The sequence below is a fragment of the Ptychodera flava genome, chromosome 13, assembly GCF_041260155.1.
Source record: "Ptychodera flava strain L36383 chromosome 13, AS_Pfla_20210202, whole genome shotgun sequence".
Taxonomy (NCBI): domain Eukaryota; kingdom Metazoa; phylum Hemichordata; class Enteropneusta; family Ptychoderidae; genus Ptychodera; species Ptychodera flava.
In genome coordinates, this window is record NC_091940.1 from 11,123,823 (window position 1) to 11,195,911 (window position 72,089).

The window sequence follows — 72,089 nt, forward strand, 5'->3', positions numbered from 1 at the left end:
GAGACGGAAGAATTCCTTTCCAACGTAGGTTGTCACACTCTTACTGTATGTCAATAAGAAATCCAACCATCCTCCATAATTAAACACATTTCCGATACAGTTGGAAAGCGCCTGTTCAACAAGGCATGCAGTGATATTTACAGTGAGGCACATAAGGCAAGTGGGTACGATGACAAGTTAAATTAAGTGTGTATGTGTGCGATGTATGATAGTGAGCATGCGTGCGTGAGTGCTTCACGAACTCTACAACGTGTGGAGCGGTCTCAGTCAGAAAAATGTAACAACTTAGCCGGCTATTGAACCACTCTTTTTGGGAGTGGAGATTTAGCCGAGCGGTTCTCTCTGTGGCCTCTCCGCTAGGCGACTGATGCCGTATGTTGTGGGTTCGAACCTGATTGAAAACTAGCCGTATTTTCTACCCTGGGTTGGTAACTCTGCTTGTGGACAGAATTGTCCCCGAGGTTATCGTTCGCCCACTTAAAGCGATGAAATTTGTTTCTTCGCTTTGATAAAGTGTGTATGTGTGCGATGTATGATAGTGAGCATGCGTGTGTGAGTGCTTCATGAACTCTACAACGTGTGGAGCGGTCTTAGTCAGAAAAATGTAACAACTTAGCTGGCTATTGAACCACTCTTTTTTGGGAGTGGAGATTTAGCCGAGCGGTTCTCTCTGTGGCCTCTCCGCTAGGCGACTGATGCCGTATGTTGTGGGTTCGAACCTGATTGAAAACTACCCGTATTACACACGTGTTGACAAGCCGGCAAAGAAAACAAGAAGCAGAGAGCGTAGGATTACATGGTTCAACCCACCCTACAGTAAGAGTGTGAAGACCAACGTCGGAAAGGGATTCTTCCGTCTTCTTTAGAAATATTTCCCAAAGGATTGTAAATTACATAAAGTTCTCAACAGAAATACAGTCAAATTAAGCTACAGCTGCATGCAGAACATGGACAGTATTATAAAATCAGACAACAAACGGGTCACACAGCGCAATGATAAAAACTCACTGACGTATATAAATGCCCCACCAAGACCAATTGCCCACTCCAGGGAGCTTGCCAGTCTAAATCTGTAATATATAAAGCTACTGTTACAAGCGATGTCAATGAGGTGAAACATTACATCGGTCTAACTGACAACACATTTAAAACACGCTATGTAAATCATGTCCAATCTTTCCGAAGTAAGGCATACGCCAACGGCACAGAATTATCAAAATATGCCTGTTACTTCAAATCCCAGGGCAAACCATTTGATATATCGTGGTCTATCCTTTCGAAAGCAAGTAGTTACTCAAATGTGTCAAAGAAATGCAACCTTTGTCTTACAGAGAAGCTATTCATAATCAATACAGATAAGTCCAGCCTTTTTAACAAGCGTTCCGAGTTGGTCTCCAAGTGCCGACACGAAAACAAATTTTACCTGTCAAATTTCAATCCAACCCACTACACCAAATGGTTTCACCCAACCTGATACTTATATGTAAGCACCTGAAGCAAATTTCATGCAATGAAATCTACCTATATGAATATAAATATAAATTTTACTATAACTCAAGCGGGATTCGAACCCCCACACACTCATGGCAACATCGCCTAGCTGCTAGGCCTCACACAAAACCAGTCGGCCACTGCTTCCAACCCAAAAGAGTTGGTCACAGTTACCAACTTAGATGTTTCAATTCTGTGCGCGACAGAACAACACGGTATGCGTGGAGCAGACGACACACAGACACAGTACACACACAGTACACACATATAAAGTAATCGGAAAAGCACGAAGCTTTTACTGAGCTATCAGACAGACTCGGGGACAAGTAAATATCCACCAGCAGAACTGTCCACTCAGGTTAAAGAAATATAAATTTTACTATAACTCAAGCGGGATTCGAACCCCCACACACTCACGGCAACATCGCCTAGCTGCTAGGCCTCACACAAAACCAGTCGGCCACTGCTTCCAACCCAAAAGAGTTGGTCACAGTTACCGACTTAGATGTTTCAATTGTGTGTGCAACCGAACAACACGGTATGCGTGGAGCAGACGACACACAGACACAGTACACACACACAGTACACACATATATAGTAATCGGAAAAGCACGAAGCTTTTACTGAGCTATCAGACAGACTCGGGGACAAGTAAATATCCACTAGCAGAACTGTCCACTCAGGTTAAAGAAATATAAATTTTACTATAACTCAAGCGGGATTCGAACCCCCACACACTAATGGCAACATCGCCTAGCTGCTAGGCCTCACACAAAACCAGTCGGCCACTGCTTCCAACCCAAAAGAGTTGGTCACAGTTACCGACTTAGATGTTTCAATTCTGTGCGCGACCGAACAACACGGTATTCTCTGCACCCCTTGGCCTTGAACCGAGTACTTTACCCATCTTAGAAGATACAAACGAGCTTTGGTATATATATATATATATATATATATATATATATATATATATATATATATATATATATATATATATATATATTTACATATATAATACAAATTACTTCAAGTACACAGCATTACTATCTGTTAATTAAGTTTTATGCATCCTGCAATCATCAGACAGATGAAATGAAAGGATCCTTAGCCCCACACTCTCTTGTGCATTTTTGGGACGTACATCTTCTTTCACAATCACCGAGAATAAGCAACATTACAGGAGTCCTTTTTTATTGGGCAAGAGTCGTACTTGGGTCACACGAATTACATTTAATGTTTATTCACGGCAACTTTCATGACAATCTTTTCACAGGCAAATCAACATTGTCGATTTCCTTCACGATGGATGCCTCCAGAGTTTCTCCGCGATGGAACTTTTACATTGGAAAGTGACTGGTAAGATTAACGCCTGAAAGATGAAGACATGAAAAGAGTCTTAGTCGATTCAATTTGCACAACCTTGATCAATAGCAATACATATGGTTGCAGTCTCAATGTGCTGTAAACTAATTTTCTAGTTCGAAGTTCTCCGAAAGTACTTCTACAAGTGTGTAATTTATGTCTTGCTATATTGTAATTTTAAATCTGGTTTTTCGTTTCACAGGTGGTCGTACGGAATACTCTTATGGGAAATTTGTTCACTGGGTAAGTGCTGAAAACATCATATTAAAATCAAAGAAAGCTCGCCATTGCAACAGATTTGCAATCATTTAATATATCATGTTGCATTCGTATCTTATAAAAAGGTGGTTCTCCAATGATGGATGTACCAGTAGAAGACTTACTTGAGTATCTACAACGAGGCAGAAGGCCTGTGAAACCAGAAGGATGTACACCAACAGCGTAAGTGATATTGTCTTCATATGCAATATTCCATTGTGTAGCCTAGTACACGCAAGTTACCAGGTTCATTAGAAAGATGGTCAAGTAATAGATTAAGGTTATCTTGTGATTTAACACTTATCACTGTCAAGGTTTATCATTTATATAATACAACTGGGTGTTCTTCTGCATTGTAAAGCAACGCTTCTACCAAGAGAAATACACCATACACAACATAAATGAATAGTAAATACTTACTGTAAATACCAGAGGCCAATCGACTTGTGCAATTACCAGCTCTCAACCTGATTTAAGAGTACTGATAGGGTACCAGATGTGCCGAGATATATCATAAGAATAATAACCATCGTAAATCGTTGTTTCATCCTTTGTAGCTACCGGATTATGCGGCGCTGTTGGCATGAAGACAGGTACGAGCGCCCAAGACCAGACCAACTCAGGGATATCTTCGACTATATGTTGTTAAGAACACCAGCAAACGGTTCTCAGGTACGTCCAATTAATTGCGCTTCTCTTTGTCGTCCACTTGAGTTTTCTTTCATTTTAGAGACTTAGTTCAATCACAAGTTTACATACATACAATGTAGTAGATTTTTTTCATTGCGGGCACAGACTGTTTTCTATGTACCTTTGTTAAGGGACTGTACACCTCGAAAGTGAAAGACTTGAGATCTTGCTCACACTTACCTCATGGAAACTTTTAACCATTCTAATTCAGAATCAAGGTAATTTCAACTTCCGCAAATAAAACTGAAAAATTTATTAATTTTACGAGCTTCAAAATGAACCCAATGCAAGCGATAGATCAGAAAAGTACTGTTAAATTCTGAGAGTCCGAATATTTGTTCCTGAGGCACATTCTACTTTCAATGCAATTTCTCCTTATATGTTTAACATGACAACTTAATGTTAACACTTGCAGAGATTCTTCACTGAAGCCTTTAAAGAGAGACACAATAATCCACCAAATGACCAAGCGTAGGAATACCTGGAATATTTAAGACTGGTTCTCAAGTCTTCTTAAAGTTCTTAAAATTCCAGATACTAATTGTTGCTTGCAACATTACTTTGTTATTTTTCATTGGCTTCTCTTTACCATTAGATTGGTTGAAATTGATACAGTTTTGGTGATAGCAATGTTACTTCTACGCTCTTAAAAAATTCAGTAAGATTGCATGTAGGCAAGTTTACCCAGATCTACTATTTAATACAGCTACAGATTACTAAGGTGTCAATATATAGACGGATTTCTGCATTGCTTTTATCTATGCTTGGTTGGTTGTTCTGCCAACCTTGTATCTTCAGTAGAGAGTGACAGAAGTGTTTGTCATCTTAATTAAGTTAATGAAATTTTGGCGACTAAACAGATAAAACATGGTGTCACCAAAGCGACGCGGTCTGGAAAACTAGACTACGTCTTCTTTGAAAGACATCGGCAATAAACAATCAGTTTAATTTATTTATGATACTTTAAAACAGGCAAGAGAATACTGTGATGTAGTGAAACTTTGAGTCCGAGAAGCAAACGGTAATGGTCGCAGGATGGCGGAAATACAGACACATTCGCCTATTGGGAACAACATTTACTTTTAAGAATTAAGACTTTATCCTATCAGGGTGAATAAAGTAACTTTTGAGTAAAGCATCTGAAATGAATCTCAACCTGCATCATATTACTCATCCGCAATTTAAAAAAAATATTAAATTCACAGATAGTTCATATTGCACTTGTGATATAACATTGTAAGAAACATAGATACATTTGCTAACGAACACAACAGTGTTTGCCCGTGTCAACTACCAATATTGATTTAACTGAAAAACTATGTGGCAAGAATCTATAGATAACAGAGCGAAGTTTCATCAGTCCTGTTTCGTACCGCTTTCTGTTTCAATGAGCATATTTTTTTCAAAACACAATGGTAGCGCAACAATACTTTGGCCAGTATGTGGCGCGTCATCGAGGGGTTGGAAATGTCAGCCGCCTAAAATGCAATACCAATACTGTCATAATCATCAAAAATTAATATTCAACACCTCTTAGTTTACATGACTGTCATATTTCCATTGATCTGCCTTGCTAGTACCGATTTATTTCCTAATATTTCCGAGAAATTAGCTTTTTCGAGCGCGATAAATTCCACTCTATTGAAACTTAAACAATAGTGGCGCCACAAAACACCAGCACGGGAGCAACAGCTCGTTCACACATTTAAAAAATCAATCCAGTTATCCTCGTGGTGGAAATCTTCATGCAACCTCCATCTTTTCATCGTTGTCAAACCACTAATCATATTGAGCCGTATATTTATGGATAGTAGCGTACAACGCATAGGCAGGTGATACTTTGTACTTTTCTAATGTCGATGCATATCATAGTATTCCATGTCATCTTATTGTGTTCTTTATGGCCACTGTATCCGACATAGCCACGATACTGTAACTGGGCGGTGACACTCTTACTCAAAAAATACCATAAATGAACTGAGTTACTCACAGGCAGGGACAGACTGTCAGGCAGACACACTCGCAGACAAAATAATCGACCCACTCTCTCATTGAGGGATACTCTGACGATAAAATGGCACACTAAAACGAAAATTAACATAAACATTACTCGGCCTACGGCCTCGTGAAGCCTCCAGGTTTCTGACCAACACTTCTAGTTTCCATTGTAAAACCACTCCAACTTGTGTTTATAATTACTTCTTACACAAACAGCTCCATTGCACCTTTTTCTACTAAACTTTAAAAGCTACTCGACGGACAGCTTTATTTTGCTTTTATGTTATTTTGTTAAAGCCATTAGACAAAATATGATAAACATAATCAGTAATATCATTAATCTTATCGATATCTGAGCCAGTCTGAATAGGCACGTCCCTAAGAACGTGAAATTAAAATTAAATTGCCCAATGGTTTCTGAGACAAATGAGTGTTGCACGAAACAAGCAGAATATTAGGCAAAGGCGAGTTTAAGGAAATATAATTACGCGTTTTTGTGATTATTTGTAATACCGCAGATAACTCAAACCTGTTCCATACTTTTCATGTAGAAACAAATTTTGAACAGACACGTACTTATGAACTTAAAATAAAAGTAAATATATCGACCATAAACAATGCCAAGAAAGGTTATGTGGGTTCCAAAGCAAGCGTACATTGCTTTCAACAAAAGCACGACTGGAACTAATTTGCGGTAATTGGATTGTCATATTTTTCAAATTTCTCAAAAATGTTAGGTGCCCTATAGCTGAATGTTGCAATATTACACATTACTCATAAAAACAAGTGTGTAACTTAAAAAAGAAAAGCAGATGAGCTTACATTTGCAGATCAACTAGACCATCCAATTATCCCAAATTAGTTCCAATCGTGTTGAAAGGTGCTTTGTCTGTGAAAAAAAAAGTATAATTCTACTTGAGGTCATACAAGCATGATTTTTACAAATGAGTGATAATTGATGAGTGATATTTTAAACCCTTGGTTGATAGCTCTGCTGGTGGACGGAATTGTCCCCGAGGCTGTTATTCTCCCAGTTTAAGCGATGTGTTCATTGCTTCGAAAAGGTTTGCGTGCAATGTGTGATAGCGAGTATGAAAGTGTGAGTGTTTCATGCATGAACCCTACAGCAGTGTGGGAAGGTCGCACTCAGGAATATTTTAACAACTCGGCTCAGTTATTGAACCAGTCTTGTTTGAGAGTGGGAATATGGCCGAATGGTGCTATCTGTTGCTTCTCCGCCAGATGACTGGCTGCCGTATGTTGTGAGTTCAAGACCGATTGAAAACAACGTATTGATAAACACGTTACATTGAAAGTACACATTCATTTTGTATTATATAACATAGATCATCTGGAAATCTTGGATGGCACGTTTTCATGTTATCTGTTCATTTTCTGGGTTTTAGAAGCCCCTCTCAAGTTAATTTCAAATGTTAGGAGTATAAGGTGTATAAACAGTGATTGTTAACAGACTAAAGAATTGTATAAAGTTTACTACTTTATGTTTAACCGTCGCTAGCGTTATAACATTTAATCATGTAATGAAAGCATTTGAGAGATTGGAGTAACACTCAACTAGCATTAACTATTATTGTGACTCGAAAATTGTCATTTTCGTTACCATTGTAATTTGTAAATGTTTGTGTTGTCAAATATGTCTGCTTTCATTTACAATTTACAGCATCAGAATATTATCGTCCTTTGAATGATAGTTTTGAGATGTTAGATCGCTGTAATAAGACTGGATTCAGAGTTGTTGAGAATCTATCTTTGCCCAAAATTAAACCGCAAATGAAAGTCACTTTATGATTTCGTGCGCTAGTGCAACGTCATGGAACAATTATTGAACGCTGTGAAGTTCGAAACATTCGTTTAGAGAATGTCTTTTAGACTAAAGAATTGTGTAAAGTTTGCTAACTACTTTCGCAGAGCGTTACAATATTTAAACATGAAATGTAAGTATTTGGGAGAGATGGGGTCACATTTGATTTGACATTTGTGTCATTAGGCCAGATAAAAACAATTTTCTTCATCGTATTTTTTGGACCAAGGTTAAGCGGCAGCGAGCGAAACATTAAAAAAAAATTAGGCCAAAGGTAACCGCGGTCTCTCGGACTTTTTTGGCCGGGATACAGACAAGGCAAAAATAATCTTTTCCCTTTTAGGCTAACCAGAAATATCTAAGACAAGATACACTGACACTGGTTATTGAATTCAACACTATATTTCAGACGTCGTAACAATGTGTTTACAGAGCTCAGTGCAGACACGTCGGAAGTCTCATTCAGAATCCCAAATGCCCGCAAAAACCCGACGAATTGTAGGGCGCCGCCAGTGACGGTACTAAAGTATTTGCAATGCAAAAGTATGAATTTGCCAAATAATAAAAAAGACAATTCAAATCGGGCAAAGTAGAAGCGGCAATTCCGGTGAACATTTTTTTTTTCTTTCTGTCCTTATTAAAAGTTTGTTCGAACCCGTTTGAAACCACCGTACTTTCTACCCAGGGTTAATAGCTCTGCTGGTGGACAGAATTGTCCCCGAGGCTGTTTTTCGCCCAGTTTAAACGATGTATTCATGGCTTCGCTTCGATAAAGTTTGTGTGCGATGTGTGATAGTGAGCGTACGAGCGTGAGAGCTTCACGAACTCTACAGCGTGTGGAGGGGTCGCAGTCAGAAAAATCGTAACAACTTAGCTGGGTTATTGAGCCTATCTTTTTGAGATTGGGGATTTGGCCGAGCGGTTTATCTGTGGCTTCTCCGCTAGGTGACTTGGTGCCGTACGTTCGAACCCGTTTGAAACCACCGTATACATACATGCATGCATACACACACACACCAGGTAGTCCACTTGGGCTACCATTTTCTGAAGTTGTTAGCCGGTAGTTCTTGCATATTTTAGTTCAGGGATATCTTTTTTCGTTTTCCAGACAAGGATAGGCTATTTTTCTTGATTCTGCCCATAAAGTGAATTTTCTAGTCATTTAATGTGAATATTGCACACCTTTGTCTGTTGGCCTCTGCGCTAGGTGATTCGGTGCCTGCGTTGTGGGTTCGAGCCCGGTTGAAACCATCGTATTCTCTATCCTAGGTTGATAGTTCTGCTGGTGGACAGAATTGTCCCCAAGGCTGTCTTCCGCCCAGTTTAAGCGTTGTATCCATTGCTACGCTTCGATAAAGTTTGTGTGAGATGTATGATAGCGTGTGTACTAGCGTGAGTGCTTCACGAACTCTATGGCGAGTGGAGAGGGGGCAGTCAGAATTGTAACATCCTTAGCTCGGTTATTGAACCAATCTTTTTTGAGCTTGGGGATTTAGCCGAGCGGTTTGTCTGTTGGCCTCTATGTTAGGTGATTGGGTGCCGTGCGTTGTGGGTTCGAGCCCGGTTGAAACCATTGTATTAATATCCAAGGAAACAGGTATAATGCTCGATAGTGATACTCAAAAGTTTGGTGACCTATTGACAACCTGTTTTAAATCCCATAGTTGTTTGCAAATTTTAATAGTCGTCATGACAACAATAAGACCTCCTCAGAACTGAGACATACAGTAGCAGGGTTGAAAATCGACCATGGGCTTTCTGTAGGGAGAAGGCATAATTTCTAATAGGGATTGTAATTGATACATTATGATCACAATGCAAAGAAAATGCGTTTTCATTGGTCACCCATGTCCTGTGGGGTCATTCAAGTACGTCAGTTCAGATATTGAAACTTTGTCGCAAAGTTCCACTGCACGACCGGTCGTCTTAGTAATTTGCATAATTCATGGTTTGGCCTCTCTGTGTCCAGCTGGGTTTGACTGCATTTTAATTGAATAGCTCGTCCGAAAGTGACGGACCGGCCATGGCATGCCAAATAGTGACTGAATTTTAGGTCTCAGGCTTTGGTGGTCCATGTGGGCTACCATTTCATCGATTGTGGTAGCCCACAAAAATATTTCCTTGCATCTAAAGCAGTGAATTTAGACTACAGCGTGCATGTATTTCGACAATTTGACGAAGCGTTGTATGATTTCGAGATCATCTTCGGAAAATGGTGATTTTTTTTATCTACGTTCATTATACAAATACAAATACGAACCGCGCAGATCACTTCCTAGCATGACTTCCTAGCATTTTTACTGGGTTTCTATAGCGATTAGCTCTTTCAAGAATATTAACGTGACTACGGCTGCAGATGGCAACGTGCTAAAATGACTTAGGTGCAACAACAAAATAATGTTCAGCAATATGATTAGGTAGTGCACGCCAACGGGGGCGGCAACATAAACACAAAAGAAGAAGTAATTCCAGTTAACGGATGTTAACGGAAGCATGTTAATGGCAACATGTTTCTATATTTGAAAAACTAACTTATTTCAAGCAGAGATAAGAGGTGCTAAACGGAACAGGATGTAAACGAACGGAAGTGACGCCATCATATACACATGTGCACATATTTTCCGGCGATTGTTGGCGGCTCATTATCGTCCTTGTTAAATGGATTATATGCTGCTACGTCATCGGTACACTGTTATCCTTACTGTTTTAAAAGACCACTCCGTGAATTACCAAGTACACGTTGTCAAATAAGTTTTTATGTTCTTGTAACTTATTTCATTGATCAAGCGTTTTCGGTAATTACATGTTTTTCTACGTTCCTTGGGTAAGGTGACCTTAAATATTCCGGTAAAGTAAAGTGACTATCGAAAGTATCATATGAACACAAGCGTCCAATAGACGTTTTCCTCATTATTGCGGAAGTCAGATTAGCATATCATTTGCATGGCGATTTGACCTTGTTCAGCTGCGGATGTCGCCCTGCCGACGTCCTCGCTAGCTATACAAGGCGATCGATGGGAACACATCACGATTGGACTTGCTTCGGAAGAAGACGGTCAAGCAACTGAAATGTGGCGTAAATTATGAGAGTAGCAAAATCAATTGGCATCAAACGACATAGAGAAGCACAATGCCTGTAAGCAAATCGAACACAGACGGTTTTCGAGCCTAACTGACATGCAGTTCTTTACCAAGTTTCAAAATCAAAGAAATAATGCAATTCTTGAATTAAAAAAAAGTACTTCTAAGAAATTACAAATTGAATTTTACCCTGAAAACGACAAAATAATGCAAAAAAAACGCCAAGTATCTGACGTAATATTTAACCGTCATGATATGAGTAAGTCTCGTAACATGCAAAAAGAGAGACTTTTCAAAGCTCATAATAAAAACAATATGGCAGTGGCTAATATGACATCAAGACGACTCTTCTATTAGGAAAGAGGGGTTAAGGATTAACAATACTACAAAGAAGTCTGGCTATACTTGCGGTTTTGAACTTCAATTCGACATAACTTTGTCATTTTCTTTGGCTTTCTTCCATCAATAAGGTTATGCTGCCAAATGTAATGCGCACCCTTAACACAAATTGTCTGCTCACCATACATAGCCCATGCTTTCTGGATCCGTGCACATCATATAGAGAGAAGTCAAGTTGACATCAGACATCGTGACCGGCACCACTTTGAAGCATGTGCATGCGTGGCAATTTTGTGTTTGTTGTTGTAATTCCATTCACTTTCGCAATTATTACGTGAATCTTAAGGGAAAGAAAGTTCTGATGCACAGGGTCATTTAGGTCACTGAGATATCACATGGAGGTAGTAGGGAATCACGAAAGTATCAGAGTGCACTGTGCAGTCATATCATGTATGCACGCAAGAACGGTCACGCACTAAACTCAAAAGAACTTATCGGTATCTTGCCATATATTTCAGAAGTTTCGTTAATTTTGGCAAAAACCTTCATGCCTAACACACATTTTTTCCTCACATTTTGCTGTTGGAGTGCAGGCAATGAAACCATGAGCTACACAAAATATAACAAGTCACTTGGCGGGTGCCGGGCTAGTGAAATCTAGGCTTAAAATTTTGGCTACGGGGCCTCATGACTAAGAACACGATTTGATTATCCTGAAAAAAATTGATGTTAAGACAATTTTATGAAGTTCAGCTAAAGCTTCTGCACGTTGCACTGGATTTTTTATTAAAGACTAACCATGACAAGGAAAGAAAATAGCTGTCAAGCATCATTGGGAACTGTCAATGAGTCATTGTGTCAACGGCAGTTGGCCAACTTCGGCAAGACCAACAGTTGTTGTTTGCAGTTGTTTGCAGTTTGATAGCGTCATTTATTACAATAGTTCAATCAAACTGAAACTTGTAACACATAAACGTAATATCTAAGCCTTTATCTCACTTGAAAGCATTTTGCCGTGCCAAAATACGCTAGGGGTGTTATGTGTCCATCGAACTGCAGCAGACACACTGCAAACTACACGATCGACTACTGCGATTTTGTCAGAAATTAGAAACATGTTTGCGAGCTATACTATGGAAACTTTACAAAATTAGTGTGATAACTTTCACACTCGCCCGAAAGGGGTTGATTTTATTAGGAAACGGCAAAAATTGCTCGGAAATACAGAAGCAGGGTTTCCACACACTAAGCCTGCGTAATGAGTAGATGAACGATGCAGTTATCACAGGAAGAAGTAAACTATATATATAACTGGAAATTCCCGTTTCTCTTGGCATCTGGTCACACGTTATACACGTATTTCAGTTGCACAGTGCGGATAGTTGCCTCATTTGAATTAGGCAGAACTGAACCGAAGTAAACGCCTTTACGAAGAGTACATTATGAAGACAGTCCGAGAAGAAGAATATTACCGGGAGAGACGCGTTTTGTGTTTTTTCTTTATTATAAAATTGTTCATTGGAGGTAAGAATATTTTAAGTGAGTCCTTCATTGATATTGGTTCTATGATAATTACTAAAGGTGTTCACTCAGCGTGTCATTGTACCAAGGACCAGCTTTGCTCAAAGAATGTATACGGTTAGACTTGGTTAAAGTCTGAAATCTGTGAATGTGTGAGTAGGGCGAACAAAACGATTTGTTTTCATATGAGACGTTTAAATGGGGCGAACGCCATGAATGGAGAGCAACGCGATACAGGGTGTTTCATCCGTTGAATCCGTTAGAAACCAACCCACTTCTACGCAGACTCAAAGGTAATGCATTCGATTGCTAGCAAAAGCGGACCAGGCTTGGGCTTTCAAATTTCAAATAGGTTTGAATGAAATAGAAGAGACACAAAATAAACTTTCGCGAATGATTTAATTTTTTTCTCGATTTCACCAAACTGTGTACATATTTGAGTTTTAATGTAAATGACATGCGATATGATCAGGACAACGATTAATAGTGGTCAAATATGCTTATCTTAATTCCTTCCAGGCAAATTAGACACACATAACAAAACTCTCTCTCTCTCTCTCTCTCTCTCTCTCTCTCTCTCCTCTATCTCTCTCTCTCTCTCTCTCTCTCTGTATATATACTATCTCGTTCTCTCTCTCTTTATATATATATATATATATATATATATATATATATATATATATATATATATATATATATATATATATATATATTATATTTTGTGTTTATTTTACACCGAAGCCTGTTCGAAGCCCTATGAATATGATGCTATTCATAACTTCACTGTCAGCGTACAGGAAGTAAGTACTTTCTGAATTATACTATGTGGGTTTTCGACCACAGAAGACTTTGAATTGACATGGAATTTGTATTCATTGGGCCGATGCTCATAAAGTGTAGTTTCCTTGAGAAATGGTTAGCTTGCCAAATATTCTATGAGGAAGTCAAACAGTTATTGTTTATTAGTTATTGAAGGAATAGAATAACCACAAATAATCATATACTGTTACAACATACTTCATATTGATCAGGCGAACGAAATGAGAAAATACCTATGGCACGTAATCAAGGCTAAAATTCGAGCGCCCATTTTAGATTCGTACATCGCATTTTCAACTTATGAACTTCCCACTTTCAGATTCGTATTCGCATTTTCAGCTTTCGAAATCACAGTTTTGGATTTGTATATCGCATTGTCAACTTTCGAACTCTCATTTTTTAGAGTAACTCCCATTTTGAGTAACTCCCATTTTGTATTCATGTACCGCACTTTTCAACTTTCGAACTCTCATTTTTGACTAACTTCCATTTTTTACTAACCCATAGAGGTTCCCTAGAACACTAGCCAGCGAACGCAGCCGAAAATGAGCTCGCGAATTGTCAAACGCAGTTTGCAAAATTCGAAGATGTCATTTTACAAGAGATTATTCATCACTTTGTTAGGGAGTCCCAAACACGTGGTGACCTCGAAGTTATTTTGACACGTACGACGTCGAATTTGTTGGTGACCACGTTAGTGGCAGTTTGTCCAGGATGCTATATGACCTTAACTAGCTTTACAGATGAGGACATGTGTAGATGTAAGAGTCTTGTTGAACTTTTGTTACAGTTAAATGCTATCATAGACAGTCTATGATGCTGAAGGAACATGTAGCGTGCTTGCGTGTCGTTCAGCTCGTGCAAGTGTTTCCGGTGCAGTGCCGTTTTCCTACCTTGCCGATCTTATCCACGCGCAAGTGCGAACGATCCAACTGGGTCCGGAACTGAAACCACTTTCTCTCTGACAGCTGTTTTGCATTCTCTCGTATATAAAAAAGTTTTACACGTCACTGTAGACGCCAGACCTCAATATGTACCGCTGGTCGATGTTCTTCAATTCAAGAGAGTCATGATGCAATGGACGAAAAATCGTAGAAGTTTACGCAGACATAAATGTTTGATTTATGCCTGATCTATATTTTATGATCTCCTCTTCCGTAAAATAGTTGGTTTGACATTGACAAAGCGATTATGTTGTCATATTTATTTGCCAAATAGACGACGCCTTGTGTTGTATTGTAATATTAGAATCCACATCATCACAACATATTCGTGTCATACAGATACCCTTCTCATCCAGATGAGAATTATGAAAAAATAAGAAAGCAATACTCTTATCTTGTATTTTACGACCCGTTAAAATGCATCTCGTATGCTACTACCTAAAAGATTTTTCAGTATTTTTTTCTGAAAAAATACCCATTTTTGAGCAATATACACCATCTCTCTAAACATGGACGTTTTAAACAGGATTTTACATATAAAAATATTTTTGACATATAGTGTGTCGGACATAGGGATGTGGAACATAGGGTTTGAACACTCAAAATAAATCAGTAACAGAATCGATAGTCATCAAGGCCCCTTGAATGGGCAGACTTTCGTCTGTTTCAAACATTTTGTCACTTCTGAAAAGTATGAAATATTTTCAATACAAAGTAGAAAGTCAACATTTTATACTACCGCTTATACATTAGTAACAATCTCTTTAATGTTGTGAAGCGGGTCGAAATCTGCAACAGAACCGGATCGACAGCTGCCAATCTAATGCCCGGGAAGCATAAGCTGCGATAAGATCTATCGGCAAGGCATAAATTTTCGTGCACCCTCTAGTGCATCTCACAGGAATAACCCGAAAAATCCGATAACGTCATGTGACGTACTATGACGCGTTCTGACGTAAAATGGCTAAGAAGGAAAAATGTGGCTAACTACAATGAAGCAACTTAGGGATGCCTATAAATATAGTGAAGACCGCTAAGATAAATGTCAATGGTGGGAGTTCGAAAATTCTGGGTACAAAAGTTGAAAATGCGATATACGAATCCAAAATGGGAGAGCGAAAATTGTCGGTACGAAAGTTAAACATGTGATATACGAATCGAAAATGGAAGTTCGAAAATTGTGGGCACGAAAGATGAAAATGAGCAACACGAATCCCAAATGCAGTATACGAATTCAAAATGGGAGATCGAAAGTTGAAAATGAGATATACGAATCCTAAGTGCGACATACCAATCCAAAATGGGAGTTCGAATTTTGGCCTAAATTACGCTCCATAAGATACCAATCATCTGCGTTTATCGGGACAGTTAATAATGCCCTATAATTGATAAATTTACTGCTATGCATGCTGATTTAGCGTGTTTTCTTAGCTTTATTGTGTAGTCGTCGCCACCAAATATCAGACAGGTTATGACGTATGTGGTGCCTATCTAAGGTTAATACAAAATATATAGCCAGTGCATATCACACAACTGACAAATCTTTCAACCTATACCGCCTTTACCAACTTGTGTTAAGGTGTAAGGCATACAAAATAGACAAATAATCAAAAATATGATGCATAGCGTAATTTTTTCTGTCTGTCTTATAGAGTTTAAAGCCTGGAGAGAAAGTGTTTAATTTCCAGGACATTTTGGGAAATGACGTATATTCATTCCATATTATGGCAGGAAACAAGGTAAAAATGACTTGAATATTTTCACAAGGGCGTAGGCTATTCCGATGCCGTCGATTAATATTTTAATGTTGTAAAAATAGAGTTGTGGAAATAGCAAATGTTGAACCGAAACTGTGAAAGGAAACATGGAACAGGAACAACTGCACGATTCCAAGGACAAAATCAGAATCAGCCAAACTTATAAGGGATGTCTTTTTTACGTATGGAAATGCGAAGGTCTTCTCTCAGTCGCATGAAGCATATACCTTTCAATGGATGAAAAAAATCATATTATGTATATGGTGTACGTTAGCAACCTTAAAATTTATGTTAATTTAAAACCTCAAGATATCAGCCCCTACATAAAGTTGCTCTCGACATCGCCGCAAGGAAATTAATTTCTATACGCATAAACAGTAAATTTCATCTATCGTCTAGTAGGCATAGTCATATTTATTAATTTCTTTTCGTAGGACGACAGGTTCAAGATGAGGCCAAATGGATTTCTGGTCACAGATGGCTTTTTTGACTATGATATTGAAGCTCATTACAAGCTGCATGTTTCATTCACGGTAAGAAAAAATCCCAATCAAAGTACTGCGTTTTATGCATCGACGTAAGGCCACAGATTTGCGGATTTATTTATTTTTGCATTTATTTGTTAATTTGCATACAGTGGTCGCATTACATATAAACGAAATGTATCGATACTTGAAAAAATTAATTTTTGTTACCTTCATGATGTACTTATTTTTCACAAATGCGTGTCATTACTAAGTTTGAAGCATGGTGAGTATCCATATTTAATCCGTTCGCTGTATCCAATTGTCTACAGTACGCCGTATTGTAGTGACCTTTGTGTTTATCAAAGGTGACATTATCACTGGATATTTTTAGATACGTTTGGATATGCGTCGTCTATGTGTTTAATTATACTTGATCATATCGGCCTATACCGGGATGTGAGGCTACGTGTACTCAAATATCACGGTCAGCAATACGGAAAAGATGAAAAAGGAATCACAAAGGTATTTCGTGAAATTGGTCTAAAGATGAGAATTAAGACAAACCAGAAAATAAACTTTTTGGATGTGACATTTTAATCTAAATGACGGCAAGTTCTATCCGTATCGTAAACCAAACGACCAAGCAATGTATGTCCATAAGGAGTCTTATCACCCACCAACTATATCTGACACAATAGGCAAACGTATCTCAACAATATCCAGTGATAAGGGTATCTGTGATAATGTCACTACATACCGTGCTGAAGACCAGTGGATACAGCGAACAGATTAAATATGTCAACGCAAGACCAACCAATCAGCGAGGATAAACAATAATAGCAAACATAACATGACGTGGTTCAGCGCCCTTTAAGCAAGAACGTGGAAACTTATATCGACAATCAATTTCTTTAACTTGTTGACAAACATAAGAGGGTAATCACCGGAGACCAAAGTAAAGATCGACCAGATGTTTGTAACTTCCGGAACAAGTTTGCATGCTCCTTGAAGGGAGGCTGTCAAGTGTCAAGTCAAAGGTGTCGTTTACAAGGCCAAGGTATCAACGGGGACAGCTTGGAGAAGGCTTACATCGGCCTCACTGACAATACGTTCAAGACGCGCTTCGCTAATCACATGCAATCGTTCCGTGACAAGAAATACCATAACTGCGCAGAGTTGTCAAAGTTTGTTTGGTCTTTACAAGACAAGAACCAAGTCTTTGACGTCTCATGGTCAAATATTGACTGAGCATCGTGTTTCTCTAACACAAGCAAGCGATTTCATCTGTGTATGACAGAAAAGCTACACATTATCAATGCTGACAAATCAACGCTGTTAAAAAAAGGCGAAGAGCTGGTTTCAATATATATATATATATATATATATATATATATATATATATATATATATATATATATATATATATATATGCAGGACTATAAATAGCAAATGGGTTGAACTAAGAATTATCACTTGTCATTTAATTTTGACAATATGTGCAACAGGACAGCATGGGAGTTAACGAGGCAACTTTGACAGTGTCTCTGCTAGAAGAAAGCAATTGGCCACCGTTTTACAACGCAACGTGTGAGACTCCAGTTTACAGAGGCCTTCCCAAATCTCCTGTAAGTGATTGCTTATTGTGCTTTGCCGTGAACAACAGGACTTAAGAACTTAGGAATTATGTCTAATGATGAAACTCGTTTAAAAAGTATTATAAGACCTATTTACTTAATCATTCGTACAAAACAGTGTCCCAAATCTTCCTTTGTCACATCGAAATAAATACCGGTCAAGCAATAATTTAAGTGCCGAAGACCCAAGATCTTTGCCTGGGCCCCGTCTCATACTTATAACTGTGATAATGATTATCCATTTAGCGGTACAGTTTGAATTAAAATTGGGGACATGTCAGAAGTCTTAAAATAATGAACAATTAGCCAATAATTTTAGGAATATTATAATGAATACGCTGTTCCAATTAATTCTTTGAAGGATTAAATGGAGCCAAAAATCAAATAGCTTTCACCATTATTTCTTGTGCAGAAGGGTTATTCCTTGTTCGATTTATTTATTAACGAATGGATATCCAGCACTAAATATACAGATCTGATCGTGGAAGCAAATTCTGACAACGGCAACTGTAAGTAAATCTCCATTTATCATCAATAATGATATATTGGATACGCAATCTTACATCGCTAAGAAATACGTAATTTCTCGATCGGATTTGAACTCCCAATGCACGGCATCTAGTTACATAACGAAGACATCCCAGCCAAAACCGCCCGGCTAAATTTCCACCATTACTAACATAGCTAACTTTGTACAATTTTTCAGACAACAATCCCCTCCCTAAATGGTCACACTCGCTGTAGACTTCATGAAGCATCGGCACCTGCATACTAGCTATCATACATACTATAAGACAATCAAATGAATGATCACAGCGCTAAACGCCATTGTGTGATCAACGGTTATTGTATTTGCCTCTTTAAAGACTGCAATAATAGTCGCGTCGTGGATATTTACCATTACTTCAGCAATGCAGTAATCAGTTGATTACACTTATCTTTTACTTCCTCAATTGACATAAATACTCATCAAGGAATCATGGCTTTATAAGATTATCCTTTTTGTGTCGTATGCCACTTTATGGTGTGCAATAAAGAATATCAATTAGGAATTTACTTGAATAAAGTACTAATATAATTTTAAAATTAACGGAAAAATGAGAGGGCTCTGTCTTTGTATTACCTGGGACGAATATACCTAACCTGTTAGGTATACTAGTCCCAGGTATTACCTAAAGCAAGCAACAACATGTTGGGTGAAGAATAATAAATGGAAGAACATGAAGTATCGGCACTTTAGAATTACAATTCCCGAACTCCTGTAGGAGGAAAGTGGTATACAATTATAGTATTTCGGAGCACCTTCACAATGTTCGAAGCTGTGAAATTCACGTTACTCTCGAAATAGAATGTCAAATTATGTAGTGTTGAAGGATCATTACTTCTATCATGTATGAGGACATCGAAAAAGAAGACCTAAAAAGCCGAATATAATTATTATTGTCGGCAATGAAAAGTGCTGTATCGGTTTCCAATCAAAGTTAAAATCTCATTTTACTAAAATACACTACTCAATTAATAGCACATGTCGGTGTCAGCCTTTCAGAGCCACTGTCGTGCTGTAGACAAATCTAAAATGTTTCCCATTCGATGATGTAATATCTAATGGCAAACATCGGAAACCCGTATCCTAATCAAAGACAATATGTGTAATCTTACTCAACAAATAATCATGTTCACATATTTTATTTACATAAGGTGGCATCGACTTCTTCGTAGAAATATATTTCCCATTCTCAGCCATTTGCAGTATACCATACACACTCAGCCAACTAGAGGGGCCACCAATTCCAGAACCTAAAATCAAGTTCTACAGTGTCAAGGTACGTAACAGCTGAATGGATTTTGCCGTGTACTTCTAATATTTACGTTTTTCTATGGAAAACATTACTTATTGAACGTAAAGAAGGGACTTTTTCTGTATGCAAAGTCCTACAAATAATAAATATATTGATATATACAAAAGTGAGAGGTTAATTGGAGTAAAATAGCCAGTCTTACATCATACATAACAATGAGGGGCTCAATATAGTAATGACCGAAAATGTTTTCACATTATTTAATGAATATGCAAAAAGTAAACTTACATTTCTAGATCATGAGAGAGAGAGGGGAGAGAGAGAGGCTGAAATAAGATATCAGGCTTTCTTCTCGTCACCATTTGTGTTGAGTTGAGATAAAATGAAACTGAATGATCACTTTTCCATGTATGATTTCCTCCAGCATTTCTTCTCTAAGCAATTTGCCAAGTGGACGTTGGTACGCGGTGATTGTCTTGGGGAAATTTCAATCAAGCAGATTTCTACCAGCGCACCTATAAATATCCGTATATCTACTGACTATTTAGTCGAAGGATTGAACATTAATACAGTGGACTTAAACGTGGTTAGTCATGGTGAGTTTGATACTTTTACAATATCGTGAACCTTTGTTTTCATAGTAGGGCCATTTCATGCCAATTATTCTTGATTATAGTGTATTATAATACTAATGTGACAATATAATAGTGCATTACGATTCTTTACAATATCGCTAAACTCACGAAGTCTTCCTCTAATTCTAGATGCAACAATGGCTCACACTTTTATTGTATTCTACTAGTTTCTGGTTATAATTGTAAAGATTGAAATCGGTACGCCATAGTGTATCACTGCATATAAGAAAAGTGGATCCCGGTATTAGTGGGTTAACGACGAATGGATGTTTGCAGTTCAATCAATAGTTCCTCTGGAGCTCTTTCCAAACCGGAAATGTTAAACTAGACGTATAGCTGATGGAATGCGTTTTGATTCCACCGAAACCACAGTTCACTGTCAGTTACAAACTGGAATATATATTTTCTGATCTTACTGATACATTTCTTTCATCGAAGGTATTTTATCTCAAGAATTCATCGAATTAGAAGCTTTAAGATAATTACTCTGTAACTTTCAACAAGTCTTCATATGTTCTTAATCTAATCTTCACTGTACGATTCAAACAAACTTGCTGATACAATATCTTCCATTTGCAATCTACTTATATTATATGTAAAAACCTACGTAATCACTCTTTTCAGCAAAAGTGATGCATTGCCCTAAGAACTAGAGTTATCTCGATAAGCTTTGTAATGAATGAAGTTTATACTAACGATTGTGTTCGATTATTTTTGTTCATAATTAACGTTACCTATTTATTTAATTGACTTTTCACCTATGCTTCCGCATAAAAGGATTAGACAACGTAAAACAGTTTGCAGATCAAAATTTGATTTCAAATAAACCGAGCAAGATGAACAAAAATGTCATACAATGAAAACCCACGAAAGGATGGGTCTAAAAACATGTTTCCAATAATGTTATTTTTGTCTTACCCATTCCGGACACCTGGTACCACCACTAATTATCAGTGGTTCAGGATGGTCCTACTTAAAATTGTAAATCACAAATGTCCCATGGACCTGGTAATGTATTACCTTGAATGGAAATGATTATTGGACCAGTTTTATGTCATATTATTATCAAAACCGTTGTAAAGCGAGCAGGGGTCGAAAGACGTCTCAGTATTGTGGCAAGGTACTGTCGTAAAACTTCATCTACATTAAATAAAAATTGTATACCTTCTGCCAAAGTTTATAAGGGTCAAGTAAATATACGCGTGATTGAGCTGTCTTTATTATTGGTCAAAATTTTTCGATCACACCAGTATTTGAAAGTTGAATTTCCAACAGTGTACAAGATAAATATTCATATATTAACTGTCGTGATAAAATGTGTCTGCAATATTAGATAAATCATTATTTTACGTATCATAACGACCACACATATAGTCAAGACGATGTAAAAGAAAGAATGTCATCAATTTTGACAATGCAGTTTGATTTCACCTTATGAAATCTTACCGCTTATATGTGTTACTAAAGACGTCGAAAATCCCCTTCTGTAAACTCGTTCTCATGCTCTGTGTGACAGTGTCATTTAATTAATCTTTTAGATGATTTCATGACATAACATTTGAGTATGTACAACTTACTCGTGAGACCGCATGATATAGGTTTGATGCTCGTATTAGGTTGTATTTAAATGATGTAATGATACACTCTGACATGTGGTCCTATTGGCAAAAGTGGAGGCGAGTCACAGAGTAGTTCCCCTGTCACCAGATGTTCGTAAAGCAATGACCGCACATCTTTACACTGCTCTAATTTGTGACATGGTGGAGAAAATTTACGAAGCACACTCGTACATTGATATTATTAAAGTCATCGACAACAACTTTCACTGCATTGAGATAGAAATTTAAGACTTCAGATAATATTAGCAGCTTATTAAAATATACATTTAAATGAAATTAGAAATATGCAGCTGAGAAAATCATGCCTGAGAATTAATGATAGCAGACACTTGACTGTCGAACACTCCAAGTCCAATGAACAGATATTAGAAATGCCATCTCCGTATTTTCGCCAGATTGAATAATTTTATAGGTGTTGATTGTTGGCAACATATTTAAGCAATAAAGGACACCCAGCGACTGATACAACGAGATTTTGACCAGTTCACGATATATATGCACGAGCGATAGCGAGTGGATGTATGAAATGAACTGGTCAAAATCGAGTGGTATATCGTCGCTGGGTGTGATTTATTGCTATAATATCACAATGTATATTGAAATTCTGGCATGGAAGGTCAAAAAGAATTTTGCTCTTGCTGAAAGCTCGCGCATGTGCCAACCGTGGTGTATAGCAAATATAACACGGTTCTTTTCACGTCTCGACAAATCAGATCACTGCATTGCGTCATCAATACTGGTATGATATAATACAGTGTCTTCATTCTAGGTTTGAACCCACAACATACGGCATCCAGTCACCTGGTGGAGAAGCAACGGACAGAACCGTTCGGTCAAATCCTCGCCTTCAAAAAAGAGTGGTTCAATATGCAATACTAATTAAAAGTTATTGATGATAAGTCGGCTCCAATAGTTCGACAACCAATATCTATAAAGTTATCATGTCTCGACTCGATTTAAAGCGACTGGGAAGATTTGTTTTGGTCTGCCCGTCAGGTGTGAGTTTTCCTATTGGCAATCAGGGGATTTTGACTTTCGCAGTGATCATTCTCTTTCTCTCCATCCAATCGTTAAGCGTTGGATACTGTCTGTTTTAAATTGTTATGTCAAAATATGTTCTCTCAAATCACGACATTCTTTATCCTGGTCACAGAGTTGCTAACCTTAAGCCAATTAAGGAAATTTGTAGGAAATTACAAGGGTATGGCCCAAATAATGTTTAAGTTCATAAAATACAATGGATGTTTCGCAAGCGTGTTTAATTAAATGACAGACGAATGTTCAATTCAATGTTCAATTTGAGGATAAAACATGCAAAACTACCATTCTCATTCTGAGTTGGGAGGTACGATGCCATCAGCCTGCCTTGCTAATTGCTGACTTCCAGGAACAGTTTTACATAACTATCTTCAAAGAACGGGCACTGAGAACAGGAAACTGTCGTGCAATATCAGAACCAGTGAGTCGCGACTCTAAACAATGCCGTTTTATCCATTTTGATATGCGCGTTACAATTGCTAGTCCAAATAATGCAATGGTTCGATACACGATTTTCAAAAACTTTTGCAAAAGAAATATTACTTTAAATTTGGTCATTTAATCAATTTAATTTATGTAAAAGTCATGTAAATTATGTAAGAATAATATAACAGAGTCCTCCACCTTCAGCATCTCAACATTATATCACTCTGTCAAATCGCCTGTGCAAGGAAAATGATCACTAGGAATACACGCAGTAAACTAATCTCACAAATGATGAACCCTGTTATTTATCAGTTGTATTGTACTCTGCTATTTGGGTTTGCATAAGGTGCGGTATGCAGACTAGTGTCAGCCTTAGGCTAAGCCCCACGCTTGTTTAATTTTTTTTTTAATTTAGAGTGGTAACCTGTTGCTTGAAGTACAAAACAAAGCGCATAGGTCTGACATAATACTATAAATTACCACAAGGTCAAGGGTTATGATTTTTTCTTCGTCAAGGAAAAGCTATTATTGGCCCCTAATGTGGCTCTGCAGCCTGATACATACACTGCACAGAGACATGGTGATTCAAGTATGTGCATCGCACAATGAACATACTGTACATTCATGTTTCTGTTGTAGCAATGTCCATTCTGATCAACGACAGGATATTGAAAATCTGATAACAAATGTTTGGTGGCTATAAGGGGACCAGGTTTTAGAGTGTAAAGATGTTCATGTACTGAGACATCTGAGCTTTGAAAAGTCATTTTGTTTTATATTAGCTTAGGCCTAGGAATTCAGGCTAAGGGAGGCGAAGTCTGTGCAAATGATGTCCACACGTGCACCAAATCTAGCGCTGAGCTTAAATGTGATTTTGCAAGATATCATACGAAATCATAACTTTGTTTTAAACATTAAAGTCTGTTCCTCCTGCCAACTGCAACTTAATACGGAGTTTGGTGACAGTCGAGTCAATTGAGTCAAAGTTGACATACTGCCATCGACGTCTGTTGACTGTGGTAGAGTTGAGCTATATTCAGGAAGTATTTCTTTCACTTTGAAACGCCCTAGCATTTTGACGACAATAAAAAAGGATGAGGGCTAGACGAGTATCAGAAGCACAGGGAAGAACTTTGTGATCATGATGCTGCCAATAGCCAGACATTAAGTAAGAAATACTATAAAATCAGTTGATGTTCTCAACATGATTCTGAAATATACATCATTAAAAGCCCTTCATTTCTTCATTTCTCCATCTTCGAACATTGTGTTCGGTAGGCTGCCCAGAAGGTAAATATGGTTTTTTATGTGACAAAGACTGCACATGCCAGAACGGTGCTACTTGCCATGGGTTCAATGGTGCGTGTAAATGCTCCAAAGGATGGGCTGGACCTGCTTGCGATATCGGTAAACAAACTTGGCTACTAAGAGCATGATAACTCTTTACCTTTTTATTTCACCGTATGAATTAGATCAAGGAGCAACTTTAACATGACAACAAACAAAGAATCAAAACTGCCATGACATAGTTTGGTTATTTTACTATATTTTAATAAGTAGTAGTTTAGTCGTGATCACATGCATTTCTGCCGGATGGGTATGTATAGTGGGATGTGAATTCTAATCCAATGGAAAAAAATCATAGACTTCCTTGTTCAAGTACGGACAAAACGAAACTACGCCAATATGCTGCAAGTGGAAATATGGTTTTGCCATTCTCTGGAAACTTAAGATGGCAACCAATGTTGTCACATTCAAAACTTTTCTTTTTTAAACAAAATGCTTATCAAGCATAAGTTTTGTGATGATGTTTACTAGTCAAAATGCAACGAGTATCGTCAAATTTAACATATTTTCAACAAAAATTTCCTGATAATACAATGCACATTTCCTTTATGTGCCTCCAGAACGTATATGGATAATACCTAGAGCTGCTGAGTTATCCTACGGCCAAACGTTCAATCTTTCATGTCATTACAACTTTGAGGTCAAGTCTGCATATGGAATTGTCTGGACATTTTTCAATGGCATCTCAAGTAGAACTCTACAAGGTCCATTAGAGCAAATCTCGTATAAACTGCACAGCAGGTAAGTCTTTTATACGAGGTAGTGCTGTCTGACTGGAGAGAGTCATTTCGCTATTTGAAATAGTTCTCTCCCTTAATACTGAATAGAGTAATATGATCATAAATTTTACTATTCGAAGCTCACGTGGCAATTACACAATGAGGATGCACTCATGTGACGAGTACTGGTTCTTCTGACCCCATTTCTGCAGAATATGGGCCCCTACGAGATAGCCGGTTGTTTTTCGGGTTGGAATAGGCCATCACTATCGTTGTTAGCCACAAGAGGCTAAAGGGCAAGAGGTAACTTGATGACCATTATGTCTAAAGGGAATAAAATTGTGGCGTTGGGTGTCTCTGTGCTGTCACATTTCAACATGAATTCTCCAATTATTCGAATTAGTCCCATCCAGTACATCCTTACCTATGCCTCTTGCAGCTTCACAAAGTAGGTTATTTCTCCCCTTTCTACTGTTGGCTTTTGATGTTGATTCTGCTTCCAAAGACGCTATTAATCCACGTTTTGAATGTGAATTGATCAAATCTAGCCATACAGACAGTCCTGGTGGATTCTTTATCACGGCGTCCGACCACTGGTAGTACTACAATTGTGAGAGGGGTTTGCACAATCATATTTATTCTCATTTTGCTGCCAGTCTTTCCATTTCATGAACACATTTCTCTGGCCTTTACATTTCAACATCATCGAAATAACCAAATTCATATCTTGAGAGGCATTCTTTGATTCCTTGTTGTGACCGTTAGCTTAATCAGTGTTCAATCCAATGGTGCTCGGCAGCAAGTTAAGTTAAGCATTAACAGCCATATCCATTTTCACCTCCATTTCGCAAAAATTATAATCTTTAATAAAGTGCGTGAACTTCTGGTATACAATCATGTCTTCAAGAAGTGAAAGAGACTGCGTTTGTCCAAAGGCCGTTCCACTACAGAAACGTCAACGGTACTTTTGACTCTAGCCTGCGCACTGACGAATCAGTAAACATAAACAAAACTATCCGTCAAGTGAGCAAGAACACTTGTAGTAGAATAAATACAATGCTACAGTACCAATCTGATAAACTTTCACTGTCAATCTGCATTACTGATTGGATGTATTCAACATTCATATTTGCTTATCTCTCGGATTTATTTTTGTCAGAGAGATAAATATCAGCATCCCTTGTATACCATTTTTCTGTCTCCAAACACAGTTGTCCAAGTATAAGTGAGTCCTTTTGGGTTCTCCTAGGAAATGAATATCGTATTTGTTACACTGCATGAAAACCCAATAATTCAGATAAATTCACATTAATGAGTTGCCTGTATTATAGTATAATACACGTGAATTCACTTGAATCCACATGAATACAGGCTTGCTGAATACAAAAATGGATACTTGACTGTATTCATCTGTATATGCACTCTTCAGCTAAAATACAGGCAATAATCCATGTTAATACAGTAAGTATTATAGGGTTTTTATGCAGTGTTACTGCTCCTAACTATGTATATATGTATATATATATATATATATATATATATATATATATATATATATATATATATATATATATATATATATATATGACCTGAAGCTATTTTCTCTTATTTTCGCACACTGCTTTCAACATGCATATTTTTCCTACATGTATATCAATGAAATTTACTTGCTTGACTCTATCCTACAACATCACTGTACTGAACTCGAGTAGAATGCATACGTTAACTGACCCCTTTATTGTCAAACAACATTCCTGGTAAATAAAAACTCAAGTTAAATTCACCTTTTTAATTTTCAACACTTACGGACGCAGCTGGCAAGTTCATAACAGAAATCATTAGTTGATTTTTCATATACTATTTTCTCGATACATTATTCATAATGTTTTCATTTTACATATATATCTACCTATCTGTCTTTATATATATATATATATATATATATATATATATATATATATATATATATATATATATATATATATATATATATTCAAGTCATCAACCAGGAAAAATGTTTCTTCAGTAAATGTAGCTTATCAAAATCAATTTGCAAGTACCCTTCCTTTAATAAGGTACCTCTTTCAACATGGTGAACCTCCATTTTTACCGTGAAATTTCTTCATCCTAAATACCGAGGATTCCAAACTGTCCACTGTTATAATGATTGCCGAACAGAATTAATTACAACCTTTATTATACTTAATATTGTAATTTAGGATTGTGTCACATTTGACTCTTTGAATGGTGTTGTTCAGAAGTGTTGAAAATGTTTTATGTAAGGTGTCTTAAGCTAATCCACCACATGTGACACGCCCCTCTCATATAGCTAGTGCGTGCATCAGCAAGGTCTACGCGCATTATGGATTACTCTAATGAAATTAGTTTGATTTCCTATGTGATGCGACTGCTCGGTGCACTTAAGCAGCTCAGTAATCAGTTACCAGTAGATGAGTAAACTCGTGGTCATCACCCTCAACTTTATTATCAGCGTCCCTTGAACGATTCCCTGAAGGTCAACCAAAAGAGATAAAGACTTCAACTAGTTTAGGGGCTATAGAATCTGGGGCAGAGGAACGACATGATGAACAACTTAGTCTTAAGTTATATGTGACAAAGTATAGCTTTCAGGAAAATGGATGCCTCAACAAAATGTGGTCAGCTTAGCATTTGCCGTCAAGTCCTGTGTGAGAAAAAAAATTGCATAAAAAGTTTTCTAACTTTCCATCCTTTTGAATAATATATATGGTCAGTTATTGATTTTTATCAAAAATCAGTACTCTCATCTTTCAGTGAACTGATAATAACTCACTTCGATGGAGATCGACTTGGTACTTACCAATGTTCAGTTACCGATCAAGATGGAGTACAGTACACTGCTGAAACTACTGTTACTTATGCAGGTGACAACTTGAAATCTACTACTTGAAATCTGTTATCATCAGGCGTATTTTCCCTGCGGTGTGGTTGCGGTAATGTGATATATATTTTGCCGCTGTTAACTAAGTTAATAGCAGCCCCTTATATTATGTGCTGTTCCTCGGAGGTCGATTTTTTACAGGTTCATCGAACCTCCAAAACTGTACGGCCATAACGACTAGCGATGACGGTTAGATTATTGATAAATTATTATTGATAAAAATATAATAATGACATGAAGGGAGCCTTCACTGGTAAGATTTCGTTCCGTCGTATCGATCGGATTATAATCGTACATGATCTCATAATGATAGTACCCACAACATATAAATTGAGGGATATCTCTCACAGATCCAGAACTTTCTACCATATTATACCATATTATCGCAACGTACTCTTTTATTGTATTTGATTACATTGCCCAAAAAGATGGCTAAAGATACTTTTAATTACGAAGGATATAAATGCCTTACATGATATATATATATATATATATATATATATATATATATATATATATATATATATATATATGTACATATAATATACACACACATATATATGTGTGTTAATTGTATGATATAAATATATATATATATATATATATATATATATATATATTATATATCTTACAATTACAGCCTCTTCCAAGCCAGTTGAAGGCGATGCTAACTTTACCTTCACTGTCAGCATACCGGAAGTAAGTAACCACGAAATTATCGTTTTCTTTCAACCACAGAAAAAGTTGGAAGTATACGAGTTTAGAATTCAATTTTTCTTAACTAAAGTTCATATATGGTTAGATATGATGTCGGCGTGTTTGATTAATTATTACTATATACTGAGTTGTTAACAACTATTGCTTCACAAAGTCAGTCAAAGTATCCCTGTGCACATTCAGATTTATAGTTAACATTCATAATTTTTATGTTTTTAAAACTTAGTTGTAGGCTTGCTGTATGTTGTATAGTTTTGAAAAAGATCAAACTTTATTTTATCTTTGTGAAGATATGAATTTTGGTATTTTTTGCCATCAAAACCTGGTAAACATTCAATATCAACTTATTGCAACGATAGTTAGCGAGGTGCAAAGAGTTTCTAGGTTTGCTTTTTGATATAATTATTTTAAAAAACGTACTGTGATTACATATAGATACTATTTATTGTCAAGTTTAAGGCTAAATATGATCTATTTCTTAATACGGAACTAGCAATAACAGTGTATGCGTGCTATAAAAAGATACTTCGACAACGCGCTGTCAAAGCACACGCCCTTGTAATTTTAACCAGCTTGTTATCTTAACTAAAACTCGTGAGTATCTTTCTCTGTGAAACGTATACATAATAGACAAATAATTACCTGAATAATTGATATCACAAATTGTAAACTGTCTTGCAGAGCTCAAGGCTTGGCGAGGAAGTGTTTAATTTGCGAGACAATTTGGGAAACAACGCATATTCGTTCCAGATTCTGTCGGGAAACAAGGTAAATATGTGAAATTGATAAGGTTTCTCACAAATGCTTTACACGTTTGGAATGCCATTAACTTTCATCCACATGTTCTTAAATGTAAATAGAAAACGAATCATAGCATGTTTGCGCGTAGGCGGACAAACATAATGGAAAACGAGCCATGTACAAGCTCGGTTGTGCTTTATGACGAAATGGGGCATTTTGGAATGTTGTAGTTTATTCGAAAAACAGAAATGTAATGATGAAAAGGAAACATGGAGGAAAGGAAAGAGCTACAAGATTCTCACGACCAACACATTTATTACTTTTTTGCAGGCCTAGAAACTTTGCTGAACTTTTAGGGAACGCCTTTTCACTTTGGAACATTTTAAAGGTCTCTATAAAATATCCCTACAGATATTGAGTAATAAGCGCATTTATTTCGAACAGATAAACCAATAAAGTAATCATAATACATAATCTAGGCTGTAGATAATATTTTTAATTATGTAAGATTCGTTAAAAAGTTACTAAGCAAGGAACATTAACAAGTAGTGTATTACAGTTCACAAATGTCTTCGTTTGGATATTGCCGTTCTTGAGGTCGTTGGGATATATAGGAAGAGTACAGACTCTCACGCCATGTAGAAACCAATTCACTACTACGCAGACTCATAGGTAACGCGTTCAGTAGCTAGGAAAACCTGGCCTTGGATGCCAAATTCCTAATAGATTTGTATGAAATAGGAGAGACACAGAGAAACTATTACAAGTGATTTTATTTTTAAATTCATCGACTTGAAACAAGTTTAAAAAGTTACATGTCGTCAGGGATAGCTCTCTCTTGTGCTCCCGATATTATCGAAATATTGTTTTCTATACAACATATAACTCGGGTAGTTTCGATTGCACGATAAATATGAATTTAGGATAAAATAATGCATCGAATCACAAACATCAATACAGCTCTTGGTGTTCGATTGACATGTACAAATATTATATTTAAAAGTAAATGCGACATGATCAGATGAAATTCTTGTGTTCCATCATTAGTAAATTATTTTATTATCACTCAAACATATGTCTCGTCAAAACTTCACAGCATCCTCGTTAAGGATAATTGGCCCCTCTGTGCGCTTGCCGCCAATCTGGTTTGTATCCGGTTTGTATATAAATCGACTCATTATTAAGATATTGATGATGAAATATCAAATAGGGCCCAGCCATTGGTGTGGCACAGAGGTTATAACTAAATGTATTCACGTTCGAAAATGCACAGTCCATGCTTACGGTGTTCATAATAGTATAAATTTATAATAAGAAAGACCAATAAGAAATAGTTGTCATTTGCTATGTATATGAGTAGTACAACAGTGACTACACATTGCGAAAACAATATATTCAATAACCTAGTTTACTGGGTCACTCACTGATTCGCACAATTTACTGATACACATTTTGTCAGACCCAGGCAGGTATAGTTTTCCTATGTAATTTGTCAAAAAGTTAGACATGAATGGCAATTTTTGCACACAACATTTTGCCTATACCATGACAACAACCCACTGTGTTCTATGAGGGACGTACTATGACGTCGTTATCGTTGCTACAGCAACTGTGCTTCCCAACGTCCAGTATTGCAAGCCCAGGGTTCAAATTAACCTTTTCTCATAGAATTGGTAGTCCACTTGGGCTACCACTTTCTGAAATTTAAAGCCCAATTACAATGGCTAGAGGCCATGCGTTTTTGTTGGTTCTTTTTAGCTCACGTGTGTAAACACGTGGGCTAATGTCATAGCGATGTCTGTCTGTCTGTCCGTGTGTGTGTGTATGTTAGTGTGTGTGTGTGTGTCTGTCTGTCTGTTTACACGATAACTCAAAAACGCCTGAACGGATTCAAGTCAGATTTGGTACACAGGTACCATATGCTACTTGCCAGAACTGATTAGATTTTGGTTAGTGTGGCTTGCATGTTAATGAAGTTATGCAATATCGTTTTTTTCCGTACAATGGTTTCTCTAAGGAGATGGTAATGACAGTGTAGATATATATCAAAAAATACTGAACAAAATTTCATGAAACTTTTCACAGATGACAATCTCAGAACATTATCATGATACTGTGAGTGTCATGTCAATTATCTTCTCATTTGCATATTTAATGAACTTGTGTTATTAGTGAGATAACTCTGAAAGTCCTGCACCAAACTTGATGATACTTGCAACAAATACTAATCTGATATATATCTTTTTATACTTAGAAGCATAAGGCAGTGTCAAGTTTATAAATAGCTAATTTGCATATTTTATGAAGTTTTGTAATTAGTCATATAACTCCGATATAACTTCACCAAATGTAATGAAATCTGCTTCAGATACTGATCCGACTGATATCTAACTTTTATGTAAAGCATTTAGTAGTGTAATGTTAATTAAGGGTGTATTTGCATATTTAATGAACTTTGTAATTAGGTATATAACTCTAAAATTACGCACTGAAGTCAGTGAAGTTGGGTACACATATTGTTCTGATAAATATATAATTGTACTGAGAAGCATTTGGCAGTGTCATGTTAAATAATAGGTCATTTGCATATTTTATGAAGTTTTGTAATTAGTCATATAACTCCAAAATAACTGCACCAAATGTGATGAAATCTGCTGCAGATACTGATCCGACACATATCAAATTGTGGTGTAAAGCATTTAGTTGTGTGGAGTTAATTAAGTGTTCATTTGCATATTTAATGAACTTTGTAATTAGTGACATTACTCCAAAATTACAGCATAAATTTGATGAAACTGCTACAGATGTTGATCTGATAAATATCCAATTGTACTTAGAAGCATTGAGCAGTTTCAAGTTAATAATAAACTCATTTGCATATTTCATGAAGTTTTATAATTAGTGATTTAACTCCGAAATAACTGCATCAAATGTGATGAAAACTGCTGCAAATACTTGTCAGACAGATATTAAACAATGTCAAGTTAATTTAGGTCTCATTTGCATATTTAATGAACTTAGTGATTAGTGACACTACTCTGAAATTACAGCATTAAATTTAATGAAACGCGCTACAAATGTTGATCTGATGGATATCTAATTGTCCCATGAAGCATTGAGCAGTGTCAAGTTAATTAACAGCTCATTTGCATATTAAATAAAGTTTTGTAATTAGTGATTAAACTCTGAGAGTACTGTGAGAAGTTGATAAAACCTGCTACATATAGTGATATAACAGATATCTGATTGTTCTGTGAAGCGTACTACTATTAATGAACCTGTTGTAAAACACGTGAGCATATTCAGTTCACATCTGGTTTGTTTTGTTTTGATTTGGATTTTTGCGGGTTATTCTTTATGGATATTTTTCATTGACCAGACGAAAAAGCCCTCTGATGATTCTACCCGTTAAGTGAATTTCCTAGTCATTTGACATGAATACTTACCCACCTTTCCAAAAGCAAAAGAAACCGTTATACTGGGGGCTGGGAGGATGGGGGTGGTATGCATTTTTTATACTCGTCATGACAGCGACCACAACTTTCGATCATCATGAAGGCATACTGTCGCTATGCCACAGTAGACCAATATTGGCTTTCTGAACGCAGGTAACATATAATTTCTACGTTATTGTGATTGATACGATATAATCAAAAGTCAATGAAAATATATTTTCATTTGCCATCATTATAGGTGCCTGTCATCCAAGTACATTAGTTCAGACATGAAACTTTGTACTCACCTTTGTAATTTGCATAACAAAAAGAGGAAGTTTTCAATCAGGTTCGAACTCACGACATACGGCAGCCAGTCAATTAGCGGAGAAGCCATAGACAGAACCGTTCGCTCGGCCAAATTTCCACTCCCAAAAAACGAGTGGTTAAATAACTGTAGAGTTCGCATTTTCGCTCTTACCCTCACTATCACCCATCGCACAAAGACGTTATCGAAGCAATGAATACATTGCATAAAGTGGGCGAAAGACATCCTTGGGGTCAACTCTGTCCACCAGCAGAGCTATTAAACCAAGGTAGAAAATGCGGTAAGTTTTCAATCAGTTTCAAACTCGCAACAATCAACATATGGCAGCCATAGTCATAGCCTGGCCTTTTAGAGTCCAGCAGAGTTGACTGTGCATCTGAAGTTCATCCAAGTGATCAAGATGTATCACACGCTTTTGACTGGCTTTCACATCTCAGGCTTTGTTGTCCGTGTGGGCATAGACAGTAGAGGGGGGGCTGTCTATGGTGTGGGCTACCACTTCATGGATTTTTGCGACCCATGGGAAATGTGGTATGTGGAAATGTTTTTAGTGGGACTACTGCCAGTTTCGAGTTTAGCTGCAAGCTGAGAATCTTTCTGTGTAACGACTGGAAATTTGTATCTAGTTATTGACACGGAGGGCGCTTTTCTAAATGTGATTCAATGCCAGCATTGTTGCCGCGAGTCCTCGTACATTTACACGACAGATAATTCTGATTTTTGTCAATTTCTAAGGCGTGAAAGTAACGATATTTTGTATCAATATAAGGTGAAAAATATTATTTACGGGCTGATGGCAGCGATATATTGTATGAATTAGGAGTTAATAAATAGTACTTTGCAGGTTTTGTATTTGTTTCCATACGAGCACGCCAAAAACAGGGCGGCGTGTAATAACCGATAACTTTTAACTAACCGATAGTGTATCAAACCGATAACGTAGTAAATCAACTGATAACGTAATAGCAAACAGATAATGTAATAATTTTTCCTAACGGATAATGCATCATCAAATTTACCGAAAACGTATCAATTAACCAATGACAGATTAAATCAAATGATAACATAGAAAAGTCAACCAATGCTGCATCCAAACAACCAATAACGTATCAATTAATTGATAATATCTGACTAAGCGATTCATGGGGAACGATAGATCGATCGATTTATAGATAGATAGATATTAGATAGGTTGATAGAAAGATAGATGGATAAAAAGGTCGATCAATGTATCGATAGATAAATCGATCACTCAATCGATAGCTCGATCGATCTATCTATCGACGTTTGATAGATGGTCGGTCGATCGATCGATAGATAGATAGATAAATTGATGGATAGATCGATCGATAGAACGATCTATCAATTCGATAGAAAAAATAGCTCAGTTAATCGATAGATCGCTCGATCGATTCGATAAATTTGTCAATAGATATGTAAATAGATCTATAGAGCGATTTGTTATCACACAATTTTCTTTTCTCCTATTTATTTTTTTCCGTTTTAAGCGTTGTTATGTCATCGGTTGATTTGATACGTTATTGTTCTCTTGGCTACATTATGGCTTGATTTGATACACTATCTCTCTATTTATCTATCCATCGATCGATCTATCTATCCTGGATCGAAATATATACACACATAGATATATCAATCGTTCTGTTAGTCGAGCAGCCGAGCAATTCATTCAATCATTTAATCGATAGAAATACCAGTCGTTTGATAGATCAGTGTACCGATCTATCAATGGATCGATCTATCGATGAATCTATTCCCATGAATAACTTGATCCAATACATTATCAGTTGATTTGATACGTTATCGGTAAATTTGTTGATACGTTATCGGTAAGGAGAAACACTACGTTTTCGGTAAATTTTACCACGTTATCGATTAGAAAAAATTACTACGTGATCATTTAGTTACTACGTTATCGGTTGTAACACGGCTCCATGAATTATGAATATGTTGGTACACTTCCGGTTATTCGCATAGTATATTGAACAGGTGCATGCTTAGTAAGTTAGCTGCTAACGCGACAAATAATTTTACTGGTATCCATGACCACCTGGTGCATTAATCTTTGTGTGAGATAATGTACCTTGTAACAAGTGTATATCTGGAAAGCATTCCTATATTACTGTAAATCGAAATACCCTCATATGCCTTTTGTTCATTTTATTGGTGCCATGTTCTACGAAATATTTCCCAGTCTTTATAACTCTATTTGATTGTTTTCGCTTTCTAGTTTAATAAGGCTCTGCTACACGTAACAATTGAGTCAAATTCTGACTTACATAATTCAAAAATGGATGAAAAGTCAGTTTCTTTCAAAAATTTCATATAAGGAGTTTTCCTTAGGTGACCGCCATATGCAGGTATCGAAAATAGAAAACTGGTCGGCTGGTTTTGATCACAGCTATGACAAACAGCTCACAAAGTGTTGGTTCTGGAGCTATCAGTTCGCTTAAATCACCCGACACTGTGATTCCGACGCAAATATCGTCAGACATTGTGAAGATGAACTGCCTTGCTCATTGTCAGTATCGTTTATAATTTCTTTTCGTAGGACAACAGGTTCAAGATGAGGCTTGGTGGCATTCTGGTTACACATGGCTTTTTAGACTATGATATCGATGCTCATTACAAGCTTGGGATTTTATTCATGGTAAGTTACTGGAACTAGATAATTTTTCAGCAAAAATATTACATATACTTCATACACATGTGAAAGGGTACCCATATCCATATAAATATGTATATCTTTAATTTGTGTTGAATCGTCCATTTGAAAATTATATACAATGATTTACAATCATCTCCCAGGAAAAGTGTATCAGCCCTTTGAATTGAATTCTTTGGCCCGGGGCTTAGCCTTACTATGATATTATGACAAAATATAATAAAAGCTATGGCTGCTTTTGAGAAGTGGCTTAGGAAAGCATATGGCCATTATTAAGGTGGCCGATGATTCTAGAATGCTTGACCAAGGGTCACACGTGCTCCTGACACCTACTACTCCTATGCTATTGTAGCTCATTGACGATGTCGTTCATTTCAAAGAGAGATCTTGTTCTATTGCAATGTCGCTGCATGAACAAACTCTTTTTAGTTAGCTTTATCGAACCATTGTAAGTACAATATATATGAAATCAATATTTACCAGAAGCTGTTAATAGCATTGAGACATTGCAATGTAAAATCAGCGAGATGTCACAAAGACAAGGCTCTAGGGATGTTTTTCTTATGCCACAGCGAATCAAATGCGTATGTTTCCGGTTTTATTGTTTTATTCGCCATCAAAGGTCCGGATGTAGAGCTAAGAATCCTTTCATTTCTGTCTGAAGATTGCAGGGTGCATTAAACCTAAGTAACGGATATTATTACTTTTTACTTGAAGTAATTTGTGTTATTATTTATAACGCTCTGCATGTTCCAATTGTAACATTTCTGTAATTACACATAAAACTGTAAACATACGATACACCATTATAAAAAAAAGTATTTCAGAACAATGTAGTAAATTACAATCAAATTTGCCAAAGAGGAGAAAGGCCAATCTGAAAATAAAGATTTGGAAGTGGTCTGGAAAGGAACAAAGTAGTCCTATAATAATCATCTTGTCCCTTGTCGGTTATTAGATTCAATTGCGACTTGCCCTTGGATAAGACTACTTGCTCCTAATGCACGCTCCAGAGTTCAATAAGCACTAAGCACATACGTACTCGTTACCGTACGTTTCACATAAACTTAATCAAAGCTTTGAACACATCGTTAACCTGTGCTTCACATGCCAAGTATGGCATTTCTTCGCATAGACATTGACGGTCGCTTTGAAAGGTCTTGTCTTTTGCTTTCCAATGTAGATTTGATGCTCACTTGTATATTTAATTGTCTCTGTTATGATATGAATTTTGTCACTACTTCTTCTTGAGGTACAGGCAGGGGACAGATAGTAGAACTCTTAAACTTTTACAATATTGTCTTTTGTAACCACCTGCTGTTCACACTTGGGAGCTTGTGGAGTAAATAAAGTCTGACTAGTTTAGTTTTGTGAGAATGGGGAATTTTATTTCCCCCATGGAGATAAGACAGGGATGGTGGCCATTTTGAATTTCACGTTATAAATATTTTGTAATTTGTTATTCATACACAAGCCTTAGCACGCTGACCCCTGATTTTTATTACTTCGATTGGAATTCTTGAAAGTTTGAGCCAAAGTTAAAGGCATTTTTTTAGGCGCAAACTGCCTTAAATCATATCATTTATTCATAAAATATGTGCCATGCATGAAATCAGCATCACTGTAATAGCAACTTATAGGTTTGCTATTGGCGCAAAGCATCATGGGATAGCAATATTGCAGCGACTTTTTGTATCAAGGAAAACTCTATACAGTAGACTTGCCGCTTACCACCAAGGAAGTCACTTGCTGCCATTTTTGGGTGAAACTACATTGCTTATTATATTGAGATCGTAACGGTGTATTGGGATATTTGGTGATATATACGTAATATTAATATTTGAGAGCATCAGTATGTTAAGTTTGTATGATAACTCCCTACGTTTGGTGATTATCGCTAAGCGAATATACAATTATCTCACGGAAGTCGTATACCTGCCGCAAATCCGTCCCTTGTCATATTGACCGTAAAATGTATGTTTCTATTATATATTATTGCCTGTATACATGGGTTTATGTGCTTGAGTGCGAATGACAGTTTGTCCGACGCCAGGAGCAAATTGGTACGATTGTACGTAAACCCATCTATGCAGGCAATATTATTTTTATTATATACCTTTTTAACAGTTATCGCCATATGACATTCAGTTACATGTAGCGCATTCTCAAACAATTATACAGTTATCAACGAGCATCAAACAGATTTTTACGAAAGTCAAAATAGCGGTGCGCACGTGCATATTTTACATTGACCGTTAAGCGTCTTCCTTGACTTCAAGGTCTTCACTGGATTGGGTGCCTAGATGGAAACCGTTCAATAGTGTACACACCCGCTAACTCTCCTAATGTTCCTATTCAAATCGATGTACTGATTTGCACTCACATTGAGCCATGCAATAATTATGCATCGATAAATGTCATCTATGTATGTGTTTAATCTATACAATGTATTTATGTCGGTGGAATCGCAGTAGAATCACTGATTGCGTGTGTTTGTACTTCAGGGTTGACTGGAGTGACAAAGTAACTGAGTTGTGACTCTGAGTTTTCGCGCTCTATGCGGTTATCAGACAACTGATGACCGTATAGAGTGCGAAACTCATAGTACAACCTAACCTCTATATATATATATTTATCACATGAACTGGCCCGTATCTCCACCTTTGTGACGTACACCAGCACAGATAAGAAATCCATATTACCGCTGTTGTACGTCATCAACCGGAACTTTTTTCCTGCAATGGTACCGTTCGTACGTGCACATCGCGACACAGACCGATTTGTCGTAATCGATGCTGTGCTCTCATGGCGTTTGACAAAAAGGTGACCCGATAAATCCAGATATGGAATAATAGAAGGCAATATGTCCAACGACATTTTGAGTCGCTAAAGCTTTAGCTATTCCCAAGAATCGAATGAGGATACCGTCGATCGTTTTAATGGCTCAGTAACGTCACGGCTCCAGTCGTAAGGCTCAAAGTGGACGTCGTCGTACCTGGCGATCGCCAAGCGACGTCGTACCTGGCGATCGAGGTTGGCGATAACTTGATATACACCTCAACAAAAGTTCAACTTAATAAATGAGTACCGTATAATCTTTGGGAAAGCGACATAGAAGGCACAAGCATAAAGTCATTTTACGAACAACGATAGATTTTCTTCATCACACTTATTCCGTCGTTTCTCGATCGGAATCAAACCTGCAGCGTAAGGCTAATAGTGGAAACATAAGCTGTCGACCTTCGGTGCAGCGCGGTAGATTCCGATGTATTTCGATAGTTGACTCGGACAACACTCACAACAGAACAGAGTTCCAGTCAAGTAACAAAATTGGGATGTACCTACGGGTGCTATATGTGTCACAGCAAACATCAAAGTCCATAAGACGAAAAATTGACGACCGAGATGGCCACCGGCGAAGACCGGTGACGGCAGTGCCCACTACAACTTACAAGCGTACACTCTGTGTGTCATCGATCTGAAACTTTCGGGCTTGCCAAGGTCGTAAACTTGTGATATTTTAAAATCCACAGCATCTCTAAGAATGATAACTACTGTTTCGATCGTGTCGTTGCATTAGTTTCATAAATATAATTGTAAATATTCTAAATAACTCAAAATACTATGGTTATCCGTCGCTAGCGCGGTGAAAGTCATGTCCGCCGATGGTAGACTTGCCTTGGCATCGGTCAAGCGCGAGACAATGATTGACATGCGCACGTGACCGAATCCGTATGTCTGATTGGGAGATACCACTTCATGTATCAAAAGTTCAGCTTAATCGGATTTATGAATGAAAGTATGCCTGTAAACATTCGCACATCTCCTGGGTGACGGGCCGCTTTACTCAATAAATGAAAGTAATCCGCGTAAGGAAAAACACAAAATCGCGATAAAAACATGCAATTGTTACAATAATTTTGATCCATCCACATCAAAGAAAAATAAGAAGACTGTTCATGTGATAAATATATAATCCCATGGAATTTTTCTCTGTTTGACGTCATCGTATACTCGTGTTTTTCGCGGAGCCGCACAACTTCTCGCCTTCGGCTCGAAGTTGTACGGCTCCGCGAAAAACACTCGTATACGATGACGTCAAACAGAGAAAAATATCATGGGATTATATATAAATATATATATATATATATATATATATATATATATATATATATATATATATATATATATATATACAAAATGTATACAATGTGCCCTCCCGGTTATCACCATAATGGCTTTATGGCAACCTCTGAACTTGGGCACAGAGAGTATGGCTATATATATATATATATATATATATATATATATATATATATATATATATATATATATATATATATATATATATATATATATATGTATATATATATATATATACCCCAAGGTAGTAAGTATTTCGCATCTATGCAAAAAGTTATTCATTATTCAGCCTACGCAGTACAAAAGTAGGTTGTTTTCGTGTTCTGCGAATATCGTTTGACCTATATTTCCATCATCCTTTAGAACACAAATGCCAAATGCCAATATTGGTAGTATTAATATTGTCATTCTGTTCGCCAATAGGAAAATTTTCGGGAAAGCGAGGCGACGTTGACGGTGACTGTTCTTAACGAGAACGGTTGGCCACCTTTCTACAACTCAACGTGTGAAACACCAGTTTATACGAGGGGTCCCATAAATCCTGTAAGTGATTATTATATTTGTACACCGTAATCAACGGAAGAACACATTTATTACTTTCGTACAACGAAAAATGTATTCCAATGACAGATAGATTAATCTTAATTAAATTCGTATATAAAGTATTCGAACGTTTCTCAGGCCATATTGAAATAAATACTGGCCAAGAAAGTAATTAAAGACCGTTAGTGCAAGACCTTCGTCTCTTTATCATAACTGTGACAATAATTGCCCATTTTGTGATAAAATTTTATCTGATTACGGATTATCTTGTCCAAAGTATTTAAATACTAAACATTTTATTGATGGAATCTTGTTGTACTCTGGACAATTGTGACTCATCAACCTGTCGTTTATATTATTAATTCAGAGGAGTAAATGTGGGTAATAAACGATACAAATTGGGGTTTTTACTGTAATGTCTGTTGCAGTTCGGTCATATCCTCTTCGATATATCTTTGGGCGTGATGAGATTGGCTGATCTCGACTATCCATGGCAAGGTTTCATCCTTCGGGCTGACTCTGACAATGGCCGATGTAAGTAACTCTTAACTGAACGTTGAACTCCTCAATAGCTGTACGTTTAGTACCCAATCCATCATCAACAATATACTACAGTGGCTGGACCTTTGCTTGCTTGTAAAGTTCATGTATCACGAAGAAAGAAACCAGATGTGGACTGAATGTGCCCGAGTGGTTTACATCAGGTTCATTAAATACTAGTACGCTTCATAGAACATTCAGACATCTGTCATATCATTATATGGCATTATTAACTACAACGTTCAATTTGATAAGCATGTGCTAGAAACCATTTCTCATATCAAAAACTACGATGTTATTATTGACGCCAAGCTTTATTTTGTCTATCACATTGATATCATTTTTCTATAAAGCCCATTTGCATAGTTGGTCTTATCAATAGTCTTCCATGTCAATCATAATGTTGCTGCCCTTCTATCCTTTGTCTTATTTTGTCGTGTCCTATTTTGGAATACAGTAATTTCATCTTTAATAAATGTCTGATGATCATCAGTTCAATCTTTTTAAAGGCCTTTAAATACCATCTTAGTATTTTCACCATATCCAGGGATCTTTTAACTTTGATGTCAAAATTAATCTCTCTATGATTTTTACACTATACAGGAAATGGATTTTGATTTCATAATTGTACTAACAACGATAGTCTTTGAACATACATATGATCCCTTTTGTCTGATAGTAGCATTGGTAGAGATAACCATAGTGCTGACTGATCACTCTCTTGCCGGTCAAATAAATTACTCCTCTTGAGGAAGTATGCACATCGAAAGTGAAAGCTTTAAACTTTCGTTCAAACTTTCAACAAAGAATACCAACCATTTTCTTTCAAAATCAAGAATAAAAGTCGGGGGTCGCCGGTGTAAAATTTATTACCGAAGATACTAAAGATCATTGCCGATATTTGAATCCGCCATCGCTGTGTAATGAGAAAAATGAAATTTTCTATCTTCGATATACTAAGACGATGAAAAGTTCATTTCACACCAAGAGCTTAAATGAGCCCGGGAGTCCGAATAGGTGCCCTAGTGGCCCATTCTAACTTAACGTAGAATCCAAAATTCGGAATGGAAAACTTGTGTTGACTCTGCGGTGAAATATATGATTTTCGTTTTTCAGAAAACTGAGCCGGCCAAAGATTTATTTTCTCCATGACTTTCAAAATGAACCCACAAGTTGTAGACTGGGTACAAGAGCCTGAGAGTTCTTTACAGATCGATAGATGGAGTAGAGTAATATCATTTAATCAGCCTGATGGCGACAGCAGTCCCGTAACAGCAAATAGTCAGAGTAATTAAATTGATGACAGAGACAACAAAGTCAGTACTACATGTGTATGTAAACCTTGTATAGCCATTGTGCTGCTGAAAACATCAATGATTGTCTCATATGCATCCGAAATTGTGATCAAATCTCGTCTTCTAGGTATATTGTCACTCTACAATAAAACCTTTTAACATTTTATAATCATTTAGGTATCGCCGACATCTTCATGGGTTTATTTGAGCCAATACCAAACGTTTGCGATTTCGTACACATGCCGTTCAACTACAAAATCAACCAACTACAGGGGCCACCAATACCAATACCGAAATCACGTTCTACGATGACATGGTACGTAACATTTTGAGTGGATTTGCCTTATTATCACATGAACTGGCCCGAATTCCCACCTGTGTGACGTAGAACAGGACGGATAAGAAATCCGAATTACCCCTGTTGTACGTCATCAACCGGAACTTTTTTCGGCATGAGTATACCATTCGTCTCGCCGCGGCCGGCTCCGAGGGCCGGCTCAGAGCTTGCGAAGTATTTACCTGACCAGCTTAGCGTGATTTCCGTAAACAATATTTAGAAAAAATAAAGTGATACTTGTTTGTTATAAGCTGTATTCAGAATGGCCTGAAAGTTTGACATGCTTGGTTAAATACTAAGGTGTTGAACTGTACTAAAAATACTATATCCTATAAACCTGACGGGCTGCAGACGGTAACTGCTGACGACTAACGATGGGGCCGGAAAATAGCGGGAACATTAGGACAAACTTTTTGTCGTCTGCGCCTTTCTCAGTATTTTGCCAGTCGGTAAGGTGCGTCTAACGTTCGCTGCTACGAAAACTCAGCAGAAAACACGGCAAAATGACCCAAGAACGTCCAGAAGATCTCGACGAAGAAATTCGCGAGCTATTCCGTCTAGCGGAGGAATTGGGCGCTACTGGAACCGATGATTTTTTTGGTGTGGAGGAAAATACGCGGCCCGTTTCCTCTAACGTTCAGCCATCGCGATCGCGCTACGTCGAGTTCTCGGAGACCGACAAGCAAGAGCTGATCACCGAACAGAGGAAGAAAAATACGGTGCAGTCCACAAATTGTGCCGTAAACCAGTTCAACAAGTGGATGCGTACTATGCGACCTTCAGAAACAAGACCGATATCCGATATTCCACCAGATGTCCTTGACTGCTATCTCGGCAGCTTTTACGCTGGCGTCCGTCAAAAAGATGGTTCTGAGTACGAACCAGACTCGCTTACGACCTACCAGCGTGGGATAGATCGCTTCCTCGGTGAGAATGGTTACAAATTCTCGATCAGCCGCGATAAAGAATTTAGCAGTTCGCAGGCAACTTTGAGAGCAAAACGTGCCCAATTGAAGACCCAGGGCAAAGGCAATAAACCAAATGCAGCCGAAGAATTAACGGAACGCGAGGAGGAGCTCCTTTTTGAAAAAGGTGTGATCGGCACACACAACCCCGAAGCGCTACTATTTCTCGTTTGGCTAAACAACCAGAAACACTTCGGGTTCAGAGGCTGTCAAGAGAGCAGACAGATGCTGTGGGGAGACATCGCCTTGAAGCATACCGCTGACAACACCGAATTCTTAGAATTCAACGAGAGGGAAAATAAGACAAGATCTTCCGGGAAGTGAACGAACAACCTAGGGCCTATCCACCGAAGGCTTTCGCTATTCCTGACGACCCCTCTCGCTGTCCCGTGTACGCGTATAAACAGTATGCGCTCCGTCGACCGCCAAGTCATCAAGCGAACGACGCGCCCTTCTATCTGGCGATAAATTACAAACCAGAAACATCTATTTGGTTCAAACGTCAACCGATGGGAGCGAACAAGTTAGATACCATCTTGAGTACGATCTGTAAAAAAGCCGGTATCGATGGTAAAAAAACCAACCACAGCGTGAGACGAACAACCATCAGACGTCTGCATGACAGCGGAGTTCCCCCAACAAAACTCATGCAGCTCTCCGGTCACCGAAACGTGCAAAGCGTGAACCATTACGCGGTGAATTCGCTCGACGATCAGCAGCGGATGTCAGAGATTCTCTCGCGATCATCACGTTTAAACCAACCTGCACTGCGTCAGAAATAACACCAAATGACAGACCGGAAGACGCCAACAACCCAGAACCGCGACCGGTTATTTCTGGGGCAACGTTAACATCGAACGTCAGCAGCAACGTCGTCTCCTCCGCGACCGCGTTTCAACATCCTGCGGCAACAGCGGCAGTCGGTGGAATATTTGGTACTGCAACTTATAATAATTGCACGATCAACGTTGCAGTAAATATCGGAGGAGCAACATCACCTCAGTCTCCGAAACGCAAACGTCGTCGTGTAGCAGTGATATACGACAGCAGTGAGGACAGCCAAAGTCAGTAAGCCGGTCGGCCATCTAACCCAAACCATAAACGGCCCTTTTGAGGGCCACCACATTTTCCAAAAAGAGAACTACCGTTACTTTGTCATGATGTTCAATAATCAAAATTACCTTTTGGAAACGTAAAGTTTTTATTGTTCTAACAACAATTTCTAGCGATATTAAAGGTGCCGAATAAAAAAAGTATTCACGCGATAATCGTACAGACCAAAACAAACAGAGACGGTCGAAGCTGTCATCAAATTGCAAATCGACCGGCCCACCCCGGCAGTAAAGTGATTGACAGACGTTTCCTTTGCTCTGTATCGAAATTTAAGCCCACGTGACTAACACCGGCTCCCTGATTGGTAGCCTTCAAACCTGACTCACATTTATGAATGAAATAATCTGCATATCACCAGGAGTAACCGACCGTTCACAGCTACCTATGCGCAAACTGGAAAGAAAGTAATCCGGCCCACAAAAATTCAAATCGATGGAATATCTCTGCTATCCTACGAAATAATTTTGTCACATTTTATCTAACATAGAGTTCGGAGACTATTCATGTGATAAATATATAATCCCATGAAATTTTTCTTTGTTTGACGTCATCGTACAGTCGTATTTTTCGCGGAGCCGCACAACTTCTCGCCTTCGGCTCGAAGTTGTACGGCTCCGCGAAAAACACTCGTGTACGATGACGTCAAACAAAGAAAAATTTCATGGGATTATATATAAGGAAAACTAATGTTTTGCAAAGTTGATCACGATATTTCCAGTCTGCTTTGTGGGAAACATTACCCTTCGCATGCCGAGAAGTAAGGTATGTTTCATGCTAAATTCGATCGAGTAACAGATTAAGCGTTACCAAGAGGGCGTTACAATACAGCAATGGCCAAGATGTCAATATGTGTATGAACACAACGGCGATGAGTAAATTTTATTGTTGAAAATGACAATGAATATCTTGCATGACTAAAAGATGAAACTCAATCATTGGTCAAATTGCTTTCATTATTGACCTATTTTAGTCCACTTTTTCCAAAATAATATAGCATCATTGTACCAGCGACGACATGAGAGACACGCAGCCAAGAAGACAAACAGACAGACAGTCAGACTGAGAGGGATACAGAGAGACGCAAAGACAGAGATGCACATTACCGAACGATCTTATGAGAAGTGAGAGTATGGCAAAGCTGTCCTATCAAACTAAGCGGTTGCTCCAGAAAAATGAAACCCTATATATTTATTCTTCTTACAGAACGCGCTTCCTAGGAACCTGTCCATGGATCCCTTAGAACGCCCTGATTGTATTGCGGAACTTCTACTTGAGTACAGTTCTACCAGCACACCCTTAGTTTGGCTTGTATCACTTGATCTTTCAGCCATGGGATATTCTTTCAAACAGCAAAGATAAATATCGACAGTCAAGGTAAGCTAAATTAAATAATAAAACATAATTCACTCTAATTTTTATAACATTCTATTTCATGTAATGTATCCCATGCAAGTACCTCATTATTGTTCTTTGTAATAATGAATTTACTTTCAAAGTCTTCGCCATTATTATAAAGACACACAACAAATTCATACATTTTTAAATTCCAAAGGTTGTTTTTTTAATATTAAATGACGGACTTACAGTTTCGTCGAATTATATCGCATAATAAGTAGATCGCAACTGGCATCACAGCATATCGCCTGTATAAGATATGTAGTCAATAAGTTCTGGTATTTTTAGTATAAGGGCATGTAGCTTTCAAACATAATTTGTTTCCGAAGAGCTTAACGCGAGTAGGAAGTATCTAAGAGTATTACAACGGTTATGAACCAACAATGGTTGTATTCAGAGACTACAATAAAGTGCAGGCATAGATATGTTTACTGTCGTTCTAATCTCTGGTATTTGATGATTCATGCAAATTTGTCAAATGTTTACCTTAGAGGCAATTGCCTGGTCGCAATAATACTTTTACGGGTGCTAAATTTTGGCTTGAAGATTTAAAGCCACAACTGTTATGGTACCTGGTATTTGCTATCAATAAAATAATGAATATAAACCTGCGTAACTAGGTTTACTTGAGGAATGCAACTCTGCAGTAGTAGTATTGGCAAACAAGATACTCACACAAGCTCTAGTTTATGTTAAAAGTTTATTTAACTAACATGCTTCATGTCCAATTGCTGCAAGCTAGATTCTAACAAAATGCAAACGTCATTGAGCTGTCTTTGTCATAGGCTATTTTTTCCAGAAAGGCAGTATATTTTCAAGTTGAATTTCCAGCTATTTAAGAACAGAGACATACGCTCGATAACAATTGCCAGCAGATTCGGCCGTTAATATCCTTCGAACATACTTTACTTTTTCTGGTCACAACGAACATATCATTGAATGCAACAGTCGTTGAAAATGCTGTATAATTTTTTTTTTTCATATCTTACTGCATGTGCATCTTGCCAAAGACGTTAGAATCTCCTACTGTTAACTATCATTTGATCAACGTATCTCCTCTAAACAGTGGTTCAAGATTACTCTATTGTCATTGCATTTTTTCTTGCACCTGGTGAATTGTTTATTTAACTTGAATGATACTGACCACTGGACCAGTTGTAACGTCACATTAATCAAGAATGTTGCGTGATTTTCTAATTCTCTGCAACATTAAAACTATGCTACTACTCCAGAGACTGCATGTTTCGTGATGTACTTAACTGTATCGACGCTTGGAATTGTTCTTATATGATGATATCGGAAACCTTGAGATGAATTCGAATTATCTATGTACTTATTTCCTTATGCAAAGCTCAGCAGAGAATAATGTCTTAGAAGAAAACAATGATTATATAGCGAAGATGTCAAGTGACTATAAAGTTATGAGGCTTTACAGTACAGAGAGGTCCGTGTATCCATACGTCCCGACTCTGAAAAGCTACCGTTATATTTGAGTTAGGGCTAGTATTTGGGACTAGCAGAGGTGGCGTCTATGTAAATCATGTACTTGTATTCTACAGGTTGCCCACCTGGTAAATATGGTTTGTTATGTGATAAAGACTGCATATGTCAGAACGGTGCTTCTTGTCATGGGTTCAATGGTGCATGTAATTGCTACAAAGGATGGACAGGACCTGCCTGCGATATTGGTAAACAAAGTTGATAACTAAAGGGCCGTGAATGCCTTACCGTTATACTTCACCGTATGCATTAGTTCAAGGGATAAATCAAACGTAACAACAACAAAAGGGTCAAAACTGCAACGATATTGATCAGTTATTCTACCGCTTTTTTAGAGTTAGCGATAAAGCAAAGTGGTCCAGATCTTCGACCGACCGACTTGTTCGCTTGGTGGGCAAGTACCGTTTGCTGTTAATTCGAATCAATGGAGAAAATTAAAGAAGTCAATGTGTGACCATAGACGAAATAAAAAGACAACAAAGTGCTACAAGTAAAATTTTGTGATTTTCATACTCTAGGGATTTAATATAGAAACAAGTGTTTACCGCATTTAAAGCTTCGAATATTTTTTATTTAAAAGATTAATCTCGCAAAAGTCTCGTATCGAGGAAAGAGCATAGTTTTTGAGAACAGCATGAAAAAATGTTCAATGCACATTTCAGTAAATGCAGTTTGCAATTTAGTAGACATAATATATGGTACTTTCTCAATGGCGTAATGCCGACAATGCACATTTCATTCATTGCAGCTGTAAAAGAGATATGGATACTACATACAGATGGTGAGCCGATCTTCGGTCAAGTATTTCATCTTTCCTGTCACTACAATTTTGAAGTCAACTCTGCATACGGGACAGTCTGGACGTTTTTCAATGGTTCGTTTAGTAGAACACTACAGGGTCCGATGGACCAGATCTCGTATGATGAGCATAAAAGGTCAGTACTTCATATGGTACGGTGCTGTGTGACAGGAGAAAGCGACAACTTATAAAATAGTTCGATCCTTGCCATTTTTATTAAATAGGATAATTTCATGTTTAGTATTCGATTATGAGGTTTCAAAGTGCAATTTGTTCTTAGATAAGTGAAGTTTGAATTCAATTGCTACCTCTCTCTATTGAATGATAGTCAAGACAGAGTCATATATTTAAATTGACAGGTAGTGCATGCCCTAACTCGTTGGTGGATCAGCTGTTTTAAATTATCTAACATTGAGGACAATGATAAACCTGGTCGCTAATTCAATGTTTAAATTTCCTCTGCATCAAAAGACTTCCTTTTTCATGGAAGAACAAGTAATGAAATCCCGCACAAACATTGTTCAGAACAAGTTCCGAAACTGATTTTTACTCAGCCTCATGTAACATTGTCACATTGACACTCAGAGATAGAATTCGATGTAAAGCTGATTTACGTATCATGAGCACAACAAAATATGTTAATTTTGTTTTGAAATTATGCTCTGTTTTTGACAATTTGCATTCGAACGACGTCATAAACAAGTCTGTCTGTAGGTGAAACTATAGTGATTTTTCAACGTCTTTTGTGACAATTCGGTGTCAGGAAGATTGATGCCTGAAATTGTTTTTAAATATCGAGCCCTTTCAAGTAATCTATTGAAAAAATAGGATTTCAAATCGTCTGTGACAAAAAGGACTGACAGATGCTTTAAAAACATTCAAAATATCCCATCCCTTTAAATATTATATCGTCAGCTAAGAAACTGTCATCCAAAATTCTTCTTCTTATATTTCAGCCAACTAACGATAACTAACTTTGATGGAGAGCGAGTTGGTACTTATATATGTTCAGTCAACGATCAAGATGGAGTAGAGTACACTGCTGAAACTACTGTTACTTATGCAGGTAACTATTATATACTAGACGCTGATGACTTAACACGATCGCAAGGATAAACCGATACTATTTCAAAACGTACGCTTCGGCCTGTTGGCTTGATGTTCGCAGTTTGTTTTGTACTCTATTGTTTTCAAGAAAAACAACTCTAATGTTTGTGTAATACGTAATATCGCCTTTTTCAGTTCTTGTGCGGAATTAACTTCAATCATAACCATTTTAGACATTCGAACTTTGTCGATACATTTAACATAATGAATTTTTATTGGTTTGTAGAATCCGATCTCGAAACTGCAATCAACGAACAAAATAAAAATACAGGAATATATCAAACCAGAGTTTATATGTCACTTCAAGTAATGAAAAAGTTGGTCTTTGTCAAATTTTCAATAGTTTATCCTTCATCCAGCTGAGTATTTGTATCTGTCTCCTGGTCATATTACATGTAATGGGTATAGTAAACTGTACATTCCGACAGTGTTTTATCAATTGACGATGATTATATACATTTTCTTGATAGATTGTGTAGGAAACTTGTTTGGTGATTTCTGCAACGACACATGCAATTGCACGCATGCCATGAGATGTGATCGATCATTAGGCTGCATTTGTTTAGATGGATGGACCGGCGAAAAGTGCGATTTGGGTGAGAATTTTCATTTTATACGCTTTTGGAATTAGTTCTCTAAATTGTTGGTTCAATATTTGTTTATCTATTAAAGTGTTTTATTTCCCTTTAGTCATATTGCCTATATTATCATTCTAGAATGCACTACCGACATTTTTGACAGCTCGATATTTTGAAACACGTGACCCAGTCTTTACATTTTATCCAACAGACGTCCAAGCACCAACTATCACTGACTGTCCAGCGAACCAAACAGTGTTGGCAGACGCTGACGACAACTCAGCTATAGTGAGTTGGAAGAACACCACTATAATTGATAACTCCGATAAGCCAGTTGTTTTGGGATCGAATCGAGAATCAGGGAGAGATTTAGCACTGGCAAGCATGACATCATCATGTGGGCGTCGGATCAGGCCAATAACACTGCGTTTTGTAATTTTTCGGTATTTGTTGCAAAACAGAAAAGAAATGGTAAGCTCACTTAAAGGCCTCTATAATTAGCACTTTATACATGATAAGCACTTTATACTATGATAATGTTCTCGGGTCGACTGAACTGCAATAATTCAATTCACCTTGCAAAGAGGCACCGATACATGATAGACTGATGATGCACGAAATGCGCATGCAAAATAAGGTGGTAAAATGTGTGATATAAAATTGCAGAGTTTACTGATTATAAGGAAAATACAAAGAAATGCCATCTTTTCCAGTCTTTTGGAAAGGTTTGAAAACCCAGTAACTCTTTAAGGCCAACAGCGTCCGTCAACGTGAAAGTCTCATTAAAGTATGGACATGTTCTTAAAAATTAACTTCATTTTTCAAAGCTAAGGAGCTGTCATTGTTTACGGCCTGGGGGCAGTCGGAGGAATTTCATCGGAAACTCTGAAATTGTTACTGACGCGCCCTCCAACTTAGAAAAGTCAAATACAATACATGTATTTGTAAAATTTGCAAAATACAGCAATAATGCAGACCTTTCAAATCCTCATGTATCCTTCTAGATTGTCATCGATTATCTCATGACAGTTGAAAAAGGTGAAACAATCAAAACGAAATTCAAAGTCACAGCAAAATACAGATACAAAATCTCACGCTATAACCATCCAACCATAAAGTATATTCTTTAATTTGGAAAGGTATCATGACAGGGTTTTCACTAGGATATCTGACAGGGCAAAATTTGAAAGTACATGAGGACAACGCGCGAGAGGCTTAGGGAGACAGTGTCAGAGGGGGCTGTCCCCTATCTTGCGTGGACAATTTTTAGATATTGGTGCGATCTGAGAGGTGTTTTTTGTTTTATTATTAGTATAACTGTTAGAACACCCAAAGGGGAAGAGCATGGAAGGGTGGCTCTTCCTGTTGTATCGAAAATGTTGAGAAATTGATGTGTATAATGATGCAATCTCAAAGGTGTTTCAATCTATTTTTCACTTTTTCAAAATGACATTGAACACTGACATTTTTATTACATTTTTTTGCATGATCAGTGTTTGAGTCACAATATTCAACAACCGAACAATTACAATACATATTGTAAAACACAGTTCGATCCTGTGAAACATTTTTAGTAATTGATGTGTGCAATAATGCATTCTGGTGCAATCTGAGAGGTATTTTCAATTTGTCTTTCACTAGTGAAACTGTTAGAACAGCCTAGGGGCACGAGGGGGTATCCCCCTCTCTCATCGAAAATTTTGAGAAATTTGTGTGATGGTGCAATCTGAGAGGTGTTTCAATTTATTTCGCACAACAAATTGGTTATCCCCTTCTTCCTATTCACATTTGAGCAACCCCCTGAAGTTTTCAATTTCATGAGTGACCCCCTCACATTCCTCCGACCACCTAGGCTGTAAATAAGGACGGCTCCCTAAACCGTTTGTCGTGGCAATATATTGTACGTGGCATTGTATACATATGGGTATAACCCTAACAATCTGAAGAGTTACTTTTTTGTGTTTTACAGTATTTGCAATTGTTTTGAACAGTAGTGCCACGTCATTGGGCAGACATGTATCAATGCCGATGATAGTCATACACTTCTTCTGTAAGGCGATGGCAAATAAGCAAACGAACTCACACTTTAGGAAATAACCCTGAACTATATAATGGAGAACAATTGCATGACCAATCACAAATTCTTTCCACTGGCACAAACGTTGACTTCATTTCGCGAACTAATCATTTGCAGCTCGAGTTATCAAAGCTACACCACTCTTTTTATGGATTATACTGGCGGGAGTACTTTTCTGTGCTTTTATGCTGCTTGTATATACATGTAATGCCCGAAGGCAACGACCTTACGCACCTGTTGACAGACAAGACCGTGGGTTTGAGGATTATCTAAAGGCAAGATGCTTACCATAATATATGAATTATATATATTAAGGCATATTTTGTTTTTACACTAAAAATGATGATATCAAATATCGGCGTATCGGATTGCACGTGTCTATTTTACTCCCTTATACATTTAGTATTTCAATAAACTTTGAACACAAACATTGCATGGCATTGGTCATTAGATGGTGTGATTCAAAGTGAAATCTCTAAAGATATATTTTACTCATTAGCTAACATCCTATTTAGGATATTTTGTATGAAGATTCGTGTAAACTGCCTGATGCTTCCAAGACTCCTCATATTTTAGCAGGACCTTTCATAGAGGAGTGATCGTACTGATGAAAAGGAAAATGAAAATTGTCCATCTAATTCTTCTTTTTACATATATTAGTCGGTACAAGAGCAAACAAAACTGAATAATAGGTTTACCAAAAATCTGTAGGTTGGCTGATTTTCGTATATATATACATTTTCTGTCACATTGTTTTTGTTATGGCTCTTCTCTTCTTTATCCAAAGTTCTTGTCTATCTTCGCCTACTAGGAACATCTGCCAAAAGAAGCATTGGCTTTGAATGTTGAGAAGAAAGCTTTGAAAATATTTAAGGAAGACTCGATTGGTAAAGGTGAATTCGGACGAGTGTATAAAGCTCGATTGACTACCCGCGGAGTAGAAAAAGAGGTCGCTGCGAAAACTATCTGCGAAAGTGGGTCGAAATTCCTTTGAACCTTTGTTGTACACTAACTACATTGATGAAGGTTTCTTTTCGTCTTGCCCCATGAGCAATGATATAACAGTGAGCGCTAGTGTGCTTATAATGAAACGCACTATACTTGCGTCACACGAATCATTATCTTGTGAATCTGTCAACACCCTTGGCCAACATCGGCTGGACGGTTGTCATTTGTTACTTTTTGCACATTGTTCACGTCGAGTTCCGAAGTGTTGAATATTCATGTCGTTTAAGATACTAACTGTGGATTGATGCATAGTCGATTATATCTTGTGATACATTGCTACTCCCCTCAGAGCTCTACAACTGCAGTAGACTTGAACACTAACTGTCAAAATTACAGCAATTCTTTAGAGCATAGGTTTCTTTTAATACTGCTCAAAACTAAAACTTACAAATTTCACAAAATGACCTTGCGACTTCCAGTGAATAAGTTATCTTCATATTCATATCGTTTAGTGAATCAATACAACCATTTACCAGTCTTAGCTATGTACAGATATATATGGTCGGCTACCCGCAATTAACATGTGTCTCGCATTTAAGGGAAAGTGCGTGTTTTACAGAATTAGAATATCTGCATTAGATGCTTAGAACACATGAGAAAGAATTTCAGGCAGCTCAGACGAGAATGTACGGAACAGCATTGCTTGTGCAGCAGGTTGCTCAGACAAAGGGGAAGCTCCTGTGGCTCATCCTTGTTCCCGCATTCCCCATGGTGATTAAGATGCAGCTGTTCAAAGATCGTATTCAGCTACTATAACGATTTTTTATACCTTTTATACGGGTTTTGGCAGAGGCATGTTAAAGATCGTTTGCGACAACAAATCACCCCTTAAATCGTAAAATACGAAATAAAATATACGTTTACTCTCAACATAAGGTAAGACAGCGATATGATATCAAAGATAAGAACTCTCGCAGTTAGGGATACAAGCATAATCACCCGTTAAACTATTTCTTGGGAGATGTTTAGAATTTCTGTATAATTAAAATAGCCAGTACAGGCATTTTCAACTCGAAGGAACATGCATCTTAGGAGGAGAAACGTGACTGCAATACTACACCTTCCTCAGTCTGATATTATCCCGGTCAATTTCTTTGATGCAACGATATACAGAAACCCTCTAAAATCTTGAGACTGTCATGATACAAGCTTTGAACTCTTTGACCGCATTGTAGTATAATCAGCCGGCAGGGGTTTATTTGGCCATGCTTACGAACTATGATTTTTCATTTCATTTCAGTACGTTCAGACGCAATAAGCCGGGAAAATTTTGTCAACGAAGTTCGGTGTCTTCTTACATTGGCCTGTCATCCTAACATTATCTCCATTCTCGGCATTGACATTAATGGAGGTAGGACTATACAAACCCTTAATTATGAATACGCGTGTTTACAAATAACATATATACAAAGAAATTCAAATCGGAAAAAGTGAAAGCTAGCACTTTCTTGAAAAGATACAGTATAACAAGTATCTGGGTTCTATAAACACAAGCATCGTCGTGAGAAATAAATGTAGTAGTTATTAATTTGTCACAACATATATAGTCCTAACCACTGGACGTTACATAAATGGTATGTGGAATTGTTTTCAAAGTTCTTTCGAAGCTCTATAACCATCAAAACCAAATTCATCTTACATTTTGTCTATGCTTTTCTGTTCTGTAGATTCGAAGTACATACTGACTGAGTATGCATCCGGAGGTGATCTGAAAACCTATCTGAAATCAACAAGATTAATCTGCATAGAAACTGAAACACTATTGATAAACATTGCCAAAGATATCGCGAATGGACTTTCATTTATGTCAATCAAAAAAATAATCCACAAAGATATTGCTGCTCGCAATGTGTTCCTGACTAAAAATTTCACAGCCAAGATTGGAGATTTTGGACTAGGACGAGACGTTTATGAAAGACTTGGCAGCGACTATCATTCTCTCTCATGGGTGGGTTTTAAGTCATGAAAATCATTTGTGTGTCTTTCTTTTAAAAAAAGAAAGTTTTCTTGTTCTTTGAGCAGACACTCACAGACAAGTCATATGCATTTTCGATTGCAATGACCCGGACCTTATGCAGTGCTGGTTACACGCAAATGTGCAACAGGACTGCCTGTCTTTGTTCGTGGTTCTTATCTTCTCTTTATCTTGTATCTGTAGGCACAGACACACAGACACACAGACACACACACACATATATATATATAGAGAGAGAGAGAGAGAGAGAGAGAGAGAGAGAGAGAGAGAGAAGATGTAGATATAGATATATAAAAATTACTTTGTAAAAGTACAAACTGATCATATCTGTTACCTGTTACTCAAGTTTTATGCATCCTGCAATCATCAGACAGATAGAATGAAAGGATCCTTAGCCAAACACTCCCTTTTATATATTTGGGACGTACATCTTCTTTCGCAATCACTGTGAATAAGCAACTTACGAGGAGTCCTTTTTGATTTGGCTACAGTCGTACTGGGGTCACAAGAATCACATTTAAATGTTTATTCATGGCAATCTTTTTACAGGCAAATCAACATTGTCGATTTCCTTCACGATGGATGCCTCCAGAGTTTCTTCGCGATGGAACCTTTACATTGGAAAGTGACAGGTGAGATTAACATCTGAAAGATGAAGACATAAAAATATTCTTAGTCTATTGAATTTGCACAGCCTTAATCAATAGCAGTACATATTGTTGCAGACTCAATGTGTTGTAAACTCATTTTCTAGCTCGCGTAAAATATAGACCAAAAGTTCTCAAGTGTGTAATTTATGTCTTGCTACATTTTAATTTTTAATCTGGTTTATCGTTCCACAGGTGGTCGTACGGAATACTATTATGGGAAATTTGTTCCTTGGGTAAGTGCTGAAAACATCTTATTTAAATCAAAGAAAGCTCGCCATTGCAACAGATTTGCAATCATTTAATATATCATGTTGCATTCATATCTTATAAAAAGGTGGTTCTCCAATGATGGATGTACCAGTAGAAGATTTACTTGAGTATCTACAACGAGGCAGAAGACCTGTGAAACCAGAAGGATGTACACCCACAGCGTAAGTGATATTGTCTGAAAATGAAATATTTCATTGTGTAGTCTAGTACACACCAGTTATGAAGGTTCATTAGAATGATAGTCAAGTAATAGGTTAAGGTTATCTTGTGATTTATCCCTTATCACCGTCAAGGTCTGTCATTTACATAATACAACAGGGTGTTCTCCTGCAGTATAAAGCAACGCTTCTGCTAAAACACCACACACAACGTAAATGAATAGTAAATACTTACTGTAAATACCAGAGGCCAATCGACCTGTGCAGTTAACAGCTCTCCACCTGATTTAAAAGAACTGATAGGGTACCAGATGTGCCGAGATATGGCATAAGAGTAATAACCATCGTAAATCGTTGTTTCATTCTTTGTAGCTACCAAATTATGCGGCGCTGTTGGCATGAAGACAGGTACGAGCGACCAAGACCAGACCAACTCAGGGATGTCTTCGACTATATGTTGTTAAGAACGCCAGCAAACTTTTCCCAGGTACATCCAAGTAATAGCACTTCTCTTTGTCGTCCACTTGAGTTTTCTTTCATTTTAGACACTTAGTTCAATTACAAGTTTACATACATACAATGTAGTAGATTTTTTCATTGGTGGCACAGACTGTTTTCTGTGTAGCTTTGTTAAGGGACTGTACACCTCGAAACTGAAAGAATTAAGATCTTGCTCACCTTTAACCTCGTGGAAACTTCCAAACATTCTAATTCAGAATCAAAATTACAAACATCTGGTCACAAGGATTATACCTGAGACTATTCGATATTTAAAGTTTTAAAATGGCTGCCATAGGCTACTAGCGTTATCTCTATAGGAGAAAAGTAATTTCAACTTTCGCAAAATAAGACCATGAAAAATATATTAATTTTACGAGCTTCAAAATGAACCAAATACAAGCGGTAGATCAGGAAAGTACAGTTAAATTCTGAGAATCCGAATATTTGTTCTTGAGGCACATTCTACTTTCAATGCAATTTCTCCTTATATGTTTAACATGACAACTTCAATGTTAACACTTGCAGAGATTCTTCACTGAAGCCTTTAAAGAGAGACTCAATAACCCACCAAATGACCAAGCGTAGGAATGCCTGGAATATTTAAGACTGATTCCCAAGTCTGCCAAAGGCTAAAATAGGTAGTATTCTTTGGTAACGCACAGCTACATGTACCTGAAAACCCAGATTACATAAGCAAGACTGTAATCTTTCTAATGAAATGAATATTCGCATTCAATTCTTACCACTTTCGTAGTTTTTAATTACCTGTTAAGGCAATTTGTCAGTGATATAGTCCAGAATGTTAGAGAAAATATGATTATGTAAAATAATTGTATATCATCATTGTTGGAGTACTTTGTGTGAGTGATATATAAATGATATCGTCAAGAACAATGATAAACTTTATTGGAAGTGATGTCATCTACATTGTTTATAGTTTTCTGTCTGCCATGCTTGCATTTATACTGTGCTGCGATGTTATTAATGGAGTAACTATTGACGCCTATATTTGGGTTGTTGCTATCAGCAGATATTTAAATTCCAGATACTAATTGTTGCTTGTAACATTACTTTATCATTTTACATTTGCTTCTCTTTACGATTAGATTGGTTGTAATTGATACAGTCACGGTGATAGAAATGTCACCTCTACCCTCTTACAAATTTCAGTTAAATTGCATACGGTCAAGTCTACCCAGATCTACTATTTACTACAGCTACAGTTTACTAAGGTATCAATACATAGACGGATTTCTACGAACATTTGCATCTGCATTGCTTTTATGTATAGATCTGGTTGGGTGGTTGTTCTGCAAACATTGTATTTTCCGTAGAAAGTGACAGGAGTGTTTGTCATCTTAATTCAAGAAATAGTGGCGACTAAACAGATAAAACATAGTTTCACCAAAGCGACGCGGTCTTGAAAACTAGACTAGAAATCGACAATAAACAATCAGTTTTATTTACTGTTGATACGTTAAAACATGAGAATACTGCAACGTAATGAAACTTGGCGTCTGAGAAGCAAACGGTAATGGTCGCAGGATGGCGGAAATACAGACACATTCGCCTACTGGAATCAATATTTACTTATAAGAATTAAGACTTTTTCCTGTCATGGTGAATAAAGTAACTTTTGAATAAATCAGCTGAATCAGAAATAAATCTTAACCTGCATCTTATTACTTATCCCCAATTTAAAAAAGATGAAATTCACAGATAGTTTATATTCCTCCATTATTGATGAAGTAACTACTTGTGATGTAACATTGGAAGAAACATAGATATATTTGCTAACGAATGAAACAGTGTTCGCCCGTGTCAACTACCAATATTGATTTAACTGCTAAGCTATGTGGCAAGAATATATAGCTGTGATAACAGAGCGAAGTTTCATCAGTCCTTTTTCGTACCGTTTTCTGTTTCAAGGATAATATTTTTTCAAAACACAATGGTAGCACAACAATAGTTTGGCAAGCATGTAGCGTATCATCAAGGGGTTGGAAATGTCAGCCGTCTAAAATACAATTACAATACTGTCATAATCATCAAAAAGTAATATTTAACACCTCTTAGTTTACGTGACTGTAATATTTTCATTAATCTGCCTTGCTACTACCGATTTATTTCCTAATATTTCAAAGAAATTAGCTTTCTTGGACGCGATAAATTCCACTCTATTGAAACTAAAACATAGTGGCGCCACAAAACACCAGCACGGGAGCAACAGCTCGTTTACACGTTTAAAAATATCAACCCAGTAACTTAAAATTCTCGTGGTGGAACTCTGCATGCTAATTCCATCTTTTCATCGTTGTCAAACAACTTATCATATCGAGCCGTAGATTCATGGATAGTAGCATACAACGCACAGGGAAGTGATAATTTGTACTTTTCTAATGTCGGTGCAAATCATAGTATTGTATGTCATCTTATTGTGTTCTTTATGGCATCGGTAACCGACATAGCTACGATACTGTATCAATAGACGGTGACACTCTAAATAAAAAAAAACATAAATGAACTGAGTTACTCACAGGCAGAGACAGACTGTCAGGCAGACACACTCGCAGACAAAATCAGGGATACTCTGACAATAAAATGGCCGAAATGGCCCATAAATAAATTCCGCGCTTATGTTAAACGTAGCATTTTCTTAGTACAGAAAACCGGAGTACATATTTTACCACAGCATAAACCTGTGAGCCCCAACCGTTGCAAGATGAGAAGCCTGCTAGTGAAAATGAAATGTTGTGTGGAATATTTTAGGGTATAAAGATACGGGTTGATATGACAGGGTGGGGTTGAAACTGATGAGAAACTACGTGACAAAAAACGTACTAAATTGCCACTTTCACTCTTTGCAGTAATTTGCCATTAGTAGAATGATTTGGCAATAACATCACTCAATTAAATGATACTCTAAAACGTCAAATGCTTGGCGTTTTAAACCAGTCAAATGATCAGTGATTCCTGATATATCGTTGTTGTCATTTTTCTATGTGGAAAACACACTTTTTGTCCAAAGCTAGTAACATTAACACGAACATAAACATAAACACGAACGTAAACATAACTCGGCCTGCTGCCTCGTGAAGCCTCAAGGTTTCTGACCAAGACATCGAGTTTCCATTGTAAAACCACACCAACTTGTGCTTATATTTATTTCTTAAACAACAAGTCATTGACAATGACATAGTCCCCACTTGTAATAGGAGTATTGATGGGGCAGGGAAATGTGGTCATTAAGAAGTATCACTGGAGTGTATATGTTGAGATCTATGGGCACATAGGTCTATGTCGTTGTTCCCAATTTGAAACACATGAGGCATGTCTAAGTTATGGTTCTAAATCGGGAAAAAAGATCAGACCTCTAGCTGTATTGGCCAGCCAAGAAATACATATGCGCATAATAATGAGGTACAAGATGTGACATCTTAAGGTCTAATATCCTATCAGAATTGGAGGGTATCGAACTTGTGGTTACTGAGTTATGCATATATATGTATAATCAAGGTCAAAGGTCATCGAGGTCACGTGACATTTTGAAAAAAAATTGTGATGCTAATTAATCCCTATATGCCAAAAATCAGACCTCTAGCTCTATTCGCTTGCCCAGAATTAGATGTGTGCATAATTAATGAGGTAAAGCGTGTGTTGTCATAAGGTCTCCCACCCTACTAAATATAAAGGACATAGCACTTGTGGTTACGTATTTATCCACATAAACGTATATTTCAGGTCAAAGGTCAATGAGATCACATGACATTTGGTCAAAAAATTTCTATCCTATAGTTATCCCTATATACCAAAAATCAGACATCCAGCTCTATGGGCTTGCTCAGAATTAGATATACGCATAATTAATGAGGTACAGTATGAAGCATCATAAGGTCTCCCATCATACTATATATGAAGGGTGTACCACTTGTGGTTACTGAGTTATGGACAAATATGTATATTTGAGGTCAAAGGTCACCGAGGTCACGTGACATTTTGTCAAAAAAATTGTATTGCTAAGTTATCCCTATATACCAAAAATCAGACCTCTAGCTCTATTGGCTCGCTCAAAATTAGATATGCACATACTTAATGAGGTACAATATGTGGCGTCATAAGCTGTCCCATCATACCATATATGAAGGGTGTAGCACTTGTGGTTACTGAGTTATGGACAAATATATATATTTGAGGTCAAAGGTCACCAAGGTCACGTGACATTTTGTCAAAATATCTGAGATATCTGCGTGAATGGATGGACTCACGGATGGACTCACGGACGGACATGACCCAATCTATAAGTCCCCTGGACTTCATCCTTGGGGACTAAAAACTGTGTCACTGCATCCTTTTTGCAATATGAATACGATGAGAAACTAAATTTTTATTTTTCTTGGCCTTATACATGGGAGTCTATGGACTGCCTTATACATGGAAGTCTATGGACTGCCTTATACATGGGAGTCTATGGAGACTGCCATATACATGGGAGTCTATGGAGGTGAAAACTAAAAAGTCCTCTAACACGGCCATTCACATCGCATTGTGAAACAAATCGACGTGCATCTGTATGGGGTAGGGTACTATCCTTGTGCAAAGTTTGAAAGAAATTGACCTAGGCATGTCTGAGATATCTGCGTGAACGGACGGACGCACGCACGGACATGACCAAACCTATAAGTCCCCCCGGACGATGTCCGTGGGGACTAAAAAGCTTGATACCACCTTTTTCTGATACCCTACAAAACTTTTAAAGCTACTCGCTGGACACCTTTGTTTTGCTTTTATGTTCTTGTGTAAAGCCATTTGACAAAATATGGTAAACATAGGCAGTAAAATCAGTAATCTCACCAATATCTGAGCCAGTCTGATTAGGCACGTCCCCAAGAACGTGAAATTAAAAAGTAAATGGCCAAATGGTTTCTGAGGAAAAGAAATGTTGCTCGAAACATAGTCAGGTGGCTTAGCAACAAAAAACAGCAAGATTGTTACACGGATGACAAAAGTGCCAAATTTGGTACAGAGATTCACATATATGTGTAGATCAAAATTAGCTATTGCTCCAAAAATTTGGGCCACCGGAAAGGCTCGATGACGTCATAAATTCAAAATGGCCGCCATTATATTGCTTAAAAATGGTAAAATACGGTTTATTTGGCCAGTTTTCAATATTTTTTTGAATAAACTGACACAAACATTCTCAATTATAAATAAAACATTAAATTGACGCAAATCAATTATTATGATGACGTCATAAAGCCAAAATGGCCGACCAAATTCAAAATGTCCGACGTACTTTGTCTAAAATGTTAAAGCACTGTTTCAGCATTTTATCGCCTGAACTGAAATTAACACCCCAAATTACAGACAAAACATATAATTGATGCAAATTAATTATTGAGATGACGTCATAAAACCAAAATGGCAACAAAAAGTTACAAAATGGCCGATTATGAAGTTAACTATGCTTGGTACAATAGCCCATTTACGTGACAAAATGATAGTTTCAAGGTAATGTACAATATGTATTAATATTCTATAAACTCAAAATAAAAGATAAATGTATCAAAAGTTAGCCAATAAGTTCAACATAAGTAACAAACTCTTAAAAGATTATTTATTATTAAATAATGATCTGTGTTTGAAACATCGAATCGATACACAGGGAAATGAAGGCAACTTTACATCCTTGTTTATGATACGGTATAGTGAGTAGATCAATGTGGTTTCGTGCTAGGGAAACATAGTGAGAAACCAATGAATCTACAGTGATTTGACCCTCGTAATGTGACCTTGATCCCAGAAAAAAGGTTTTATGTTGGTGATTCCTCCTAGCGGCGTTTCGGGCCAAAGTGGGGTCCCTTCTTCAGTCACTTGAATGGTTTTGTATTCCCACATGCTTATTATAAATTAATAGGTTGATGGTAGCCATTGTTCATCAAAGAGAGATGCTAAGATCAGTATGTTGTGATCTGATTGTTGCGTGAATTGTTGTTCAGACCGTTCATTTGTACTCTCCTTGGGTTTGAATTTTGCTTGAAGGAGGATATCTTGTATGTTTTTCTTCCTTTTATACGTTATTATAGGTTTGCTGAAAAACCATGGCCAGCGTTTAATCGCCCTTCATTATTTTCCAGTTTCTTATCACATTGTTTGATTTGGGTGGTTTCATTACTCTTATTTTTGTTGATGAAAGATGGTTGACGTTTTGTTACATTAACTTCTTTTTGATACAAGCTACGTATGTCTTTCTTTTTGTAATCGCGTTGTTGAAGTTTTTGCGTTGAGAAATTGACCTTTTTTATGAAGTCCATATTGTTATTGCATGTGCGAACATATCTGAGTAATTCATCTTTAATGAAGCATTTGAAGGTTGGTGGCAGATAAATATCGTCAGATGGTTTGGTGTGGGTTTTACAGTCAAGCCATCTCTTTTGATTGTGTTTCTGGCATTTGAAGACCACAAGGTCAGGGTACGAGATTTTCAATTCCCAAGTTTAACGTAGGGTACAGGGTGATGCACTCCTCGACAAATGTTCTGAATGTTATAATTTTATGTTCTGTTCCTGAGTAAATCATAAAAATGTCACCTTTTAAACATTTCCATGCGAATATTTGATGGGATTTTGGATTTAATATAACTTTCTCCGTTTAATGGTATGTGATATCAGCTATTTCTGGTGAGCCCATGCTGCATCCATAGATTTGTTTGTCAGTTGAATTAAAACATGCTGCGTTTCAGAATAATCGACAGTAAGGCTTTCATGTACGTTGTTGGTGTGTTTATGTATCGTATCAGTTAGCTGGTACTGTTTCAGAGTCCAACGCTACGTTCGCTGCATTTATGGCTTCATTTATGGCATGTTTTTCTACATTTTTTTATTTCGAGAACTGTTAGTTTAACACGAGAAAGACGTGATGCCTTTCTGTCTTCATGTATACATTTTTACATACAATTCTGCCAAATCATGAAAAATCGTATAATGGAAAAAGTCGGATAGTAACATGTGTAGACTTTGTGGCATTGTAGAAACACAGAAACATATGCTTTGGGGTTGCCCGAGACTTGAAAGCTTCTGGCAGAGAGTTAGCAATTTCATTTATTCTTGTAAAAATGTTTTAACCGTCTTGTCTTTTACAGACATGATCGTTGGAACTTACAATGCTGATAATTGTATCAACCATGTTATTGTAATTGCAATGTTTTCAATTTACAAATCATGGTTAATTTGCCAAAACAAGGATCTTTCTACGTTTAAGAATTTCTGTGTATTTTTTTTTTAATTCAAAGAGGAATCACTATCTGGAATGAGAATTGAAAACGAGATTAATAGCGAAACTGCTAGACAAAAATGGCAAGGCTTTTTGGTAATTATGTCCTAAAGTAATTTCTATTTGTTTGTTAGCATATATGTAGAATCGAACATTTACTATGCAATGCTTGTAACTAAATAAAAATAAATAAATAGATAAATTAAAAAAAATGTTTTTCTACATTGATACCAATTCTAATATTACCAGAAAAGAGTTTGCTTGTATTTTTATTGATTCTAAGTAGTTAATGAAGTTTTTGTGTCCCTGTCGTATGTAAGTCGTCTTTGCACGATTGGTTTTATAACAAAGTCTAGAAATTCCGATATTTGGTTTATCGGGCTCGAGCAGCCATTTCTATTGAGACGTTGGATGATGATTGTTCCTTCTGCTTGAGTTTGTGTATTTTTGGCAGAAGATACCATCGTGGTGTACAAATTATTCTACTTATAGGAATGGGGAAACTGTAAATCACCTCGTCAATGGTTTTCTTGTCGCAGATAAATGATTTAATAATATAATTTCCGCTGCATAGTTGATGTCGCCAAGTGTTGCCTTAATGTACTGTAATAGTGTACATGTCGCAGCTGTCTATAACTTTCTTAAATGTCATTTGTCGTATTCACAATTGCTATGCCTCTTACTTTCTTGATGGGTTTCATTGTGATTTGTTTGTTTTTAGACAGATTGTTCAGAGCAGTCTTTTCTGTTAGAGTTATGTTTTTTCTGATGTGGGTTGCGGATGGAATTTCCTCTATCGATCTAAGTTGCTTCGAGACAGTTTTACAATTTTTGGTTTTTCGCTGTTAGTAGTGTCGACATTGGACTTATCTTAGAACAGATGTCTGATTGATTGATTGATCGTTTATTTCTCATGAAATTGCACAATAAATTTGTTGATATCTGATAGGACAATTTTTCTTTATAGGCACTTAGGAATGGAAATAAATTTCAAGCCTTTGCTTAATGCTTTGATTTCAACATTGGTAAAGTTTGATTTGCAAGATTTTTTATGAATCTGAGAATCTTTCTTAGTTCTTGTTTTTGTTTAATTTTCTAATTTCTGTTTATGTTCTTCCTGGCGATTTTTTATGTTTTTGGTTTCCAAACAGCAAAACGATACCAAAAAAAGGAAGGCAAAGACGCTTTTCATAAAATTAACGAAAGCTGCAAAAAAGCAAGGTAAACTAGCTTCAAAAGGCAAAAAGTCTTCTCTTTGTTCATAAAACCCGCTCGAAACGGTCTTTTTTAGGCCAGCACATCCTCCAAAAAGAGAACTACTGTAGTACAAAACTATATGTCTTTCACCATACATCAAAACATAAAAAGACAGAAAATTCAACAAACGAAAAAGGCTTCTCAAACAAGGGAAGCAAAAGACCAATTTGAAATCACAAACATAAAAATCTTTTTTCGGGGACTAAGGTCACATGACCAGGGTCAAGGCATGATTTATTCACCGGTTTCTCGCCATGTTTTTCGTTATCATGAAATCACACTACTATTGATCTACTCACTACATCGTAACACTTTCAGAGGTAGACCCGATGTGTAAAGTTGCTCTTATTTCCTTTACGTTGATTCAGTTTTTCAGACAGAGGCCATTGTTAAATAATCAATAATTTCATAATAGTTTGTAACTTTTGTTGAGCTTATTAGCTAAGTTTTGGTACATTTATCATTTATTTTGAGTTTATGGATCATCAAGACAAATTGTACATTACCTTTAAATTATCATTTTGTCACGTAAATGGGCTATTGTACTAAGCATAGTGAACTTCATAGTAGGCCATTTTGTAATTTTCGGTTGCCATTTTGGTTTTATGACGTCATCACAATTAGTAATTTGCATCAATTATGTTTTGTCTGTAATTTGGGTGTTAATTTAAGTTCAGGCACTAAAATGCTGGAAACAGGATTAATTAACAGTATTTGAACATTACCACACGATGTTATGGGGGTTATTTTGAATTTGGTCGGCCATTTTGGCTTTATGACGTCATCACAATAATTGATTTGCATCAATTTTATGTTGTATTTGTAATTTGGGATGTTTGTGTAGTTTATTAAAAATATTGAAAACTGCCCGAACTAGCCATATTTTGCCATTTTTAAGCAATATAACGGCGGCAATTTTGAATTTATGACGTCATCGAGCCTTTCATGGTGGCCCAAATTTTTGGAACAATAGCTAATTTTGATCTACACATATATGTGAATCTCTGTATCAAATTTGGCACTTTTGTCAGTCTTGTAACGATATGTTTGTTAAGCCACCTGACTAACAAGCAGAATATTAGGCAAAGGCGACTTTAGGGAAATATAATTACGTGTTTTTGTGATCATTTGAAATACCGCAAATAACTGAAACCTGTTCCAAACTTTTCATCAGCAACAAACAATGAGCAGACACGTACTTATGAACGCGAATTAAAAGTAAATATATTGACCATAAAAATTGCTAAGAAAGGTGATGTAGTTGTCCACAGCAAGCGTACATTGCTTACAACAAATAGCGCTGGCAGTAAAGAACGTATAATTCATGAGGCCATACAAGCATTATTTTTACACATGAGTGATAATTGATTTCTGATATTTTCTACCCTTGGTTTACAGTTCAAATGGTGGACAGAATTGTTCCCATGGCTGTCTTTCGCCCAGTTTAAGCGATGCGTTCATTGCTGTGATTAAGTTTGCGTGCGATGTGTGATAGCGAGTATGGAAGTGCGAGTGTACTCTACAGCAGTGTGGTGTGGTCGCAGTCAGAACTCAACTCAGCTCAGTTATTGAACCACTCTTTTTGAGAGTGGGAATATGGCCGAGTGGTGCTGTTTATTGCTTCTCCGCTAGGTGACTGGCTGCCGTATGTTGTGAGTTCGAGCCCGATTGAAAACACCGTATTGATAGACATGTTACATGGAAAGTACACATTCATTTTGTATACATGTGTAGGCCACTTTATGATTTCATGCGCTGGTGCAACGTCCTGTAATGAGGACATTAAGAAACCAATTTGAAATTCGTTTAGACAATGACTGTTACTAGACTACAGAATTGTATAAAGTTTGCCAACTACTTTCGCAGAGCGTTACAATGTTTAAACATGAAATGTAAGTACTGGGGAGAGATGGGGATCACATTTTGTGTTATTGTTAAAATTTATAATTACAAACATACATAAATACACACATACACAGTGCATATATACATAAATACATACATAAATACACACACACATACATACATACATACATACATACATACATACATACATTTATCGTAACAAAGGGAAAAGGTTATATCAGACTACCTAGGCAGCTATAATATAAGATTATTTACTTAGTCATAGGTCGTGCTGTTAGTGTTACGACTGTCCTCATTTGATAGCCACTCAGAGAACCTGAATATCGCGATCGTTCTATAGACCCATTCAAGGTTATTCATACTAAAGCAGAAGCAGAACTGGTATTCGCCAAAGTCTGTTCACCAAACCCCTGTATATGTTCGTAATTCCGACATGTATTGTCTGTCGCTTCCTTGATTTGAAACTTTAAGCAAATCGTTTGAGTATAGGCACGCTTTTACGGAGGTGAGACCATGCAGGAGTTATTTCAAGTAAAACCATTTTTGTGGTGTCTTTTTGGGCTGTTTCATACGGGTAAGTACATGGGCGTGCGCAACAGTGCTGAACAAAGTCATCAAACTATCACCAGCGTATTGCTCAACGGAGTCAACACAGGCTTTAGTGAGTTAATTTTCTATGGTCTCTAGGACCAGTTTCAACGTATACCTGATACTACTGCAGAAATATATCGTCAAAAAGTGCCTTAAGCAGCAAATTAGTGCAAACTAATGGTAAACCTTTCGGGAACAAAGAAACGAGTTTAACAATCTTCACGATGTCACTTAGAGCAGTCGTGGTGCAATTGTGTTGATTTCCTTGTAGTTGAGCGTCCATCTAATATAAATACTAACAAAGCTGTAGTTTTAACGTCAAGTAAGAAAAACGAGATCAGTGATCAACGTGTTAACAAGCCAAACGAATAGTGTTGACCGGCTTAAACCAACGATTGCAAATTGTGTCCGTTGAATACTATTGTTTGCGATCGCCTAGAAATTCCTTTGCGTTGAAGATATGTCCGCTAGATTAATTACTCCTTTCTAATTGAGTGTTGACCGGCCGGCTCTGACCATTTAAATTGCCGAGGCACACTCACGTCTCTTCGCACACCTATAGGTACTAGGTATGTTACAAATTCTGACAGCTCTAGAAATGAATAATTCACACATATCAAAGTTAAAGCAGCTAAAGAATTACAATTATTTATTTATTTATTTATTTATTTATTTATTTATTTATTTATTTATTTATTTATTTATTTATTTTTTTGTTTGTTTATTTTTTGTTTGTTTGTTTGTTTGTTTGTTCAATCAGTCTATTATAGTTAACCAGATATTAATTTTCCTCTTCTACGTGGAAGCTCGTTCACTTCCAGTTGAAAATGTAGCCAACCGTAGTTTTACGGTCAGCATTTCCGAGGTAAGTAGCACACTCTTTGCCTGTTTATTCCAATGCTATTCAAGTTTCTTGTAGGTCAGCTTGATGTTGACATACAGAAAACACGTGTATTATAATATGCGTGATACAGTGAATAAAGGGATTGACACAGGTGACAGTAGTGCTATTTCAAGACCTGACCCTTATTCAAGCATACTCGATTGCATCCGGAAAGTCACAGAAGTCGTGACGTGCCTTATTTGGGATATGTACTCTCTCTCTCTCATAAGAAGATATGCAATGGAAATGAAACACGCTATAAATCTTCCTTCCGTCTGATTTCAGAGCTCGAAGCCTGGAAAGGAAGTGTTTAATTTTCAAAACACTTTCGGAAACAACGGAACGTCATTCGGTATTCTATCTGGAAATAAGGTATGTATATAGATGTGGGAAAGTTTCTTGACAGGGTCATGGATGTTTGAATGATATCAATACAACTTTCGCTGGTAGACAAGATGAATGAGACTCGAGTCGCCAAACATGACGAACCGTTTTAATCTGTTCATTATAATGGAAAAATTTATCTACACATCGTTAATTCGCCAGGCAGGGAAATATACAATATCGCAATATGATATATATACATATTGGCTGCTGTAGATAAGCTACATAACGGAAATCTTGTCGTTAATGGATAAAAACAATACACACGACATATACAGAGATAGAACTGGACTGCAGCAAAAGGATCAACAACTTGTATGCAGTAAGTAAGGCTACCCACGATTCCCCTTGATTTGTGGAGTCAGAAATCATTTGCTTAAGGTTAATTCTATTTTATCAATTTCAAAAAAATTTGAAAAACCATGTGAATGATTCAAATGTATTTAGCAAACTTTAAAGTACTCGCACTAAAAACGATATGAGTGAAATTTCAGTTCGATCTGTGGGTTATTCTAGAGAAGAAGATTTTTAAGACTGAATTGGTATTTTTTGAAAATTCAATATGGCAGTCATGGTCACGTGACTGCACGCAATTAGCTCAATTATTAGCAAATTTTGAAGGACGTTATACATGTTTGGTATGCAAAAAATTTTAAATTGGCCAGACCCCTAGATTATTAGTAGCCATTTCATGGTTTTAAAATCTAATATGGCCTCCATGTCGTGTGACTAATTAACAATTCAAGGATAAGGTGCACTACCTCTCTTTGTCCCTGAATATTGTACCTATTTTCAGAAAATTTCATCGAGTAGTTTTTAAGAATAAGGTGGACAAAAAACGGCAGAAGAGGAAGAAAGCAAAAAGCATAATTCGAACAATAACAATTGGGACCTCACCCATATGGGCTAGGGGGCCCCCTTATCAGTAACCTTTCTTTTTCCAACACAGATGTAACTTATTCCCTTAGTTTCCTTGAAAATATTTGTTACGTCTGTCAAAAATATACCTTGACAAAATTACAAAATTGCTATCTCCTCCTGGGAAAAGTTGTTATTCCTCTCTTTATTCAATGTGGGAAATAAGAAGGTTATGATTATTAAAAAAATTGTCAGAATTGTAAAATATGGACCGAGATGCTCTGTGTACAGAAGAAATTTGCTTCAGTTCGATGAGTCATCTCCGTGTGTACTGATCTACATCGGTAGGCTTACGTATTGTGTTGTATATTGTTTGAAATCTTCCGGTTTTCCCGATATATGGCCATCGTATACCAGTGTTTCTAAATCGTGAACAAATTACATCAAAGCTTGTAGTCATATTTTCTGGAGCTTTTATAAAGAATTACAGTAACTTCATCAGTAAAAATTCGTCGACGCAAGCACCGAACGGAAGGCTTATGCTGCGTTTCATCTTTTTTGTAGGACCACAGGTTCAAGATGTGGCCCGAAGGCATTCTTGTTACAAACGGATTCTTAGAGCGTAATATTGACAACCAGTACAAGTTAATTATTTCATTCATCTCAAGTCCATGGAATTTTGTGAGTTTCAACGACAGAATCTATTTATCGTTGGACGATTGGATAGATGGATGGATGCGTGCATCGAATGGATTGATGATAAATGGTTGGATGGATGATTGATAGATGAATGGATGGATCAATGGTTGGATGGTGGATGAATGGATGGGGTTTAAAAGCTTACAGAGGAACTTTCAGGAAATCCGTAAAAATGTAATTCACGCTGCCCTCTGTTCTCGTGGAGGGACTGACAGTGGACAGAAATTGCCGTGGCGTTGCCGTGGTTTGCTGCCTATAGGCAACCCGCTACACTCGGAGTACACGATGTGGTTTTACGTTGTTTGGTCATTTTGTTGAGAATTACCAGCTTTTCTTCAAACGCAGATTGGAAGTATAACAGACTTCACTTGCGTTTCCTTTTATACCCAATATAGGGCACTACGCTTGAACACGATGTCACGCTAACAATTATCCTTGAGGACGAGATTGACTGGCCACCTTTTTACAACTCTACATGCGAAACTCCAGTTTACACAGGCCTTCCGACAGACCTTGTAAGTAGCTTTGTTTTCTATATGTGATTACAGTCGCAATGATGGCGATGCTGAATTCTTTGAAAAAAATGTTTCTTTAGGAGAGATAAACTTGTTCAACCATGATCATTTATTACTGTTATTCCGTTTCCAGGGCGACGCAAAAGTGTGGATAGACATATCTACTTACAGGCTAATCTGTGATGTTAAGAATTAACTTGCATTACGTATATAATGAACAC

At 37.1% G+C, this 72,089-nt stretch overlaps 5 protein-coding genes across 5 annotated transcripts in view; all 5 read left to right on the forward strand.

Annotated features, from left to right (window-relative positions):
* The window catches only part of LOC139147399 (uncharacterized), a 49,164-nt gene extending 44,218 nt beyond the window's left edge, over nt 1-4,946 (forward strand). Inside the window, exons 28-32 of the mRNA XM_070718492.1 lie at nt 2,765-2,847; nt 3,056-3,096; nt 3,198-3,294; nt 3,669-3,783; nt 4,217-4,946. Coding sequence (XP_070574593.1) covers nt 2,765-2,847; nt 3,056-3,096; nt 3,198-3,294; nt 3,669-3,783; nt 4,217-4,276 — 396 coding nt within the window. The 3' untranslated portion in view covers nt 4,277-4,946. The remainder of the gene's footprint in view (nt 1-2,764; nt 2,848-3,055; nt 3,097-3,197; nt 3,295-3,668; nt 3,784-4,216) is intronic.
* Nucleotides 4,947-16,520: 11,574 nt separating this feature from the next.
* LOC139146991 (uncharacterized) lies at nt 16,521-49,355 on the forward strand. The gene is made up of 17 exons (XM_070717844.1): nt 16,521-16,615; nt 18,055-18,174; nt 18,596-18,692; nt 19,882-20,006; nt 20,407-20,578; nt 24,979-25,107; nt 25,608-25,788; nt 28,560-28,669; nt 29,327-29,385; nt 30,085-30,171; nt 36,476-36,574; nt 41,156-41,275; nt 41,704-41,809; nt 43,288-43,426; nt 46,729-46,899; nt 48,480-48,608; nt 49,169-49,355. Coding segments are annotated over exons 1-15 (1,629 nt in total). The 5' UTR covers nt 16,521-16,531; the 3' UTR covers nt 46,730-46,899; nt 48,480-48,608; nt 49,169-49,355.
* Nucleotides 43,951-44,736, forward strand: LOC139146993 (uncharacterized protein KIAA1958-like). Its single transcript, XM_070717845.1, has one exon. The coding sequence runs from the start codon at nt 43,951-43,953 to the stop codon at nt 44,734-44,736; it is 786 nt and encodes a 261-aa protein (XP_070573946.1).
* A 1,441-nt stretch (nt 49,356-50,796) lies between the features above and the next one.
* LOC139147402 (fibroblast growth factor receptor 3-like) lies at nt 50,797-59,208 on the forward strand. Its single transcript, XM_070718494.1, has 11 exons — nt 50,797-50,922; nt 51,116-51,375; nt 53,099-53,256; nt 53,793-53,955; nt 55,230-55,340; nt 55,657-55,937; nt 56,514-56,596; nt 56,807-56,847; nt 56,949-57,045; nt 57,415-57,529; nt 58,069-59,208. Exons 2-11 carry the CDS (start codon nt 51,300-51,302, stop codon nt 58,126-58,128), a joined length of 1,185 nt encoding a protein of 394 aa, XP_070574595.1. The 5' UTR covers nt 50,797-50,922; nt 51,116-51,299; the 3' UTR covers nt 58,129-59,208.
* Nucleotides 59,209-71,227: 12,019 nt separating this feature from the next.
* The window catches only part of LOC139146994 (uncharacterized), a 7,367-nt gene continuing 6,505 nt past the window's right edge, over nt 71,228-72,089 (forward strand). The window contains exons 1-2 of the mRNA XM_070717846.1: nt 71,228-71,335; nt 71,749-71,868. Coding sequence (XP_070573947.1) covers nt 71,234-71,335; nt 71,749-71,868 — 222 coding nt within the window. The 5' untranslated portion in view covers nt 71,228-71,233. The remainder of the gene's footprint in view (nt 71,336-71,748; nt 71,869-72,089) is intronic.

Coding starts and splice junctions, on each gene's coding strand:
- LOC139146991 (XM_070717844.1), top strand. CDS start 16,532: ATGAGGCCAAATGGATTTCTGGTCACAGATGGCTTTTTTGACTATGAT. Junction 20,579..24,978: donor CTTAAACGTGGTTAGTCATG/GTGAGTTTGATA, acceptor TGTGTTCGGTAG/GCTGCCCAGAAGGTAAATAT. Junction 25,789..28,559: donor TCGTATAAACTGCACAGCAG/GTAAGTCTTTTA, acceptor CTCATCTTTCAG/TGAACTGATAATAACTCACT.
- LOC139146993 (XM_070717845.1), top strand. CDS start 43,951: ATGACCCAAGAACGTCCAGAAGATCTCGACGAAGAAATTCGCGAGCTA.
- LOC139147402 (XM_070718494.1), top strand. CDS start 51,300: ATGTGGGCGTCGGATCAGGCCAATAACACTGCGTTTTGTAATTTTTCG. Junction 51,376..53,098: donor TGCAAAACAGAAAAGAAATG/GTAAGCTCACTT, acceptor AATCATTTGCAG/CTCGAGTTATCAAAGCTACA. Junction 56,848..56,948: donor ATGGGAAATTTGTTCCTTGG/GTAAGTGCTGAA, acceptor TCTTATAAAAAG/GTGGTTCTCCAATGATGGAT.